This window comes from Aegilops tauschii, chromosome 6 (genome assembly GCF_002575655.3).
Source record: "Aegilops tauschii subsp. strangulata cultivar AL8/78 chromosome 6, Aet v6.0, whole genome shotgun sequence".
Lineage (NCBI taxonomy): Eukaryota > Viridiplantae > Streptophyta > Magnoliopsida > Poales > Poaceae > Aegilops > Aegilops tauschii.
In genome coordinates, this window is record NC_053040.3 from 302202294 (window position 1) to 302274382 (window position 72089).

At 45.1% G+C, this 72089-nt stretch overlaps 2 long non-coding RNA genes and 1 pseudogene across 2 annotated transcripts; 1 reads left to right on the forward strand and 2 right to left on the reverse strand.

Annotated features, from left to right (window-relative positions):
- Positions 1–41786: 41786 nt before the first annotated feature.
- LOC141025631 (uncharacterized) lies at positions 41787–43054 on the reverse strand (annotated as a pseudogene).
- A 2882-nt stretch (positions 43055–45936) lies between these two features.
- On the forward strand, positions 45937–48452 carry LOC141025632 (uncharacterized). The gene is made up of 2 exons (XR_012187808.1): positions 45937–47755; positions 48034–48452. It is a non-coding gene; the product is annotated as an uncharacterized lncRNA (long non-coding RNA).
- A 2555-nt stretch (positions 48453–51007) lies between these two features.
- LOC109751367 (uncharacterized) lies at positions 51008–56261 on the reverse strand. Its single transcript, XR_002230101.4, has 4 exons — positions 55604–56261; positions 55440–55520; positions 55253–55333; positions 51008–51192 (listed from the first exon to the last, which is right to left on the reverse strand). It is a non-coding gene; the product is annotated as an uncharacterized lncRNA (long non-coding RNA).
- Positions 56262–72089: the final 15828 nt, after the last annotated feature.

Below are 72089 nucleotides of genomic sequence, written 5' to 3' on the forward strand. Positions count from 1 at the left end.
CGGAGCGGGGACTCGTCAGAGCCGGCATTGTCCTCTGCCTCGTCCTCGGTCTCGCCAAACAGCGCCTTGCCCGCTTCATCGCCCTCTTTGCTAGCCTCTTTGTAGGCGGCCGCAGCCTCCGTCACCCGCATGCGGTACCGCCAGCGCTCGAGGCGGCCCTTGCGGGCGGAGCGGTATGAGTCGAGCAGCGCCTCCTGCTCCGCCTGCTCCTCGGTGATCTGCTCCTCCGCCTGCAGGTGCTCCTGGAGGAGATGGTGGTTGTAGGCGGCGTCGGCCTGCGCCTCCTGGAACTACTCCTCACGCATCTGCCTCACCCTGTCCATATATTGGGCACGGGCCTTGCCGATGGTCATGGTGCAATGCACCGGCGAGGATGGCGCGGAGGAGGGGGTTGGCGCCGGATCGTCGACTACCATGTTCTCCATTGGGACATCGTCGTCCTCCAGCTGCCTGCCGGCCAGCCGGTCGGCAGCAATGGCTGCCATCTCCTTGTGGTCCGTCGTCCACCCGTCCCGAAGAGCGCTGGAGCGTGAGGAAGCCATGGTGGGCAGTAGTGGTGTGGACAGGAGAAAGGGAACGGATGCGGATGACTGTGGCTATGGCCGGCGCAGCAGTTTATATAGCAATGGTGGGCGGGTGGAGGGACGGACGTGTGGCGCCGGAGTAGCTGCCTCGGCAACCGCGTATCATTAATGTGGGCGGTAGATGGACGGACGGACGGCACTTGTGTCGTTTGAAGGCGGAGCAATCGCCTGCACCGGGAAGCGGGGCGGGCGGCGCTGACTGTTTCGCGCGAAAAGCGCGCGCGGGCGAGGAGATGACTTTACTTGGAGAGGATGACAATGGGGACCCACCAGGTTCATAGCCTCACGTACACAAGTGCCTCCTTATTATATACATATATATATATATATAACTATAATTTATTTTGCTTCCTCCTGGTTTCCTGACATCACGGTCCCACACCATTGTCAACCTATGTAGTAGTCAATAAATGAGAGAATTGCACAAGAAGCGGCCGACAGCTGAGACCAAGCAGCTCGAGCAGTATTTGTGTTTTTGAGGTGTGAGCACTGCAGAGTTTTTTGATGTTTAGCCTAGATATTAATTTTTCTCCTCTGAACAACAACGAAAACATCGCTGCAGGTATTAACTGGGCGGGCTGTGGCCCGTCTAGCCCAGGCCAGATATCCAGCCCAGATATTAATTTTTTTCAAGCTGAAAATGGCTAGCCTAGCTATACTTTTTTTAGGAATACCCAGGCAAGGTCAAGTTCTTATTCTCCGCCCCGCTGGGCTGCAAATCTTTCCTAGGAGGGATGCATTAGGCTTAACAAGAAAATGGGCTTTAAGAAATAATAAATGGGATGGAATTATAAAAACTGGGCAGTAACTATAAAAAAATGCACCAAACACGTGATTACTTTATAACATATTATTTTTGGATATTGAAAATTTTAATTTCATTAATTGTTGCGAGCGCAATGTTTCGTTGGATTTTTACGTAATATAAATTTATATTGAAATTGTATTTAATCTGACTAGAAATTTCGGGATAAAAATATTTCGGATCCCATCAAAATGTGGGAAATTTTATTGAATTCTATTTTGAACGGTTGGTTGAAAGGGGTTGTACTTTTAACAAACTGTAAATGGGTTGTAGTAAATTCCATTAGAATTCAAAAATGGGCTACACATTCTTACAAATCTCAAATGGGCTATAAGTTCTCTGCCACACACTTCTGGCCTTACTAAGTTGACGCGTCCCCTAAAAAAACAAAGTTGACGCGTATGCAAGGCTTTGTCAACTTATAGTCAACACACGGTTCTAGCAGCAGTGGCCGTTGGATGTCCATCCAACGGATGCCGTGCTTCTTCTTCAATCTCGGATATTCTAGCTTCACCCGCCCAAAAAATGATTCCTCCCCCTGACATCTAGGGCGCACTGTTTCGGAAGCTGACCTGTGAGCCTACTAAGTTGACGTACCAAGGGCTTTGTCAACTTAGTCAATATAAACGATTCTAGCTGCAGTGACCGTACGATGTCCATCCAACGGCCGTCGTGCTTCTTCAACCTCTGGTCTTCTTGCTCCGGCCGCCCAAAGCAGTGCCGGTCGTGCCGCTTGCTCCTGCCTCCCGTGGCCGGTTGTGCTGCCGCGGAGGCCTCACCGCCCCCTACTACTCCCACCGCTGGCCAGGCCATCCCTCCACTCACCCACACCCCCTGTTATTCTGCGGCGACGGCAGCGCAGCCGAACCAGTGAACCCTCGTACTCCTCTCCGCGTGTGCATCCACTGCCGCGTCTTCCCCGGCTCCGCGTCGTCCCCTTCCTAGGCCTCGCCGTCGTCCACCGCCCTAGTGCTCTCAGCGTGGCGTGGTCAACGTGGTCAAGGAACGACTTCCATCGGACGTGGACTGTACATGGAGAGGCTGACAGCTAGGTCCACGGCAGCCGCAAGGAAGTGCCTCCTTATTACGCGGAAAATAATTATTCCTCCACCTGACAGCGAGGACCCACCGGACGGGCCACTAGTATTTTGCGAAAAATTTCGTTTCCCCCTGACTACTGGGACCCACCGGACGGGCCACCGTATTTCGTGAAAAAAATGTTCCCCCCGCTGTCAGCTCGGACCCACCGGAAGTGCCTCCTTATTACGCACAAAAAAATGAATACTCCCCCGGCTAGCTGGGACCCACCTTGGTGGGAGGCTGACTTGTGGGCCTACTAAGTTGACGGGGACGAAGGGCTTTGTCAACTTAGTCAATATGAACGATTCTAGCTCCAGTGACCGTACGATGTCCATCCAACGGTCGTAGTGCTTCTTCAACCTCTGGTCTTCTTGCTCCAGCCGCCCAAAGCAGCGTCGGTCGTGCCGCATGCTCCTGCCTCCCGTGGCCGGCTGTGCTGCCGCAGAGGCCTCACCGCCCCCTACTATTCCCACCGCTGGCCAGGCCCTGCGGCGACGGCAGCCTCACACCGCAGCCGAACCAGTGAACCCTCGTACTCCTCTCCGCGCGGGCTTCCACTGCCGCGTCTTCCCCGGCTCCGCGTCGTCCCCTTCCTAGGCCTCGCCGTCGTCCACCGCCGTGGTGCTCTCCGTGCGGCGTGGTCAACGTGGTCAAGGAACAACTTCCATCGGAAGAGTACTGTACGTGGAGAGGCTGACGGCTGGGTCCATGGCCACAGCCAGTTTTTTTGTGATTTGCCAAGTAAGTCGCTTTGTCAGGCCTGTTGGGCTGCAAATCTTTCAAGACGAGGAGAGCTTTCATTCGGCTGGCCGAGAAAATGGCCCATCAGTAATGAGAAATGGGTTGTACATTTTTAAAACACATCAAACCAGCAATTAGTTTCAAATATCTTTTTTTTATTTCAAGATTTTAAATTACATTAATTTTTATGCATGGAGAATTTGTTGGATTTTATATTGATATACATTTATTTTTAAAATCAGTTTGAATGTGAGTCAAAATTTCGGGATTAAAAACAGTTCGGACCGCACCGAAATATGCAAAATTTCGTATAATTTTTTAACCGTGGCCACAATATGGGCTGTAATGCTAACAAAAAGAATATGGGCTCCAAAAAAACCTTAAGAATTAGCAAATGGGCTGTAAATTATTAGAAATAATGGCAGATGGGATGTATGCTGTTTTCCACAGATTTGAGGCTTTCCTAAAAAAAGGTTGACGCACAAGCACTGACTGTTGGATGTCCATCCAACGGCCGTCGTGCTTCTTCAATCTCTGCTCTTCCTGCTCCAGCCGCTCAAACAAGCGCCGGCGGGACTGCCTGCTCCCTCCTCCCCGCGGCCGGCTGTGCTGCCGCGCAGGCCTCACCGCCCCACCGTACTCCCATCGCTGGCCTAGCCATCCCTCTACTCACCCACACCTGCTGTTATTCTCCGGCGATGGCAGACGAACCAGTAAACCCTCGTACAGTCGTACTCCCCTCCGCGTGGGAAACAACCGCCGAGTCTTCCCTGCCTCCGTGTCGTTCCCTTCCTAGGCCTCGCCATCGTCCACCGCCCTGGTGCTCTCGGCGCGGCCTGGTCAACGTGGTCAACGACCGACATGCATCTGAAGTGGACTGTACGTGGAGAGGCCGACAGCTGGGTCCACGGCCGCACGCAAGGAAATGCCTCCTTATTACGCGCAAAATAATGATTCCTCCACCTGACATCAGGGACCCACCGAAAGGGCCTCTGTATTTCGCGAAAAAAAACGTTACCGCTGCTGACAGCTCGGACCCACCAGCTATATCTTCGCACGCAAGGAAGTGCCTCCTTATTATGCACCAAAAATGAATACTCCCCCTGCTAGCTGGGACCCACCATGCTGGGAGGCTGACTTGTGGGCCTACTAAGTTGACTGGGACAGGGGCCTTTGTCAACTTTAGTCAATATGAACGATTCTAGCTCCAGTGACCGTACGATGTCCATCCATCGGCCGTAGTGCTTCTTCAACCTCTGGTCTTCTTGCTCCAGCCGCCCAAAGCAGCACCGGTCGTGCCGCATGCTCCTGCCTCCCGTGGCCGGCTGTGCTGCCGCGGAGGCCTCACCGCCCCCTACTATTCCGACCGCTGGCCAGGCCCTACAGCGACGGCAGCCTCACACCGCAGCCGAACCAGTGAACCCTCGTACTCCTCTCCACGCGGGCTTCCACTGCCGCGTCTTCCCCGGCTCCCCGTCGTCCATTTCCTAGGCCTCGCCGTCGTCCACCGCCCTGGTGCTCTCGGCGCGGCGTGGTCAACGTGGTCAAGGAATGACTTCCATCGGACGTGGACTGTACGTGGAGAGGCTGACAGCTGGGTCCACGGCCGCAGCAAGGAAGTACCTCCTTATTACGCGGAAAATAATGATTCCTCCACCTGACAGCTGGGACCCACCAGACGGGCCACTGTATTTCGCGAAAAAACGTTTCCCCCTGACTACTGGGACCCACCAGCTACATCTTCGCACGCAAGGAAGTGCGTCCGAGCAAAAAAAATGATTCGCCCCCTGACTGCTGGGACCCACCAGCTACATCTTCGCAGGCAAGGAAGTGCCTGACAGTCGGGACCCACCTGGTCGAAGCGTACGTAGCATTGTCATTCTGGTCGCGAACGTGTATGTACATACTGGTCGATGTAGAGGCGCGCACGTGTCGTAGTAGAGGCGCACACGTAGCATGTACACGTACGTACAGCGGCCAGTGTGCAAGAAAGAAAATACGGCCACGTACGTACATACGGGCAGGGTCTCGAACGCCTACTCGTGCATACATACGGCCAGGGCTCGTGTATATGGCTGGGTCGGAACGGAGAAACAGCGTCGTCATCATGTTCATGGGGAGCCAACCGGCTGGGTCGGAACGGAATGCGTCGTCGTGTTCATCGGGAGGGCTTGGACGGAACAGCCGATGGAAACGAGGCCTGGCGTACCGCAGAACGGAGGAAACGGCCTTGTGTTCGACCGGCCACGTTTGAAACGGGATCCTGTTCATCGGGAGGGGTCTGGCGTACCGCAAAACGGAGGAAACGGACCTCCTACAGTCGAAACGAGGGTCCTGTTGATCGGGAGGGGTGTGGCGTACCGCAAAACGGAGGAATCGGACTTGTGTTGGAGCGCTACGGTCGAAACGGGGGTCATGTTCATCGGGAGGGGTGTGTTGTACCGCAAAACGGGACTCCACGGGACACTGTTCATCTCCATCATCAACCCCCTCCCGCCTCCACGGGCTACTGTTCATCCACCGTCGACCTCCTCCAGCCTCCACCTGCGACTGTTCATCCACGGGCTCCTGTTCATCCAGCCTCCAGCACGCGCTACTCCACCGGCTACTGTTCAACCAGCCCTCTCCACGGGCTCCTGTTCAACCACCCCTCCACGGGCTACTGTTCATCCAGCCCTCCACGGGGTGGTCCTGTTCATCCTGCCCTCCACGGGGTGGTCCTGTTCATCCTGCCCTCCACGGGGTCCTGTTCATCCAGCCCCAACCGGCTCGATCGATCGGGGTCCTGTTCATCCAGAGGCAACACCACGGGGTCCTGTTCATCCACCCCCACCGGGAACTGTTCATCCAAACCCCCCCCCCCCAGCAACGCTCACTGTTCATCCAGAGGCAGCATCGATCGGCTTCAGTTAGCAGCAGTAGCGAAGAAATCGCTCGATCGGGTTCAGTTAACAGCCATCGATCGATCGCTCGGGTTCAGTAACGCGTAGCCTGCAGTGCAGTCGCTCGGGTTCAGTTAGAGCCCAACGCCTCGCTCGGGTTCAGTTAGAGCCAACGCCTCGCACACACGCGCGTACGTGTACGAGAGAAACGCACATCGCTCGGCCCCCGACCTCCCACCGTAACCGGGAACTCCCCAAAATTTTCCTCGCCCTCGCTTCTACCACGGTTTTTTCGGTCATGGACGGCCCAAAGAATGTCATGCAGCTGCGTCTCCGGCCCGCCCAGGACGAAAAGCCCATTTTCTGTCATGATTTTTTGTCATAGAAGTAGGAGCCCACCACATCTATGATGATACCGGGTTTTGTCACAATTATCGTCATAGAAGTGTCATATGTATGACAGAAAAAAAATTCGTTCGGCCCAAAATGTCACGGATGTGTCTTTTTTTGTAGTGTATAGAATTCCTCTTTGTGCTTCAATTAAATCTTTTGAGTATGATCTTATAGAATGCTTCGTGTGCTTCACTTATATATTTTGAGGTTGGATATTGGTTAGACTATATTAATTGTAGAATGCTCCATGAACTTCACTTATAACTTTTGGAGTATGAATAATACTATCATCTAAAGCGGGTTTGGAAGAGTGTCAACTTTAGGAATTAGTGATCCCGCTATTCCGAATGAGAAGAATTTTGCTTATGTGGAGAGTAGAAAAGTTTCTATGCTTGTAGATCATGAAAAGAATGCTTTATGTGATGGTTATATTGTTGAATTCATTCATGATGCTACTGAAAGTTATTATGACGGAGGAATATATGCTTGTAGGAGTTGCAATAATATCAAGTTTCCTCTCTATGTGCTTTTTGAAATTATACTTGTTTTGCCTTCCTATGCTAGTTGATTCTTGTTCCTATAAATTATGCGTTCACAAAATCCCTAGGCATAGGAAGTGGGCTAGATTCAAATGTGCTAGTCATATTCTTCATGATGCTCTCTTTATGTTTCAATTCTTTTCTTTTATGTGAGCATCATTGAAATCATCATGCCTAGCTAAAAGGCATTAAAGAAAAGCGCTTGTTGGGAGACAACCCAATATTTACCCTTAATGTTTTTGTGTGTTTACATGATTAAGCTACTGTATTAATCATTTTTATAGCTTTTTCTTTCAATAAAGTGCCAAGTAGGGCCTTTGGGAAGACTTGGGTGAGAGTTAATGTGATCTTGCTGTAAAAAACAGAAACTTTGCGCTCACGGGATTAGCTACAATTTTTTTACAGAAGAGTGCTTTTGAGTTGATTCTTTTTGAATAATATTAATAGACAAATTCCTCACGTCCACAAATTTATTTCATAATTTTTGGAGTAGCAGAAGCATGGTTTCTGTTCAGATCATTACAGACTGTTCTGTTTCTGACAGATTCTGTTTTCATTGCATAGTTTGCTTGTTTTCTAGTTTCTATGGCTTATATTTCTCAATATAAATTGTAGAAATGGTATGGTACAGTAGGCATTGTGTGAGAACAATTATGAACCTTGTCTTTGACAGTACCAAAGTGAATGGTTTACTCTTTATCATACTAACCTATCTCACGAAGTTCCGTTAAGTTTTGTGTGATTGAAGTTTTCAAGCTTTGAGTGAGATATCGATATGAGGAGAATAAGGAGTAGAAATACCCTAAGCTTGGGGAAGCCCAAGTCACCCCAAGGTAATATTCAAGGAAGACTCAAGCACCTAAGCTTGGGGATGCCCCGGAAGGCATCCCCTCTTTCGTCTTCAAAACTATCGGTATACCTTACTCGGAGCTATATTTTTATTCGTCACATGATATGTGTTTTTCTTGGAGCGTATTTTCAATTTTACTTGTTGTTTGGATAAAATCATTGGATCTGAAATCTTGAATCAAAAATAATCCTCCCATGGCTAGTTAATATTTTTACTACTCAGTGTTCTTCACTTATATCTTTTTGGAGTAGTTTGTCATGTACTCACGTGCTTCATGTATATCCTATGAGTAAATGGTTGAATGAATTGAATATCATAAATCTGAATTTATATATGTTTCATATGCTTATACCATGGGGATTAATTACTTCACACAAAATAAGTATAGGTAGTAAACTTATTGAAAGTTAGCAAACGCAGAATTGGTCACTTGAACAATTCATGAAAGAATATTGAAGGAAGAGAGATTTCACATATAAATATACTATCTTGGACATATTTTGTAATTGTGAGCACTCATTAAAATATGACATGCTAAAAGGTTGATGTTGGACAAGGAAGACAACGTAATGGGTTATGTTTTCTTATATCCGAAATAAAGTATATTGTCATGGATCATCCAACATGCTGAGTTTGCCTCCCCCCCCCCTCATGCTAGCCAAATTCTTTGCACCAAGTAGAGATACTACTTGTGCTTCCGAATATCCTTAAGCCCTGTTTTGCCATGAGAGTCCACCATATCTACCTATGGATTGAGTAAGATCCTTCAAGTAAGTTGTCATTGTTGCATGCAATAAAAAATTGCTCTCTAAATATGTATGATCTATTTGTGTGGAGAAAATAAGCTTTGTACGATCTTGTGATATGGAAGCAATAAAAGCAACGGACTGCATAATAAAGGTCCCTATCACAAGTGGCAATATAAAGTGACATTCTTTCTCATTAAGATTTTGTGCATCCAACTATAAAAGCACATGACAACCTCTGCTTCCCTCTGCGAAGGGCCTATCTTTTATTCTTGTCTTATACCGTATACAAGAGTCATGGTGATCTTCACCTTTCCTTTTTACATTTTATCCTTTGGCAAGCACATTGTGTTGGAAAGATCCTGATATATATATCGACTTGGATGTAGGTTTTCATAAATTATTATTTTTGACATTACCCTTGAGGTAAAAGGTTGGGAGGCAAAACTATAAGCCCCTATCTTTCTCTGTGTCCGATTAAAACTTTGAACCCATAAATATCACATGAATGTTAGCAATTGTGAAAGATTAAATGATAGTTGAGTATATGGAGTTTGTTGAATCAAAGCTCTTACATAGACCCTTCCCGAAAATAAGATGAATTGCAATTGTTTGATGACTAAGAGCACAGTTTGCTAGTTTTCAAGAAAGTTTATGATCTATACTTTAACATGTGAATAGCTTGTTACTTGATCATGAGAAGTTTTATGAGTTGAGCTACTGTTATGATATATAATGATGCTAGAAAAAGTGATTGGAACTATCATTGATCAAACTTATGCACTTGCTAGCATTCACACTTCATAAATTATTTCTTTTATCATTTACCTACTCGAGGACGAGCAGAAATTAAGCTTGTGGATGCTGATACGTCTCCAATGTATCTATAATTTATGAAGTATTCATGCTATTATATTATCCATCTTAGATGTTTTATATGCATTTATATGCTATTTCATATGATTTTCGGGACTAACCTATTAACCTAGAGCTCAGTGCCAGTTTCTGTTTTTCCTTGTTTTTTAGTTTTACAGAAAAGGAATACCAAACGGAGTCCAATTGACGTGCCAATTTTTGATGATTTTTATGGACCAAAAGAAGCCCCTGAAGTAAAAGAGTTGGGCCAGAAGAGTCCCAGGCTGTCCACGAGGGTGGGGGGCGCGCCCACCCCCTGGGCGTGGGCCCCTGCCTCGTGGACGACTCAGAGACCCCCATGACGGGAAACCAACGCCAAAAATTCCAATAAATAAAGAAACCCCCAGAAAATAACGTAGATCGGAAGTTCCGCCGCCGCAAGCCTCTGTAGCCACGAGAAATCAATCTAGGACCTCTCTGGCACCATGCCGGGGGGGCCATCATCACCGGAGGCCATGGAGGAGGATCCCGGAGGGGCCATCATCGCCATGAAGGCCAAGGACCAGAGGGAGAACCTCTCCCCATCTAGGGGGGAGGCCATAGAGGAGGAAGCAAAAAGGGGAGAACCTCTACTCCTCTCTCTCGGTGGCGCCGGAGTGCCATCGGGAGGGGAATCATCGCCGAGGTGATCGTCTTCATCAACATCACCATCATCATCACCATCCTCATCTCTTTTACACGGTCCACTCTCCCGCACCCCGCTGTAATCCCTACTTGAACATGGTGCTTTATGCCACATATTATGATCCAATGATGTGTTGCCATCCTATGATGTTTTGAGTAGATATCCTTTGTCTTTGGGTTGATTGATGATCTAGATTGGTGTGAGTTGTATGTTTTATTTTGGTGTTGTCCTATTATGCCCTCCGTATCGCGCAAGCGTAAGGGATTCCCGCTGTAGGGTGTTGCAATACGTTCATGATTCGCTTATAGTGGGTTGCTTGAGTGACAGAAGCATAAACCCGAGTAAGGGGGTTGTTGCGTATGGGATGAAGGGGACATGATGCTTTAATGCTATGGTTGGGTTTTACCTTAATGATCTTTAGTAGTTGCGGATGCTTGCTAGAGTTCCAATCATAAGTGCATATGATCCAAGAAGAGAAAGTATGTTAGCTTATGCCTCTCCCTCATATGAAATTGCAATAGTGATTACTGGTCTTGTTAACAATTGCCTAGGATAATTCCGCACACCGACCCATCATTATTCCACACTCGCTATTTATAATATTCAGTAATATATCCTAACTTTATGATAACAACACCTACTTTTATGTGTTAGCTCTCCGATATCATGCGAAGTTATCCTCTTCATACCCACAACGTAGTTTTATTTCTCGTTTCTAGTTGGAAGCAAACGTTCGGTGTACGTAGAGTCGTATCAGTGGCAGATAGGACTTGAGAGAATATTGATGTTACCTTTAGCTCCTGGTGGGGTTCGACACTCCATACTTATCACTTCCACCATTGGGAATTGCTACGATGATTCCCTGCACTTGGGGATTATCAACGTCCACTCCAAGTCCCCTGGATTGCGTTTGTTCCAAAAATGATCCTCGCGAAGGTTTCATTCCGTTTGGATTCCGTTTGATATTCCTTTTCTGCGAAACACTGAAATAGGCAAAAAACAGCAATTTGCACTGGGCCTTCGGTTAATAGGTTAGTCCCAAAAATAATATAAAAGTGCATAATAAAGCCCATTAAACATCCAAAATAGATAATATAATAGCATGGAACAATCAAAAATTATAGTTACGTTGGAGACGTATCAAGTCCCCCAGCGACTACCCTCTTTGGCAAAGGAGGTTCACCTTGCCTGCTTTCCTTGTCCTCCGTTCATCGATATCCTATACTGGAAACCTTTGCCTTTTCCGAGTGGAGGCAGTAGGCTATTCTCGTTCTTAGCTTTATATGCCGAAACATGCCATGTAGCTTCCCCCCCCCCCCCGGCCCTCGTCGAGTGGTGCTTGTTTGGGGGGTGTGCCACCAGAAAGTGGGCTTGAAGCTCTCGCCTTACCAATGAGCCCCCCAGGATTTAACAGGCAAGATCTGACCAGCTAAATCTTACCAATACCACTTGCAACGGCTATGATTTGTACGGTTGATGTATTAAGCATGTTCGTGCATTGTTTATTTCAGTACTGCACACTGTGTGATGTTCAAATATTACCATGTCCAACTCAATTCACCAATACCAGCAACAAACTTACAATACATGACTCAGGATATCACTAGAGATGCTGCCCATTTGCTATTTTTAGTGGATGCTAACCCTGTTGTACTTAACATGCATGTCCATGTACTTACGCAGGGTCATAACGACCGATGCTTTTGTTTGCCGTCGAGGTGAGCTGCATCCCATGTCTTACAGTATTTCACATAATTTGTGCAATTGCAGTTTAACTTCTACCATTTACTGGTTGCCTGTAGGTACACATGTTAGTGGCACTGATCCACGCTTCAACTCGGAGGAACAGCTCGTCTCCGCCGTCGCTGACTTTGGGCAAGCTCTGGCCAAGATGAAGTGCGCCAGCAACTACCTCTCAGGACTTACCAAGTATGTACTCACCAGTTCAATCTTACCAATAACAGTTGCAATTAATGGCTATGTTCTGTACGGTCGATCTATTAAGCATTTTCTAGTAAACATGCCTAACACGTTTTTGCTACTTTCCCTACCTTTTTATAGACATCTGGGCCATTCTCTTCTCTGGCAGCACCTGCCTTGTGATGTTTAACTATGCCAATTGCATTTTTATCAGTACCGGTTTCAATGACTATTATGCCTATTGCAATTAACACTTGAATCCATTTTTAAACAGTTCTATTTCAATGGCTACAAACTTACAAAACATGACTTAGGATGTTGTTAAGCCTGCTGTAATTAACAGTAGTATCCATTTTTTAATATGTCCATTTGCTACCATGCTACTCTCCGCAATGAAGATATACTAGAGATGCTGCCCCATTTGCTATTTTTGGTGGATGCTAACCCTGTTGTACTTAACATGCTTGTCCATGTACTTACGCGGGTCATAACGGCCGATGCTGTTGTTTGCCATCGAGGTGAGCTGCATCCCATGTCTTATAGTATTTCACATCATTTGTGCAATTGTAGTTTAACTTCTACCATTTATTGGTTGCCTGTAGGTACACATGTCAGTGGCACTGATCCATGCTTCGACTCGGAGGAACAGCTCGCCTCTGCCGCCGCTGACTTTGGGCGGGCTCTGGCCAAGATGAAGTGCCCGAGCAACTACCTCTCAGGACTTACCAAGTATGTACCCACCAGTTCAATCTTACCAATAACAGTTGCAATTAATGGCTATGTTTTGTATTGTCGATGTATTAAGCATGTTGTAGTAAACATGCCTAACATGTTTGAGCTATTTTCCCTACCTTTTATAGACAACTGGGCCATTATCTGCTCTGGCAGCACCTGCCCTGTGATGTTTAACTCTGCCAATTGCATTTTTATCAGTACCGGTTTCAATGGCCATTAAGCCTGTTGCAATTAACGTTGTATCCATTTTTAAAGATTTGTATTTCAATGGCTACAAACTTACAAAACATGAATTAGGATGTTGTTAAGCCTGTTCCAATTAACAGTTGTATCCATTTTTTAATCCGTCGCTTTGCTACCGTGCTACACTTTCGAAATGAAGATATCACTACAGATGCTGTCGTTTTATTACCATTTGCTATTTTTGGTGCATGTTAACCCTGTTGTAGTTAACATTGGCTTTCCATGTACTTACATAGCGCTACAATGGGCGATGCTGTTGTTTGCCGTCGAGCTTAGCTGCATCCCGTGTCTTATACACCATCTATTCCTAAATATAAGTATTTTTAGAGATTCCAATATAGACTACATAAGGAGCAAAATGAGTGAATCTAGATTCTAATCTAAACTATGTCTATAATTCTATATACATCCGTATGTAGTTCATATTGAAATCTCAAAAAAATACTTGTACTTAGGAACATAGGTAGTTGTATTTTACATCATTTATGCAATCTCAATTTAGCTTCTAACATTTACTGGTTGCTTGTAGGTACATATATGAGCGGTACTGATCCACGCTTCGATCCCTTTTGCATATGGGGCAATGAGATATTCATGAACAAGCGTCAAGTGAGGAAACTAAGAAAGATTGTTAGGCGAAAGAAACAGGTGATTGGAATTAAGCTCTTTATTTGCACTTTGTTGAAGACAACAGTGAACTTTAGGATGGTAAGTAATGTGTTGCCTTTTCCCCCTGCCCACAACAAGTTACTCTTTTAGACCTCAATATCTGATACTTTTCTCTTTTCAGTGGTTTCCGAAGCTATTTACTAATGATTACCTTGCAAACTACATGACCAGAGTGGAGGCAACTAAGGTTAAAGTATATAAGTCATGCTACCATGATAATGCTCTAGAAGTCTTCCTGAAGGCGGTGAAGGATGGGCGGGCGATCGTCACAAAGGGTTGGAAAAAAGTGGTCCGTGCCTATGGCATGCAGGAAGGCACATTATGGGCATTCCGCTTCTTCAACACCGTCGGCAGTCAAAATGATTTACACTTGTCTCTTCACCTTTACCGCCTTTAAATACTGTGGTTCATCATAGTTAATTGCTGCCTAATCCTGTAATTACTGAACATATTGTACTGGCAATTTTATTTATGGATTCGTTGTTGAACCATTGTGCTGAGAATTTGATTGCACGTTTCATATTTCAAAATTTCCAATTAGAATAATAAATTATAGGCAAAAATAAAAAGAGAATAGACGGTCATGGAACTTTGCAAACGGTTCTGGCAGTAAAAGCGCTTGTGATGGATAGCCCAATGCCACACAGTTTTCTACATCAAATCGTGTGTGATGTAGTTAATGAAAGCAAACAGTTAACCAAGGTAGAGCGTGTGTGATAGTTACACCTTTCACACACGAGCATATACATAAAACTGTGTGGGATGTACATCTGAACGGAAACGTTTTCCCTGGATTGACTGTGTGGGGTGTACATAAGAACGAAAATGTATTCCTTGGATTGACTGTGTGTGATATACATACGAACGGAAATGTTTTTCTGGGATTCACCGTGTGGGATGTACATACCTACGGAAATGATTTTCTCGGATTACCGTGTGGGATGTACATACCTACGGAAATGATTGGGTTTCGATGCCTCGCCTGATCGCACACGGCCCCAGCCTGGGTCACAGGAGGGCCTATCCCCGACGATTTCTGGGTCGTGTGGGAAGGACACCCTATCGCACACACTCACTTGGCGACGGTTCCAAATGCCTTCGCGGAAAGGGGTTAAAAACCGTTTGTTTAGGACCGACATGTACCAGTGAAGGATCTATGTCTCGTGGTGAGACGGCCATCTACTGTGATGGTGAGTCGTCAACCGTTGAGACCAATTCAATGTATCAACTGCAAGACGGCCGGCTTGGGGGCTATTCCGATGGTGACAGTATTTCGGACCCCTATGAGCCGCCGAACAGGGTTGCAATCTTCATGGTCAGTACACAACCAGTGATCGGTTCGACAATCGCCGCGGCCACGACCTCTAGCTCAACTGCAGCGACGGCTGGGGCTAGCGGCTATGCGTGTTGGAGAACGTAGTAATTTCAAAAAAAAATCCTACGCACACGCAAGATCATGGTGATGCATAGCAAAGAGAGGGGAGAGTGTCGTCCACGTACCCTCGTACACCGTAAGCGGAAGCGTTATGACAACGCAGTTGATGTAGTCGTACGTCTTCACGATCTGACCGATCCAAGTACCGAACACACGGCACCTCCGAGTTCAGCACACATTCAGCTCGGTGACGTCCCATGAACTCACGATCCAGCAGAGATTCGTGGGAGAGTTCCGTCAGCACGACGGCGTGATGACGGTGATGATGATGCTACCGACGCAGGGCTTCGCCTAAGCACCGCTACGATATGACCGAGGTGGATTATGGTGGAGGGGGGCACCGCACACGTCTAAAAGATCAACTGATCAACTTGTGTGTCTATGGGGTGCCCCCCTCCCCCGTATATAAAGGAGTGGAGAAGGAGGAGGGCCGGCCCTCCATAGGCGCGCCCCAAGGGAGTCCTACTCCCACCGGGAGTAGGACTCCAGCCCTTCCAAGAGTAGGAGTAGGAGAGAGGGAAGGAGGAGAGAGGGGGAAGGAAAGGGGGCGCCGCCCCCCCCCCCCCCCCGGTTCCTTGTCCAATTCGGACTAGAGAAGGAGGGGGCGCGCGGCCTGCCCTTGCCGCCCTCCTCTTCTCCACTAAGGCCCAATAGGCCCATTACACTCCCCGGGGGGTTCCGGTAACCCCCCGCTACTCCGGTATTTGTCCGAACTTGCTCGGAACCCTTCCGAAGTCCAAACATAGTCATCCAATATATCAATCATTATGTCTCGACCATTTTGAGACTCCTCGTCATGTCCGTGATCATATCCGGGACTCCGAATTACCTTCGGTACATCAAAACACATAAACTCATATTACCGATCGTCACCGAATGTTAAGCGTGCGGACACTATGGGTTCGAGAACTATGTAGACATGACCGAGACTCGTTTCCGGTCAATAACCAATAGCAGAACCTGGATGCTCATATTGGCTCCTACATATTCTACGAAGATCTTTATCGGTCAAACCGCATAACAACATACGTTGTTCCCTTTGTCATCAGTATGTTACTTGCCCAAGATTCGATCGTCGGTATCTCAATACCTAGTTCAATCTCATTATCGACAAGTCTCTTTACTCGTTCCATAATACATCATCTTGCAACTAACTCATTAGTTGCATTGCTTGCAAGGCTTATAGTGATGTGCACTACCGAGAGGGCCTAGAGATACCTCTCCGACAATCGGAGTGACAAATCCTAATCTTGATCTATGCCAACTGAACAAGTACCATCGGAGACACCTGTAGAGCACCTTTATAATCACCCAGTTATGTTGTGACGTTTGGTAGCACACAAAGTGTTCCTCCGGTATTCGGGAGTTGCATAATCTCATAGTCATAGGAACATGTATAAGTCATGAAGAAAGCAATAGCAATATACTAAACGATCGAATGCTAAGCTAACGGAATGGGTCAAGTCAATCACATCATTCTTTAATGATGTGATCCCGTTAATCAAATGACAACTCATGTCTATGGCTAGTAAACTTAACCATCTTTGATTCAACGAGCTAGTCAAGTAGAGGCATACTAGTGACACTCTGTTTGTCTATGTATTCACACATGTACTAAGTTTCTGGTTAATACAGTTCTAGCATGAATAATAAACATTTATCATGATATAAGGAAATATAAATAACAACTTTATTATTGCCTCTAGGGAATATTTCCTTTAGTCTCCCACTTGCACTAGAGTCAATAATCTAGTTCACATCGCCATGTGATTTAACACCACTAGTTCATATCATCATGTGATTAACATCCATAGTTCACATCGCCATGTGACCAACACTCAAAGGGTTTACTAGAGTCAGTAATCTTAGTTCACATCGCCATGTGATTAACACCCAAAGAGTACTAAGGTGTGATCATGTTTTGCTTGTGAGAGAAGTTTAGTCAACGGGTCTGCCATATTCAGATCCGTATGTATTTTGCAAATTTCTATGTCAACAATGCTCTGCACGGAGCTACTCTAGCTAATTGCTCCCACTTTCAATATGTATCTAGATCGAGACTTAGAGTCATCCAGATCGGTGTCAAAGCTTGCATCGACGTAACTCTTTACGACGAACCTTTTGTCACCTCCATAATCGAGAAACATATCCTTATTCCACTAAGGATAATTTTGACCGTTGTCCAGTGATCTACTCCTAGATCACTATTATACTCCCTTGCCAAACTCAGGGAAGGCTATACAATAGGTCTGGTACACAGCATGGCATACTTTATAGAACCTATGGCTGAGGCATAGGGAATGACTTTCATTCTCTCTCTATCTTCTGTTGTGGTCAGGCTTTGAGTCTTACTCAACTTCACACCTTGCAACACAGGCAAGAACTCCTTCTTTGACTGTTCCATTTTGAACTACTTCAAAAATTTGTCAAGGTATGTACTCATTGAAAAAACTTATCAAGCGTCTTGATCTATCTCTATAGATCTTGATGCTCAATATGTAAGCAGCTTCATCGAGGTCTTTCTTTGAAAAACTCCTTTCAAACACTCCTTTTATGCTTTCTAGAAAATTCTACATCATTTCCGATCAAAAATATGTCATTAACATATACTTATCAGAAAGGGTGTAGTGCTCCCACTCACTTTCTTGTAAATACAAGCTTCACAGCAAGTCTGTATAAAACTATATGCTTTGATCAACTCATCAAGCGTATATTCCAATTCCGAGATGCTTGCACCAGTCCATAGATGGATCGATGGAGCTTGCACATTTTGTTAGCACCTTTAGGATCGACAAAACCTTCAGGTTGTATCATATACAACTCTTCTTCCAGAAATCCATTCAGGAATGCAGTCTTTACATCCATTTACCAAATTTCATAATCATAAAATGTGGCAATTGCTAACATGATTCGGACGGACTTAAGCATCGCTACGGGTGAGAAGGTCTCATCGTAGTCAACTCCTTGAACTTTGTCAAAAACCTTTTTTGACAAGTCTAGCTTTGTAGATAGTAACACTACTATCAGTGTCCGTGTTCCTCTTGAAGATCCATTTATTTTCTATGGCTTGCCGATCATCGGGCAAGTCAACCAAAGTCCACACTTTGTTCTCATACATGGATCCCATCTCAGATTTCATGGCCTCAAGCCATTTAGCAGAATCTGGGCTCATCATCGCTTCCTCATAGTTCGTAGGTTCATCATGGTCAAGTAACATGACCTCGAGAACAGGATTACTGTACCACTCTGGTGCGGATCTCACTCTGGTTGACCTACGAGGTTCGGTAGTAACTTGATCTGAAGTTACATGATCATCATCATTAGCTTCCTCACTAATTGGTGTAGGAGTCACAGGAACAGATTTCTGTGATGAACTACTTTCCAATAAGGGAGTAGGTACAGTTACCTCATCAAGTTCAACTTTCCTCCCACTCACTTCTTTCGAGAGAAACTCCTTCTCTAGAAAGGGTCCATTCTTAGCAACGAATGTCTTGCCTTCGGATCTGTGATAGAAGGTGTACCCAACAGTCTCCTTTGGGTATCCTATGAAGACACATTTCTCCGATTTGGGTTCGAGCTTATCAGGTTGAAGCTTTTTCACATAAGCATCACAGCCCCAAACTTTAAGAAATGACAACTTTTGGTTTCTTGCCAAACCACAGTTCATATGGTGTCGTCTCAACGGATTTAGATGGTGCCCTATTTAACGTGAATGCAGCTGTCTCTAATGCATAACCCCAAAACAATAGTGGTAAATCGGTAAGAGACATCATAGATTGCACCATATCTAATAAAGTACGGTTACGATGTTCGGACACGCCATTACGCTGTGGTGTTCTAGGTGGCATGAGTTGCGAAACTATTCCGCATTGTTTCAAATGAAGACCAAACTCGTAACTCAAATATTCTCCTCCACAATCAGATCGTAGAAACTTTATTTTCTTGTTTCGATGATTTTCCACTTCACTCTGAAATTATTTGAACTTTTCAAATGTTTCAAATTTATGTTTCATCAAGTAGATATACCCATATCTGTTCAAATCATCTGTGAAGGTCAGAAAATAACGATACCTGCCGTGAGCCTCAACACTCATCAGACTGCATACATCAGTATGTATTATTTCCAACAAGTCTGTTGCTCGCTCCATTGTTCCGGAGAACGGAGTCTTAGTCATCTTGCCCATGAGGCATGGTTCGCAAGCATCAATTGATTCATAATCAAGTGATTCCAAAACCCCATCAGCAGGGATTTTCTTCATGCGCTTTACACCAATATGACCTAAACGGCAGTGCCACAAATAAGTTGCACTATCATTATTAACTTTGCATCTTTTGGCTTCAATATTATGAATATGTGTATCACTACGATCGAGATTCCATAAACCATTCACCTTGGGTGTAAGACCATTGAAGGTTTTATTCATGTAAACAGAACAACAATTATTCTCTGACTTTAAATGAATAGCCGTATTGCAATAACATAATCAAATCATATTCATGCTTAACGCAAACACCAAATAACATTTATTTAGGTTCAACACTAATCCCGAAAGTATAGGGAGTGTGCGATGATGATCATATCAATCTTGGAACCACTTCCAACACACATCGTCACTTCACCCTTAACTAGTCTCTGTTCATTCTGCAACTCCCATTTTGAGTTACTAATCTTAGCAACTGAACTAGTATCAAATACTGAGGGGTTGCTATAAACACTAGTAAAGTACATATCAATAACATGTATATCAAATATACCTTTGTTCACTTTGCCATCCTTCTTATCCGCCAAATAATTGGGGTAGTTCTGCTTCCAGTGACCAGTCCCTTTGCAGTAGAAGCACTTAGTCTCAGGCTTAGGTCCAGACTTGGGCTTCTTCACCTGAGCAGCAACTTGCTTGTCGTTCTTCTTGAAGTTCCCCTTCTTCCCTTTGCCCTTTTCTTGAAACTAGTGGTCTTGTCAACCATCAACACTTGATGCTTTTCTTGATTTCTTCATTCATCGATTTCAGCATCACGAAGAGCTTGGGAATCGTTTCCGTTATCCCTTGCATATTATAGTTCATCACGAAGTTCTAGTAACTTGGTGATAGTGACTAGAGAACTCTGTCAATCACTATCTTATCTGGAAGATTAACTCCCACTTGGTTCAAGTGATTGTAGTACTCGGACATTCTGAGCACATGCTCACTAGCTGAGCAATTCTCGTCCATCTTGTAGGAAAAGTACTTGTCAAAGGTCTCACACCTTTTGACATGGGCATGAGTCTGAAATACTAATTTCAACTCTTGGAACATCTCATATGCTCCATGGCGTTTCAAAAACGTCTTTGAAGCCCCAATTCTAAGCCGTCAAGCATGGTGCACTAAACTATCAAGTAGTCATCATATCGAGCTTGCCAAACGTTCATAACGTCTGCATTTGCTCCTGCAATCGGTCTGTCACCTAGCGGTGCATCAAGGACATAATTCTTCTGTGCAGCAATGAGGATAATCCTCAGATCACGCATCCAATCCGCATCATTGCTACTAACATCTTTCAACTTAGTTTTCTCTAGGAAGATATCAAAAATAAAACAGGGGAGCTAAACGCGAGCTATTGATCTACAACATAAATATGCTAATACTACCAGGACTAAGTTCATGATAAATTAAAGTTCAATTAATCATATTACTTAAGAACTCCCACTTAGATAGACATCCCTCTAATCATATAAGTGATCACGTGATCCATATCAACTAAACCATGTCCGATCATCACGTGAGATGGAGTAGTTTTCAATGGTGAACATCACTATGTTGATCATATCTTCTATATGATTCACGCTCGACCTTTCGGTCTCCAGTGTTCCGAGGTCATATCTGCATGTGCTAGGCTCGTCAAGTTTAACCCGAGTATTCTGCGTGTGCAAAACTGGCTTGCACCCGTTGTATGTGCACGTAGAGCTTATCACACTCGATCATCACGTGGTGTCTCGGCACGACGAACTTTCGCAACGGTGCATACTCAGGGAGAACACTTATACCTTGAAATTTAGTGAGAGATCATCTTATAATGCTACCGTCGATCTAAGCAAAATAAGATGCATAAAAGATAAACATCACATGCAATCAATATAAGTGATATGATATGGCCATCACCATCTTGTGACTTTGATCTCCATCTCCAAAGCACCGCCATGATCACCATCGTCACCGGCGCGACACCTTGATCTCCATCGTAGCATCGTTGTTGTCTCACCAACTATTGCTTCTACGACTATCGCTACCGCTTAGTGATAAAGTAAAGCAATTACATGGCGATTGCATTTCATACAATAAAGCGACAACCATATGGCTCCTGCCAGTTGCCGATAACTCGGTTACAAAACATGATCATCTCATACAATAAAATTTAGCATCATGTCTTGACCATATCACATCACAACATGCCCTGAAAAAATAAGTTAGACGTCCTCTACTTTGTTGTTGCAAGTTTTACGTGGCTGCAACGGGCTGAGCAAGAACCGTTCTTACCTATGCATCAAAACCACAACGATATTTCATCAAGTATGTGCTGTTTTAACCTTCACAAGGACCGGGCGTAGCCACACTCGATTCAACTAAAGTTGGAGAAACTAACACCCGCCAACCACCTGTGTGCTAAGAATGTTGGTAGAACCAGTCTAGCGTAAGCGTACGCGTAATGTCGGTCCGGGACGCTTCATCCAACAATACCGCCGAATCAAAGTATGACATGCTGGTAAGCAGTATGACTTGTATCGCCCACAACTCACTTGTGTTCTACTCGTGCATATAACATCTACGCATAAACCTGGCTCTGATGCCACTGTTGGAGAATGTAGTAATTTCAAAAAAAATCCTACGCACACGCAAGATCATGGTGATGCATAGCAACGAGAGGGGAGAGTGTCGTCCACGTACCCTCGTACACCGTAAGCAGAAGCGTTGTGACAACGCGGTTGATGTAGTCGTACGTCTTCACGATCCGACCGATCCAAGTACCGAACGCACGGCACCTCCGAGTTCAGCACACGTTCAGCTCGGTGACATCCCACAAACTCACGATCCATTAGAGCTTCGCGGGAGAGTTCCGTCAGCACGACGGCGTGATGATGGTGATGATGATGCTACCGACACAGGGCTTCGCCTAAGCACCGCTACGATATGACCAAGGTGGATTATGGTGGAGGGGGGCACCGCACACGGCTAAAAGATCAACTGATCAACTTGTGTGTCTATGGGGTGCCCCCCTCCCCCGTATATAAAGGAGTGGAGGAGGGGGAGGGGCCAGCCCTCCTAGGCGCGCCCCAAGGGGAGTCCTACTCCCACCGGGAGTTGGACTCCAACCCTTCCAAAAGTAGGAGTAGGAGAGAGGGAAGGAGGAGAGAGGGAAAGGAAAGGGGGGCGCCGCCCCCCTTCCTTGTCCAATTCGGACTAGAGGGGGAGGGGGCGCGCGGCCTGCCCTTGCCGCCCCTCCTCTTCTCCACTAAGGCCCAATAGGCCCATTACACTCCCCAGTACTCCGGTATTTGTCCAAACTTGCCCGGAACCCTTCCGAAGTCCAAGCATAGTCATCCAATATATTGATCTTTATGTCTCGACCATTTCGAGACTCCTCGTCATGTCCGTGATCATATCCGGGACTCCGAACTACCTTCGGTACATCAAAACACATAAACTCATATTACCGATCGTCACCGAACGTTAAGCGTGCGGACCCTATGGGTTCGAGAACTATGTAGACATGACCGAGACTCGTTTCCGGTCAATAACCAATAGCGGAACCTGGATGCTCATATTGGCTCCTACATATTCTACGAAGATCTTTATCGGTCAAACCGCATAATAACATATGTTGTTCCCTTTGTCATCAGTATGTTACTTGCCCGAGGTTCGATCGTTGGTATCTCAATACCTAGTTCAATCTCGTTATTGGCAAGTCTCTTTACTCGTTCCGTAATACATCATCCCGCAAGTAACTCATTAGTTGCATTACTTGCAAGGCTTATAGTGATGTGCATTACCGAGAGGGCCCAGAGATACCTCTCCGACAATCGAAGTGACAAATCCTAATCTTGATCTATGCCAAATCAACGAGTACCGTCGGAGACACCTGTAGAGCACCTTTATAATCACCCAGTTACGTTGTGACGTTTGGTAGCACACAAAGTGTTCCTCCGGTATTCGGGAGTTGCATAATCTCATAGTCATAGGAACATGTATAAGTCATGAAGAAAGCAATAGCAATATACTAAACGATCGAATGCTAAGCTAACGGAATGGGTCAAGTCAATCACATCATTCTCTAATGATGTGATCCCATTAATCAAATGACAACTCATGTCTATGGCTAGGAAACTTAACCATCTTTGATTCAACGAGCTAGTCAAGTAGAGGCATACTAGTGACACTCTGTTTGTCTATGTATTCACACATGTACTAAGTTTCTGGTTAATACAATTCTAGCATGAATAATAAAGATTTCTCATGATATAAGGAAATATAAATAACAACTTTATTATTGCCTCTAGGGCATATTTCCTTCACTGCGCGCCCGTCGGCTCAGGTTCTGACCGAACTGCTGGATGCTTTGGCGACTTTGATGGGGCGGAGGTGACCTCGGACACTCAAGAACAGCATAAGGTGGATGTTGCGAAGCTACGAGATGAGATAGCTCAAGCCAAGGAAGAGCTGGCAGTTGAGAACGCTAAGATGGCCATGGAGCGAGCTGCTTTGGACGCTCAGGCGCAACGGATTCATGCAGAATCTTTCCACCTTACCTTGGATCAAAACGCTTTAAATGCCATCATGAGAAGGAGCCACCAGAGTCGCTTACCTCCGGATTACGATGCGAGAAACCGCTTCAACACACCTGGGGCAGGGACTAGTGACCCGCTTGTGATGAACCGGGCTGGTGAAACACCAGTGATAGGAGCGCCGGTTCAGCCACGAGCTACTGACCCGCCCCGCTTGACTCCACCTCAACATGCTCCGACACCGCCGGGTCATTATTCCAATCCTCTGGATAACATGATCACTGCAGCGACACGATTGGTGGCTCTCCCAATGGAAGGCGAGTCTCCAGCCGCGGTAGAGATGCGGAGGGCCAGAGAACTTCTTCAGACAGCAGTGGCTCAACAGGCGGCTTACTCGTACAGTCATGAACGATTCATTCAACTCCACGTCCGAGCCCGAGCCCGAGTTATAGCCGGCATATTGACTCGCCAGCGATATCGAGCAGTGAGTGACACCACAACCAGCTTCGTAGGCCTGACCCGCTGCGCACTGGTAATGATGTTCAGGCTTTGGTGGACCAAGGCAGGGCGCGGCGCGAGGCTGAGCTAGCGGCTCAGCTGGCGGCTCAACAGCAATCTCCGGTTTATCCGGCAACGTCTGTGGGGGCAGGAGTGACCTCTAGAACCTTGGGTGTGCCATGTTTGGTGCCGGCTCTACGGAATGAGCGCTTTCCTAAGGATTTCAAAGGCCCCCGTAAGGTGCCTAACTATACAGCGTATCAACCCCCAGAAGCTTGGATTGAGAGTTATGAGATGGCTATGGAGATGTTGGATGTTAGTGATGTTGCGTGTGCTAAGTATTTCACCATTATGTTGGATGGGCTGGCTCGTAACTGGTTGAAAGGATTGCCCTCTAACTCCATTGGTTCATGGGCTGAATTGAAGTCCCGTTTCATTCAGAATTTCAAGGATACGTGCAAGCAACCCATGTCGATTCTTGACTTAGACACTTGTGTCCAGGGAGAGGGCGAGTCAACGACCCATTGGGTGCACCGGATCTCGGCCATTATTCATTCCTCGGCCATTATTAACGCTGGCTCGGCTGTCCTCATGTTGGAAAAGAATTGCCATTTTCTTCCCCTCAAAAAGAAGCTCGGGCAGCTTAAGTGCCACTGTAATGATATGGGGGAGCTCATGGCAGCTCTTGTTAAATACGCCGACTCGGATAGCACCAAAGATCCAGAGTCTGATGAGGAGAAGACTGGGAAGGGGGGAAGAATAGCAATGGAAAGGGGTAGCAGAACCATACGGCGGGTCAGGGTAATATGGCAAGCGCAGGGCTGACGGCAGTTAAGACTTTGTGGCTAATACCAATGCTCAGAACAATAATTAGCGTCGTAAGGGGAAGAAGTTTGCACCCCAGCTTGGCGGGCCAAAGTGTGATATTGAGGCGGTGATGAATCAGCCTTGCCCGAAGCATAGCACCCCGGATAAGCCTGCTACCCATATGTGGTAAGATTGCTTCATCATGAAGGAGTACCAGAATTCTAGTTTTTATCAGGACCGTCATGGCCCGCATGGCGGGTCAGGATCCGGCTCACAAGGGCACGGCTTTGGCGGCGGTGGATCAAACTCCGGTTTTCAGGGCCAAGGTAACCAAGGCGGTTTCAGTCAGCAACCTAGTCAAGGGAATCAGCAGCAGCAGTCTGGTTATCAGAGTAATCCGAAGTAGTTGAATAGTGGTCAGTATCATGTGTTCACCACGAGTTTATGCAAACAAGACCAGAAGATTCATAAAAGGGCAGTGAACGCAATTGAGCTGGCGATCCCTCGTTACTTGCGATGGTCTGAACATCCTATTCTTTAGAGCCGTGAGGATCACCCGCCCCGGGTTGACAATCTGGATCAGTTGGCTTTGGTGGTTGCACCTCAGGTTGGGGGTACAAGTTTACTAAGGAGCTCATGGATGGAGGCAGCAGCATCAATATCCTTTACTATGACACATTCCGTCATATGAATTTAACTGATAAAGATCTTAAGCCATCTAATATTGTTTTCCATGGTGTGGTGCCTGGTAAGTCGGCGTATCTGCTGGGTAAGATAGCTTTGGAAGTGGCTTTTGGTGATGATCGTGATTACAAAGCTGAGACATTGACTTTCGAGGTGGTTAAGATCAAGACCCTTATCACACTTTGTTTGGGCGGCCGGCTTATGCTAAGTTTATGGCAAGACCTTGTTATGTTTATCTATAGCTTAAGATGTCGGGCTATAAGGGTACCATCATAGTGCATGGGAACAGGAGATAGCCTTGGAATGTGAAGAAGGCGATGCTGCTTATGTTGAGTCTGTTTGTGCAACAGAGGTGAAAGTACATGTAGTCCCCATGTGTTGTTTTGGTAATTAATTAATGACAATCCTTATGGACTAATGTTTGCATTGAGATATACAAAATGGAGTTCGTTGGAGTATCTTAAGGGTTGCCATGCTTAGAGCTATGGTTTGAGCCATAATGGATCAAGATCTTAAAAGGATGATTTGAATGATGAATTCTAGGAGTGGCTCAAAGATATTATCATAATGGACTCATGTGTTGAGTCATGATTGAGCAAGCTATTCAAGTGAAGAATTCAATATACCCTTCATGACGTCAAGATTAAACATGGAGTAGAGATATCGGTTGACCAAGTTGAAGCTCGGAGATTGAACTCTAAATGGTCAACACACGAGCGCAAATGATGCACCACATAAGATCTTGTGGTATGATAAGAAATTATCAATTGCACTCTGTGTACTAACCCATACTATGTGTTGTCTATGTTTTTGAGGGTTAGGTGATTCTAATGGGCTCGCATCGAGAGAGAGATTTCAAGTGTCTATGAGAGGATGACATCAAGTGTTGGTGATCATGGTTGATAAGGGCAAGTTCAAGATAACCATCCCGAGGGATTACATGCTTGAAGCTTGTGGATGATCACATAATGGACAATTGAAGATGAATACAAAGCAAAGCCTCCCATATTGTGTATGGGGGAGCTACTTGAAGACTTCACCAATGTCTTGCCTTCAACTTGAGCCAAGAAGAAACATCAACATCAAGATCAAGTGAAAGGCTTGAGTCAAAGGTATTAGTTCCTTTGGCGTTAGTGTTGTGGAGAGATGACCACCGAAGAAAAATATACACTCAAGAATGGATTCTCGATAGCTATGTAGTATAGCTCTTTTATGTTTCTTGAGTTATAGGGGTCCCGCACTATTAAGAGGGGATCAAAGGGGTTAGTGATAGATTTTCTCAAGTCAACATCTTCTATTTTCTACTTCCTCGCATCATATTCAAACATAGGCATATTTCACTCCTATCCAATACAAATACAATATGCCTATACATCTACCAAAGTAAATACATAGCCAAATAGGTTCCCCAAAGTATATGATCTTACCTTTACATACTTTGCACCCTACATTTTGGTTTATCTTGGGTGGTTCTCTATGTGAGGACCTGGAGCTTTTCCATAGCTCCAAAACGAGCCCAAGATCATCAAAATCGGAGTCCGGATGTGAAAGTTATGCATGTTTTACTTTTGGGGCGGCTGCAGTTTTTGTGTTGGCCGGATGTCCGGGCTTTTCCCCGGATGTCCGACCACTGCTATCCAGAGGGCGTCTGATTTGTGCGAAATCGCCGGATGTCCGGCCCCTGGCCCGGATGTCCGGCCGTAGATGTCCAGAAACCTTACCGAAATGCTGTTTGCTCCCATGCCGGATGTCCGGGCTGCATCCCGGATGTCCGGGTCTCCCAGCCACGCCGGATGTCCAGTGTTTCCCCCGGATGTCCGGCTCTTTGTCATCCCGACTCCAGTAGGTTTGCACGTTGTTGCCAGATGTCCGGGCTGCACCCCGGATGTCCGGGTCTCCCAGCCACGCCGGATGTCCGGTGTTTTCCCCGGATGTCCGGCTCCCTGTCATCCCGACTCCAGTAGGTTTGCACGTTGCTGCCGGATGTCCAGGCCTCCCCGTGTCACCAGATGTCCGGGCCCTGTAATCTGTTTTCCACATACGTGTGTGTGATTCTTAGCCGCCGGATGTCCGGCCATTGCCCGGATGTCCGGCCCGGCGCTGCCACTTACACTAAAACGGCTAGTTTTCTTGGCACACTATATATACCCCTCTACCCATCCGGTAGAGGACTGGCCACTTCATCTCAAATCGCCCCAAGAACACAAGTGGCTCCCTCTCACTTCTCCTACACCAAATCTTAGACCCCGGAGAGATTCGTGAGAGTTCTTGAGAGTTTTTCCAATCAAGTGATAGATCCACTCCCTCTCCCTCTCTTGACCAAAGGAATTCGTGATTTGAGCATGTCTTGAGCATTTCCCCTTTGTTCTTGTTACTCTTGGAGGTTGGAGACTCCTAGGCGGTAGGAGTGCTCCGGTGAGGAATCAACTTGTGATTTGTCCCCCGGAAAGTTTGTGATGGTTTGGAGGCCGCCTCAAGGTCTACCACTATTGGTTGAGAATCGCCTTCGTGGTGATATCTCAAGGAGAATAGGGTGAGCCTTCGTGGCATTGGTGTGCCTTCGTGGTAACATCCACCTCTCTAACGGTGACTAGCTTCCCTCCAAGGAAGTGAACATCGGGATACATCCTCGTCTTCGTGACTTTGGTTATCCCTAACCCTAACTCCTTACTTGTGGTTTACTTTGGTCACTTGACCGTGCATTCACTATATCTTGTTGTCCTCATTATATTGTGTTGGCCATTACCTTGAAGAGATTATTTAGGCCTACACTTTATATTCGCAATTCATACTTTCTACTATTGTTCTATCTTATGCTTAGTGTGAATTGCTAGCTTGTAACATTCATTTCCATATCTTGTGACATAACTTGTGTAAGCTTGTAGTGCTTACTTGAGTTTGCTTGTATCATTCAATTCCATATATTGTGATACAATTTGTGTAAGCTTGTATTACTTACTTGTGGTTGTGTGTATTATTCATTTCCATATCTCGTGATATACATTGAGTAAGTTTATGTGACTTACTTGTGCTTACTCATATCCTCGTTGTTCTCATCTTGTCTATCCTAAGTTGTTGGTGCACTTAGTGAGCCTAGTATATTTAGGATTTGTGCTTGAAAAGTATCCGCTTAGTTTATTTCCGCATTAGGATATAGCCAAATCCGCAAAAGATTTTAAAACGCCTATTCACCCCCCCCCCACTAGGCGACATCGTGGTCCTTTCAATTGGTATCAGAGCAAGGTCTCTCCTTATTAGGCTTCACCGCCTGGAGAGTATCAATGTTGACTAGTGATTTAGTGCACAACAACACTTTTTATTTGGATGGCACAAATTATCACCTATGGAGAATTCGCATGCTTTGTCACTTTCGGGCCATGGGTCCAAATGCTTTGCGAATTGTTCTTATAGGAATTTCTATTGCTAAGGATGGACATTCTCCATCTATTGAGGATATGTATCTTGATTGTGATACTTCTCTTGTCATTCATCAAGCTTTAACCTTTGAAGTGTTTAAGGCAGTCACGACTTGCAAGTCGGCTCATGAGACTTGGACCAAACTTGAAGATATATATGGTGGGTCCAATCTTGATGAAGATAATATTCTGTTTGGGGAGTTGATGGAGGAGTTCTCCACATTTTTAAATCATGAAGAGCTCACTATTACTTCCACCTCCGATTACTTGCACACTTCAATATCTTCCACTTCACCAACATGTGGCGTGCCACAAGGTAATGACATGGTGAGTGAAGAAATGTCTTGTGATGATGGTGTTAATCTCATTTGTGATGATATGCTTGATCTCCCATGTTGCCATGATAGAAATGCCTTGGTTTCCTCTAGTTGTTCTATGACTAAGCATGTAGAGGAAATCAAGAAAGATGAGGCATGCTTGATTGATGAAGAACCCTCTTCTCCAAAAGAATCATCATCAACCCCCTTTGTTCACATGTGCCTCATGGCAAGAGGTAATGATGAGGTATCATCTTCTCTTAGTGATAATGATGATAGTTGTAATAAGGATGAGGATGATGACTTGACTCAAAATCTCTATGAGATTGGGAAAACTCTTCATAGAGCTAAAAATAACACTTATAAAAGGTTCCAAGATGTTCTTGCTTGCTTTGAAAAACGTAATGACTTATTTCTTAACGAGCAAGCGAAAAGTGAACAACTTGAACATGAACTTGCTAAGGCTCGTCAATGTATTAGTGATTTGAGGTCTTTAAAAGAAGAGATTGAAATTACTCATGGTAAACTTAAAGAGGATTTTGAGCTCCTTCTCCTTGAATGCAATAATGTCAAGGGAGAGCTCATCAAACTCTCTAAGTCTCATGAGGAGCTTCGATCAACTCATGAGAAGCCTCTAGTTGCTACTTGCTCCTATGATATTGACAATGATGCTTGTGCTACTAACTCGATTTCATGTGAAGCATCAATTTTGAAGGAGAATGTTGAGCTGAGGACTCGACTTGATTTGCTCACTAAGAATTATGGGAAATTGGAAGAAAGTCATGAAAAGCTCTCGGGCACTTATGAGGATCTTCTAATCTCCCATGATGGGCTAAAGTTAGCTCATGAGGCTATGGTCACCAAGGTAAAATCGTGTGAGTTTCATGTGGATATTAGCACATCTTCTACTTGAAATGCCTTATTGCCATGTGCTAGTCCTTGCAATTCCTCTCTACATGATATTGATACACCTCATGATGAATTTCTCACCTTGTCTTGTTGCTCTAACCATGAAGTTTCTACTTGCACTAGTCCTCTTGTTTATAGTCTTGAAACTAACCATGTAGAGGAAATTAATGAGCTCAAGGCCCAAGTCACTAGTTTGAAGAAAGACTTGGAAAAGTGCGATGATGGACATAGTTTTCACTCCAACAAGAAGAAATCCATGAAAAATAAAAGGGGGCAAGACCAAGCCAAGAACGAGTCCACCATTTCTTGCTTTAAGTGCAAAAAGGTTGGACATCACGTGAGATCTTGTCCAATGAAGAAAAGGGCTTATAAAGGGAAGCTACATGGAAAGCGGCCTCAAGCTCAATCTCAAGTTCAACCTCAAGTTGAAGAACGGCCACTATCCATGATGAACCATGTCATTACTTCCCAAGTTGAGAAAGTAAAGAAGAAGAGAAGGGGGGGTACATGTCGCTATATTTGCCGTAAGAAGGGACACATAGCTTCATCATGTCCCAATGGTAACATCTCTAAGCCTCCAATTATCTATGATCATTATTCACTTAGGAAGGATATTGATGGTAATATGTTTGCCAAGTATGTTGGTGCCCAAAGTGGTTTGAAAGTGGATAAGACCATTTGGGTTGCCAAGCCTATTGTTACTAACCTCTTAGGACCCAACGTGGTTGGGGACCATCGAGCTCAAACTTGATCAATAGGTGTGTGGAGGGCATTGGAGACTTGGCTAGTGCATGAAGAAAAATGATTCACACCATTCATTATGGTTCAAACCAAGTCATGTGAATTATCATCATATTTGTCATTCCAATGCTCCTCATGGCGGTAACTTGTATTTATATTGTCTACATTGAAAGTTACTAGCCCCATGCATGTTTAGGTTTTGTACCTAGCATGTGTTTGTATATGTTGCGTCTCCTAATATGCTTGATTCGTGTTATCTAGCATGCGTAAGTTACTATGCACATCATATAGTTGTGTGTGTGGTTTCGAGCCTTTATTGCTTCATTAGTTGAATCTTCATTGGCGCTTTTGAGATATTAATGGATCATCACATTATGGGGGAGTGCTTTGTTTTACGCATATCACAAACCTTAAATGTGTATATATGTAGGATACCACCTAGTATTGTTAGTGCAATATTATCTAGTTACTATGTGGTATGTAAAGTTCATTTGAAACTCAAATCCTCATCCATTAATTATCTTAGTTGGGTTTCATTTGCCTCTTATGGATAATACATGGATTATCACATTATGGGGGAGTGATATACTTTGTGCATATCACTTCTCGTGTGAACATTAACAATAGAGGTTTGCCAGTTTGCCACTTAGAATTTATATTTGAGATTATCTTATATCTCTGTGGCATGCAATGCTTTGTTTGAGTACGGTATTCTTGTGCGGTTTTGCCCATGGTTATCTTAAACATCGTATTTGGGAAACATTTGAATAAATGCATTCCAATTGTTGCTTTGCATGAATGATCTATCTAATTGGAATGTTAATAATATGCTATCCAAGCATTGTGTTTATTTCAAACTCTCATGTTATGCTTGTGTTAGTATAGATGATCATGTACTTATATTGGTTTCTACACCGAATGTCAACTTGAAACACCATTTTGTTCGAGTTCATCTTATAGTTTGTATGGAGTTATGGTAGTTTGTTATCTCATTGTTTATAGTGTCCTATATCTACTTGAGTGAGATATTCCCATGAGTATGTGTGTGATGCATATCTTATATGCTCATTGGTTTTCCTTGGTTCATATGTTGGACTTTGTGTGCTATCATATGTTGAACTTTGTCACTTTGAGTCATTTTGGACAACATGAATGACTAGTGATGTTATTGGAAGTATTAACGGTTATGTGTTCATTTGTCCAATTTGTATCTCCCTGGATTTTGGGAGGCTTGTGCATGCGTATTTACTATGTGTAAATTCGCCTGCCTTGTTTGCTTTATTTGATCCAATATATATAGGGTAAATCCATCAAATTCTTAATAGCTAAGATGTGCATGATATTCAAATTCATATCGATATGCACATATTTAAGTGATTTTACCCTATGTTTTGTAGTTATGCTAACTACTTTGGACCCAATAAGTTTGGGGACCATATTGTACTTAAATTGTTTTAGGTACATTTGAGAAGCATTGGGTGCTTGGCTTATTCATGAAGGTGGTGGCACTATGAGGAAATTAGAGCCAAGCATGAACCATTTGAAGGAAATATGCCCTAGAGGCAATAATAAAGTATTATATATTTCCTTATATCATGATAAATGTTTATTATTCATGCTAGAATTGTATTAACCGGAAACATAATACATGTGTGAATACATAGACAAACAGAGTGTCACTAGTATGCCTCTACTTGACTAGCTTGTTAATCAAAGATGGTTATGTTTCCTAGCCATAGACATGAGTTGTCATTTGATTAACGGGATCACCTCATTGGGAGAATGACGTGATTGACTTGACCCATTCCGTTAGCTTAGCACCCGATCGTTTAGTATGTTGCTATTGCTTTCTTCATGACTTATACATGTTCCTATGACTATGAGATTATGCAACTCCCGTTTACCGGAGGAACACTTTGTGTGCTACCAAACGTCACAACGTAAATGGGTGATTATAAAGGTGCTCTACAGGTGTCTCCAAAGGTACTTGTTGGGTTGGCGTATTTCGAGATTAGGATTTGTCACTCCGATTGTCGGAGAGGTATCTCTGGGCCCACTCGGTAATGCACATCACTATAAGCCTTGCAAGCATTGTGACTAATGAGTTAGTTGCGGGATGATGTATTACGGAACGAGTAAAGAGACTTGCCGGTAACGAGATTGAACTAGGTATCGAGATACCGACGATCGAATCTCGGGCAAGTAACATACCGATGACAAAGGGAACAACGTATGTTGTTATGCGGTCTGACCGATAAAGATCTTCGTAGAATATGTGGGAGCCAATATGGGCATCCAGGTCCCGCTATTGGTTATTGACCGGAGAGGTGTCTCGGTCATGTCTACATAGTTCTCGAACCCGTAGGGTCCGCACGCTTAACGTTACGATGACAGTTTTATTGAGTTTTGATGTACCGAAGGAGTTCGGAGTCCCGGATGAGATCGGGGATATGACGAGGAGTCTCGAAATGGTCGAGACGTAAAGATCGATATATTGGACGACTATATTCGGACTTCGGAAAGGTTCCGAGTGATTCGGGTATTTTTCGGAGTACCGGAGAGTTACGGGAATTCGTATTGGGCCTTAATGGGCCATACGGGAAAGGAGAAAAAGGCCACAAAGGGTGGCCGCACCCCTCCCCATGGGCTAGTCCGAATTGGACTAGGGAGGGGGCGTCCCCTTCCTTCTTTCTCCTTCCCCCTTCCCTTCTCCTACTCCCACAAGGAAAGGAGGAGTCCTACTCCCGGTGGGAGTAGGACTCCCCCCTTTGGCGCGCCTCTCCCCTTGGCCGGCTGCCTCCCCCTTGCTCCTTTATATACGGGGGCAGGGGGCACCCCACACACACGACACTTGATATACGATATTTTAGCCGTGTGCGGTGCCCCCTCCACCATATTACACCTCGATAATACCGTTGCGGAGCTTAGGCGAAGCCCTGCGTCGGTGGAACATCAACATCGTCACCACGCCGTCGTGCTGACGAAACTCTCCCTCAACACTTGGCTGGATCGGAGTTCGAGGGACGTCATCGAGTTGAACGTGTGCAGAACTCGGAGGTGCCGTGCGTTCGGTACTTGATCGGTCGGATCGTGAAGACGTACGACTACATCAACCGCGTTGTGTTAAACGCTTCCGCTGTCGGTCTACGAGGGTACGTGGACAACACTCTCCCCTCTCGTTGCTATGCATCACCATGATCTTGCGTGTGCGTAGGATTTTTTTTGAAATTACTACGTTCCCCAACACAATTACCTACTACATCATTCCAATGCTATCTCGGTAACAAGTATCTACTTCATGCATACATTTCTTGCATTCAACCTTGTGTAGGTTGCATCATGGCATGAATTTCTTGACTCGTTCTTGTCATACTTGTTTCCTTTCTCAAAGCATCGCAACAATGATCTCTTGTTGCTAGTTGTGATGTCTTTGATGGTTGTGTGTTTGGAGTTCATTAATATACGATAAGATTACATTAAGCCATGTGCTATACTTTCAAGAAAAGATCTCATTTGTATATTTTATGTCTCCCGTTTGGATATCTTATTCTTTCCTTTTGTAACTATTTCATGTGTACATCCTTCTTTGTGGATATATATCATCATGATTGTCATCTACCTAGAATCTTATACACGTGAGACAAGTTACATCTCTAGTTGATATCCCTATTCTTTCATGTCCACCGTTTCATTCTCTTTTTATATATTTGGTGGCTCCATGGAAGCATTTGTTGTATGAGTGCGTGTCTTACCTCTTTGCATCTTAGTGCACTCATGTTTGGTGAAGATTGTTGTCCTCGTGATTGTCTTGACAAGCCTATTATTTCCTATCTTTATCATGGGTTGTCACAAGCTTTGATTTTGAAATTTGCTATTAGTGAGTTTGTGAACCCATTTGCTTGATGTGTGTGTGACCTTCTTAACTTCGTGTGTGTGGGAAGGACATGTCTTGCACCTTGTATCTCATTTACTCAAGACTATGTTGATGCTTAATTATCATCCTTATACTAGTCTTCTCAAGTGCTTTCACGTGACTCACACACGTCATTTTGGTTGTGCCTATTCTTAGGTTGCCTCATTTATATGTTGCTCAACCATATGTTTGTTGCAAATGCTAGGCTTCTTTTCTTATCTATGCTTGCTTGCAATTGTTTTATGTTCCTATTGATTTTGGGGGAGTGATGATCCTATTTTGTGGACTTGTATCCAAATACAAAAATTCTAAATAGTGCACAAATCATGGGGAGCTTCTCTATTTTCCTTAGAACACTCCTTTACCCAAATCGTAATATTCTTTTATCCTTTTGGCTTGTCGGATCTTTTGATTGCTTGCTTCACTTTGTGTTACGCAAATGAGATAAATTTGTGCCATGTGCCTTGCTATTATGACTAGGCTCAAGTTGTATAATAGTGGATTCACTTGTGGGTATCATGTTCTTATCAATTGCAACCTTTCTTTTTGTGTATACGAGTTTCTTTGTGGATACATATCATGATTATTATTGGCCACTCAGAAATTTTTATACATGAAAAAGTTCATATCTTCGTATCTGATTGCATTCTATAGATTTCGAGCTCCTTTAATTGTTCATCATTGAATATGTGCATTTGTTTTCACTCACATTTTGTGATATGCACACATCAAGGAGTAACTCATACTATATTGGTCTGCTAAATGTTTTGTCTTCCATTTTGGCATTTGGTGCCAATGGGGGAGAAGTTTAGAGGGTTTAAGATAAATATCTTTTGTAGTTCTTGTTGTCACTCATGCATATCTACCCTTGTTATATATTCTTATTGCATGAATGAGTATTGTATATAGACAAATCTCCTCCTAGTTTATGTCAACCAATATATGCAATGACATTCAAAGTTCATTCACACATGCATATATTGTGGGGGAGTTTGCTCAATATATTATGGGTGTACTATCATCAAATGCTTCTGTAGTGTCTTGATGATAAATTGCATGCTTGTTTAAAAATTCATTATATAAACCCTCTTGTTGAGATTGTCATCAATTACCAAAATGGGGGAGATTGAAAGTACATGTAGTCCCCATGTGTTGTTTTGGTAATTAATTAATGACAATCCTTATGGACTAATGTTTGCATTGAGATATACAAAATGGCGTTCATTGGAGTATCTTAAGGGTTGCCATGCTTAGAGCTATGGTTTGAGCCATAATGGATCAAGATCTTAAAAGGATGATTTGAATGATGAATTCTAGGAGTGGCTCAAAGATATGATCATAATGGACTCATGTGTTGAGTCATGATTGAGCAAGCTATTCAAGTGAAGAATTCAATATACCCTTCATGACGTCAAGATTAAACATGGAGTAGAGATATCGGTTGACCAAGTTGAAGCTCGGAGATTGAACTCTAAATGATCAACACACGAGCGCAAATGATGCACCACATAAGATCTTGTGGTATGATAAGAAATTATCAATTGCACTCTGTGTACTAACCCATACTATGTGTTGTCTATGTTTTTGAGGGTTAGGTGATTCTCATGGGCTCGCATCGAGAGAGAGATTTCAAGTGTCTATGAGAGGATGACATCAAGTGTTGGTGATCATGGTTGATAAGGGCAAATTCAAGATAACCATCCCGAGGGATTACATGCTTGAAGCTTGTGGATGATCACATGATGGACAAGTGAAGATGAATACAAAGCAAAGCCTCCCATATTGTGTATGGGGGAGCTACTTGAAGACTTCACCAATGTCTTGCCTTCAACTTGAGCCAAGAAGAAACATCAACATCAAGATCAAGTGAAAGGCTTGAGTCAAAGGTATTAGTTCCTTTGGCGTTAGTGTTGTGGAGAGATGACCACCGAAGAAAAATATACACTCAAGAATGGATTCTCGATAGCTATGTAGTATAGCTCTTTTATGTGTCTTGAGTTATAGGGGTCCCGCACTATTAAGAGGGGATCAAAGGGTTTAGTGATAGATTTGCTCAAGTCAACATCTTCTATTTTCTACTTCCTCACATCATATTCAAACATAGGCATATTTCACTCCTATCCAATACAAATACAATATGCCTATACATCTACCAAAGTAAATCCATAGCCAAATAGGTTCCCCAAAGTATATGATCTTACCTTTCCATACTTTGCACCCTACATTTTGGTTTATCTTGGGTGGTTCTCTATGTGAGGACCTGGAGCTTTTCCATAGCTTCAAAACGAGCCCAAGATCATCAAAATCGAAGTCCGGATGTGAAAATTATGCATGTTTTACTTTTGGGGCGGTTGCAGTTTTTGTGTTGGCTGGATGTCCGGGCTTTTCCCCGGATGTCCGGCCACTGCTATCCAGAGGGCGTCTGATTTGTGTGAAATCGCCGGATGTCCAGCCCCTGGCCCGGATGTCCGGCCGTAGATGTCCAGAAACCTTACCGAAATGCTATTTGCTCCCATGCCGGATGTCCGGGCTGCACCCCGGATGTTCGGGTCTCCCAGCCACGCCGGATGTCCAGTGTTTTCCCCGGATGTCCGGCTCTCTGTCATCCCGACTCCAGTAGGTTTGCACGTTGTTGCCGGATGTCCGGGCTGCACCCCGGATGTCCGGGTCTCCCAGCCACGCCGGATGTCCGGTGTTTTCCCCGGACGTCCGGCTCCCTGTCATCCCGACTCCAGTAGGTTTGCACGTTGCTGCCGGATGTCCGGGCTTCGCCCGGATGTCCGGGCCTCCCCGTGTCACCAGATGTTCGGGCCCTGTAATCTGTTTTCCACATACGTGTGTGTGATTCTCAGCCGCCGGATGTCCGGCCTGGCGCTGCCACTTACACTAAAACGGCTAGTTTTCTTGGCACACTATATATACCCCTCTACCCATCCGGTAGAGGACTGACCACTTCATCTCAAATCGCCCCAAGAACACAAGTGGCTCCCTCTCACTTCTCCTACACCAAATCTTAGATCCCGGAGAGATTCGTGAGAGTTCTTGAGAGTTTTTCCAATCAAGTGATAGATCCACTCCCTCTCCCTCTCTTGACCAAAGGAATTCGTGATTTGAGCAAGTCTTGAGCATTTCCCCTTTGTTCTTGTTACTCTTGGAGGTTGGAGACTCCTAGGCGGTAGGAGTGCTCCGGTGAGGAATCAACTTGTGATTTGTCCCCCGGAAAGTTTGTGAAGGTTTGGAGGCCGCCTCAAGGTCTACCACTAGTGGTTGAGAATCGCCTTCGTGGTGATATCTCAAGGAGAATAGGGTGAGCCTTCGTGGCGTTGGTGTGCCTTCGTGGTAACATCCACCTCTCTAACGGTGACTAGCTTCCCTCCAAGGAAGTGAACATCGGGATACATCCTCGTCTTCGTGACTTTGGTTATCCCTAACCCTAACTCCTTACTTGTGGTTTACTTTGGTCACTTGACCGTGCATTCACTATATCTTGTTGTCCTCATTATATTGTGTTGGCCATTACCTTGAAGAGATTATTTAGGCCTACACTTTATATTCGCAATTCATACTTTCTACTATTGTTCTATCTTATGCTTAGTGTGAATTGCTAGCTTGTAACATTCATTTCCATATCTTGTGACATAACTTGTGTAAGCTTGTAGTGCTTACTTGAGTTTGCTTGTATCATTCAATTCCATATATTGTGATACAATTTGTGTAAGCTTGTATTACTTACTTGTGGTTGTGTGTATTATTCATTTCCATATCTCGTGATATACATTGAGTAAGTTTATGTGACTTACTTGTGCTTACTCATATCCTCGTTGTTCTCATCTTGTCTATCCTAAGTTGTTGGTGCACTTAGTGAGCCTAGTATATTTAGGATTTGTGCTTGAAAAGTATCCGCTTAGTTTATTTCCGCATTAGGATATAGCCAAATCCGCAAAAGATTTTAAAACGCCTATTCACCCCCCCCCCCACTAGGCGACATCGTGGTCCTTTCAATTGGTATCAGAGCAAGGTCTCTCCTTATTAGGCTTCACCGCCTGGAGAGTATCAATGTTGACTAGTGATTTAGTGCACAACAACACTTTTTATTTGGATGGCACAAATTATCACCTATGGAGAATTCGCATGCATTGTCACTTTCGGGCCATGGGTCCAAATGCTTTGCGAATTGTTCTTATAGGAATTTCTATTGCTAGGGATGGACATTCTCCATCTATTGAGGATATGTATCTTGATTGTGATACTTCTCTTGTCATTCATCAAGCTTTAACCTTTGAAGTGTTTAAGGCAGTCACGACTTGCAAGTCGGCTCATGAGACTTGGACCAAACTTGAAGATATATATGGTGGGTCCAATCTTGATGAAGATAATATTCTGTTTGGGGAGTTGATGGAGGAGTTCTCCACATTTTTAAATCATGAAGAGCTCACTATTACTTCCACCTCCGATTACTTGCACACTTCAATATCTTCCACTTCACCAACATGTGGCGTGCCACAAGGTAATGACATGGTGAGTGAAGAAATGTCTTGTGATGATGGTGTTAATCTCATTTGTGATGATATGCTTGATCTCCCATGTTTCCATGATAGAAATGCCTTGGTATCAAGCCTATTCAAGCCCGTGTTTAAAAAAAAGCCTATTCAAGCCCATCGGTTTGCATGCAGGCCCCAACAATAGGAGATATTACCACTCCCAGTCAGTTTTCCTCCATTGCCTAAAAATAGTCATTTTTTCTCCAAGTAAAACAGCCAGTACAGTTCATCTACATAGAACTCCCCTCTCATGTCCTGCAATCCCCACCAGGCTTCTCATCGACATGCGTCATTTCTTCCGATTCGATGCCGGTGAAGGAAGATGTCACTTCTGGGCATCAGGAAACTAATCCCCAGTCTATGCCGGCTCTACATGGCCCTTCTTGGCACATGTGGCTGGGTGTGGGCGTGGATCTCGGCGACCTCGTAGATGGCGAGGGAGAATGCAGGAGCGCTGCTCAAACCTCTCATGTCCGGAGGCTAGGAGCGGTGGCGGAGGTTCTGGATCTTGGTGTCGTGGAGGAGGTAGTGAGGGAGCTCACGGATGAGAGAATATCATCAAGATGTGAGCAACATTTGTGGGCGGCTGCTTAGTTGCTGCCCTCATTGCTGGTGATGTTGGACTCCTACCAAATGTAAGTGTTTTCTGCAATCATATATGTTTTGGTGAAGGGGAATGATTTAGATCTCAGAAAAAGTTTCATCATTTCACTGGAGTAAACAATACTCATATCACAACTTTTTTGTGTGGAAAGGGCACCTATATGTCTGAATTCTGCAGTAGAATAGAGTAAAGGAAATATATGGATTTCTCTAATTTAAGTTTTTTAGGGGGAAAACATATATATCATCAATCGGGATACATTCAGTAGCTATTGTGGACATGATTTACTTGTACAGGCGCCCTCCTATCAGGAGCACATAGCCAAGGGATCTAGAATAATTTGCCATCTCATAGGTGGCAACGTTGCATTTCCTTCCTATCTTAAGTAATTCATCAGACCTCAAACTTGATCATCAGGTTAGACGCCTGCTCATAAAGATCCTACCATCTCGATCTATTAACAACAGTAGCATTCAGCGCTTGCAAAACAGCTGCACAGTCAGACTCAATTATTACCAGGCCATCATAAAACTTAATCAAGTGCTCCAAACACATCCGAATCGCATGAATTTATGATTCCTCCACATCCAAGCAGTTAGGCAGCAAGCGACCTGCAGAGAACACAATTGATTCCTGACTATCTCGGGCCACTGCCCCTGAGCTCGCCACCCAGTTCAACCTTCAGGATGAACAACAGCCTGACGGTAAGAAGTCGGCTCAAGAATAACAGCGGACGGCTGAAGGTTGATGAGATAGGCAGAAGTGGAGATAGCCTCGGCCCAAAAATGAGGCGGAAGAGAGGCGGCGATCATCATCGCACGAGCCGTCTCAAGAAGGTGACGATGCTTGCGCTCAGACACGCCATTCTGAGCATGAGCACCAGGACAAGAGAACTGGGCAAGAGTACCCTGCTCAGCAAGGACACCACGCAACATCTTAGAGATATACTCGCCAGCGGAGTCAGCACGAAAAACACTAATGGGTGAAGAGAACTGAGTATGAACCATGGCAGCAAAACGCTTATAAATAGACAACACCTCACTACGAGAAGTCATGAAATAAAGCCATGTGTAACGAGAAAAATCATCGATGAAAATAATATAGTATTTATGACCACCTTTCGAAGCGAAAGGAGCCGGACCCCATACATCAGAATGGACTAAATCAAAAGGACGCTTAGACACTGACTCACTATGTGAATATGGTAACTGAATCTGCTTGCCAAGACGACAACCCTGACACTCTAAAGAGACATCTCCTGAGACAGACCCCAGAAGACCTCGACGAACTAAAGACGATAACCGAGAACCACACAGATGACCAAGTCGATGATGCCACTGCTTGAAGGAACCAGTAACAGAGGCGACAGCAGCGGAGGGACTGGCGATGGTGGTGGCAGCGGAAGGAACATGAAGCCAGTCCAACTCCCAAAGACCCTGAGAATCACGGCGGCGAAGGCCAGCCCCAACCAGAGTGTGCGTGCGACGATCCTGGACAGAACAAGAGTCAACATCAAGGATGACACGACAACCAGAATCAGTAAGTTGACCGGCAGAAAACAGATTCATGGTAAGTCGAGGAACATGAGCAACATCAGGAACAGAATAAGGAGGAGTGGAAAGATTGCCTCTACTAGCAACAGAAAGTGGAGTACCATCAGCAGTGAAGACATGAACAGGAGAATCTAGCGATCGAAGAGAGGACAAAGTGGAAGAATGAGAAGACATATGAAAAGAAGCTCCAGAGTCCAGAACCCATGGGGATGTACCTGACTGTGTAGAGGGCAGTTGCTCAGTGCGGGAAGTATCAGTCACAGAACCAGCAGTACCCGTCGAGGAAGAACCTGAAGCCGCGAGCAGATGCTTAAGTCTCAGAATATCCTGCTCAGTCAAAGCAACGGCTGAAGCTGTCGAGGGAGATGACGAAGTCCCTGAGGATGATGATCGCGCCTTGCGCAGGTGTTTCCGCTTTGTGTAGCACTGGGACTCAATATGACCATCATTGTTGCAGTAGTCACAATGTGGACGGGGGCGACCTGATCCTCCAGAAGGAGTGGGCAAGAGCGGTGGAGCACTCGAGCGAGAAGGGGTCGGTGCAGCAGGTGGAGTGGAAGAAGTCCGAGTAGCGAGCACAGAGGGAACCTCCAGCAAACCAGCACCACGTAAGCGAGTCTCCTCAGCACGAATCTCTGAAAGCGCCTCCATGAGAGAAATACGGCCACGAGCAAACAACTGAGCACGCCGGGGCTCAAACTCCTTACGGAGCCGAGACAGGAACTCGTAGACGCGATGAAACTCCAAATTGGCCTGGACAGCCTGGCAACAGGGGCAAGTACGACAACCAGCACTGCGGAGAGAATCAAGATGGCGCCAGATAGCAGAACTCTGTGCATAGAAGTCATCAACAGTAGAGTCACCCTGCTGAAGAGCATGCTCCTGACGAACCACAGAAAGGTATAAGGCATCACCAGAGGGCTCATAGCGCTGACGAAGACAGGTCCACATCTGAAAGACAGTAGGAAGACCCAGAAACTCAGAAGCAAACTGAGGCAGAACACTAGCAGTGAGAACAGCTGCAGCACGAGCATCATCATCAAGCCACTGGGTGTAAACAGACAAAGCACCATGATACGTCTGAAGAGCCTCCTCATAAGCCAAAACCCTCTCATCATAAGCATGATCAGCAGTCTCATCAGCAAGCTTAGCCGCATCCTTGGCGGCCTGAGTAGCGTCCGTAGGAAGAACCAGTGGAGTCGGCAGAGTAGGGGCCACCGGAGGGACCGGACGTGGCGGACAGCAGACCTCGTCAGAAAGAACACCCCAGAGACGAATGCCACGCATGTGAATGCGCATGAAGCCAGCGAACTCGGTGTAGTTGGTACCATCGAAGATCACCGGACAGCGAGGGACAGCAACATAGCCCGATGCAGCAGACATTTTTTTAGCAAAGATCTGAAATCAACAGAAGCCGGACGAGGACGGCGGCTGGGAGCGGGATCCGGCACGGGAAACCGGCGAGACCCAGCGAGAAGGGCAGCTGGGGGCGGGATCTGGTGCGGCAACCTCAGACGGCAGCAGCCTGGTCACGATCGGGAGGAGGCGGACAGCAGCCCAGCTTGGCGATCCACTCGGCGGCCGATCGGGAGGAGAGGCAACGGCCCAGTCGATCGGGAGGAGAGGCGGACAGCAGCCCAGCCCGGCGATCCACACGGCAGCCTAGCGGGAGGAGAGGCAGCAGCCCAGTCGATCGGGAGGAGAGGCAGCGGCGACGGGGACACAGAGCGGCGGCCACAGAGGACAATGGCGTCGCGGGGCAGATCAATCAGCACGAGTTGCAGCGTGCAAAAAAATTGACCTAGCTCTAATACCATGTTAGGAAAATATGCAACTTGTATTCCCATGAGGCCATAGGCCGATATATATACATGTACAGGTATGGAACATATGCAGGAAACCCCTTATACAACGGGATAAATACAAAGGGGTACATGACTTATATTATAACTCTAACAGAATGAATGTATGTGGCCTAAGGTACACAATGATGGGCATTCATATACTAACATAGACAAAGGTCGATGAATGAGACCCGCTGTACAAAATCATAGACATTTTGAATGCCTTATGTTTCCTCTTTTACGATAATATCTATCAAAATTTAAATTTTAATGTTGGTGGACTGTACTTAAACTTGGTGACCAGTTTTTTTTATCTAGTGTCTTTTGGAGTTGGGATATTAAGAGAACTATAGTTGTAAATGCACTTAACATACAAATCTAATTACTACTTTGTTTAAAAATAATTTGAAAGTTCATCTGCTAGCGTGGATTTCTAAGATAGAGTGTACTCTTCATGCACCAAATACAAGTCCTACTTTCTTTGAATTTGTACAAACAATCTCATTTGTCTACGCACTGTAATATGGACTCGCACCACAATGGACGATGGAGACTTTTTTTTTGTGTCATCCGATGCACTACTGTAAATTTTTGGTCCAAAGATATATGACAACACACACTTATGATTTTTTTTCTACAAATAGGATTTTTGGAGGATTTGAATGGTAAGAACTTTTTTTTTCTACGAAGGCCTATAGATCCTAGGATTTGGCTTACTGAATTCATATGGATTCTATTCCTTGGCCATATAATCCATAAGAATCTCAACATGAACCAAAATGTCACTTCTTTCCTTAGATGTGAAATACACTTACACACCGGCCCTCCAAACTTCATGTGTTTATTTCATATGCAATGTCCAAAGGAATCCCTTACAGAACTTATGCATTACAAAATCATATTTGATTTCATGATACGTGGCATCAATTTTGTACATTACATATTGCTAAATTTCCTAACTCTTCGTATTCATATAGGCCACATTTCTCTTGCGGGAACATCCTGTTTTTATATGATATTGCATTCCAATTGTAAGGCAAATATGATTGTATGTTTCTAGGAAATAGAAACCTATATTCATCTATGCAGAGCATATACTTTTGTATGTTTGTTTTGATTTTTTTACTTTTTGAAATAATGTTAAAATGCGTACGTGCCTTTTTTTTCCTTACAACGCATACACATTTTGTATGTTTGCACCTACGTGTATAACCTTTAAAGGCAGAGTCCACAATCAGTCTGGGTGCATCTCCTTAATAGATGTCTAGAACTACTGCCACACAATACAGGATTAACAGGAAATTTAGGAGCATAAGAGAACTGCATGTGTTATAGGTTTTTGAAATATCAGCATCAACACCTGCATGCGTATCTCTATACTGTGTTTGTCAACAATAAAATCATTCGCTCTTCAAAACAAAAAGAAAAGCATGCTAACAAAAAGGGGAAGCATGCTACCTAATACTCTCTCCATCCCAAAATAAGTGTCGTGGACTTGGTACAACTTTGGATGTACTAAGTCTGCCACACTGTGTGTGATGGAGGGAGTATAAGATTAGCACATAGTGTAACAGTCTACGGTTTCTGTTTCTCTGGCAGGACCACCAGACCATGCTGTGAGGGCGCATTACACCTGGAATTGATGATAGAAAGCAGCCCTTATTTAGCATGATCGTCAACACCTAAAGAGCATAATATGCAGTGGGACTTGTTTACCGTGGACAGGAATGGACGGGGCTTGCCTGCTCACGTCCCGTGCTCCCGAAACGTTAAACTCGCATCGAACGGCTGGGCCAATTTCCCTTCCCCACTTTTCTGGCGAAAAAAACAAGGAAACGACCACGTATTCCGTATTTTACTCTCCCGCAGGTAATACTCGCGATTGATTCTGTATGGAAAAGGCCCGCACAAAAATTTAGAGGGAAAATGACCGCCAATCTCACTTCTGCGCACCAAAAAGCAGGGACGCCCATCCCATAAAACAGAGGTATCTTAAATCACAGGAAGAAGTAAAATTGCAATCGCAGTTGATTGCCATGAATTAATTTCCGGGAGAACATCAACTGTGCAAACATCAAGCGGACTGGGGCTCTATTGTCCCCTATGGCTTCTTCTTCAAGCACGGACTATGGGAACCATCAACAAAACAATGAATCTGAAGGACGAAAAGTAAGAAATCTGACTCGTGTTAGACTTATAATATAAGTCATGTACCCCTTTGTATTTATTCCGTTGTATAAGGGGTTTCCTGCATATGTTCCATACCTGTACATGTATATATATCGGCCTATGGCCTCATGGGAATACAAGTTGCTTTCCTAACCTGGTATTAGAGTCTAGGTTTTTTTTTCTCGCACGCCGCAACTCGTGCTCGTATCGATCGGTTCCGTATCGATCTCGTATTTTTCTCGATCCTATCTCCTCGCCGACTCCTTCTGGTCGCCCCGATCTGCTGTCCTCCAGCCGGATCCTGCCGCCGGTCGCCGTCTGTCGTAATCTCCAGTCGGATTCCGCCGCCGGCCGTCGTTGTTCCGCCGCTAGCAGATCGCGGTGCCTCATCTTCTACAGGATTAGGCAGCGGACGAGGATCTCCCATTGGTTGACTGCCTCTATTGACTTTGTTGGGTGGCTAGTACGGGTGCTACGAGCCACGTTCACGTGAGGGCCCTGATCTCGTGTGCGTGTTCGTCTCTTGCGCCTGCAGCTAGCTTTCCTACTGCTGCTGTTAGGTTGCTCCTACAAACCACGTGAGGGTCTGTTCTGCTTGTTCGTCTGTGTATTCCGCCGCCGGCCGCGGTGTTGCTTCCATCTGAGGCTGGTTTGCTTTGAGTAAAAAAAAAGGTACGATGTCTGCATCGGGCTATGTTGCTGTCCCTCGCTGTCCGGTGATCTTTGATGGTACTAATTACACCGAGTTCACTGGCTTTATGCGCATTCACATGCGTGGTATTCGTCTCTGGGGTGTTCTTTCTGGCGAGGTCTGCTGTCCGTCACGTTCGGTTCCTCCGGTTGCCCCTACTCCGCCGACTCCACTGGTTCTTCCTACGGATGCTAATCAGGCCGCCAAGGATGCGGCTAAGCTTGCTGATGAGGTTGCTGATCGTGCTTATGATGAGAGGGTTTTGGCTTATGAGGATGCTCTTCAGACGTATCATGATGCTCTGTCTGTTTACACCCAGTGGCTTGATGATGATGCTCGTGCTGCAGCTGTTCTCACTGCTAGTGTTCTGCCTCAGTTTGCTTCTGAGTTTCTGGGTCTTCCTATTGTCTTTCAGATGTGGACCTGTCTTCGTCAGCGCTATGAGCCCTCTGGTGATGCCTTATACCTTTCTGTGGTTCGTCTGGAGCATGCTCTTCCGTAGGGTGACTCTACTGTTGATGACTTCTATGCACAGAGTTCTGCTATCTGGCGCCATCTTGATTCTCTCCGCAGTGCTGGTTGTCGTACTTGCCCCTGTTGCCAGGCTGTCCAGGCCAATTTGGAGTTTCATCGCGTCTACGAGTTCCTGTCTCGGCTCCGTAACGAGTTTGAGCCCCGGCGTGCTCAGTTGTTTGCTCGTGGCCGTATTTTTCTCATGGAGGCGCTTTCAGAGATTCGTGCTGAGGAGACTCGCTTACGTGGTGCTGGTTTGCTGGAGGTTCCCTCTGTGCTCGCTACTCGGACTTCTTCCACTCCACCTGCTGCACCGACCCCTTCTCGCTCGAGTGCTCCACCGCTCTTGCCCACTCCTTCTGGAGGATCAGGTCGCCCCCGTCCACATTGTGACTACTGCAACAATGATGGTCATATTGAGTCCCAGTGCTACACAAAGCGGAAACACCTGCGCAAGGCGCGATCATCATCCTCAGGGACTTCGTCATCTCCCTCGACAGCTTCAGCCGTTGCTTTGACTGAGCAGGATATTCTGAGACTTAAGCATCTGCTCGCGGCTTCAGGTTCTTCCTCGACGGGTACTGCTGGTTCTGTGACTGATACTTCCCGCACTGAGCAACTGCCCTCTACACAGTCAGGTACATCCCCATGGGTTCTGGACTCTGGAGCTTCTTTTCATATGTCTTCTCATTCTTCCACTTTGTCCTCTCTTCGATCGCTAGATTCTCCTGTTCATGTCTTCACTGCTGATGGTACTCCACTTTCTGTTGCTAGTAGAGGCAATCTTTTCACTCCTCCTTATTCTGTTCCTGATGTTGCTCATGTTCCTCAACTTACCATGAATCTGTTTTCTGCTGGTCAACTTACTGATTCTGGTTGTCGTGTCATCCTTGACGTTGACTCTTGTTCTGTCCAGGACCGTCGCACGCACACTCTGGTTGGGGCTGGCCCTCGCCGCCGTGATTCTCAGGGTCTTTGGGAGTTGGACTGGCTTAATATTCCTTCCGCTGCCACCACCATCGCCAGTTCCTCCGCTTCTGCCGCCTCCGTTACTGGTTCCTTCAAGCAATGGCATCATCGACTTGGTCATCTGTGTGGTTCTCGGTTGTCGTCTTTAGTTCGTCGAGGTCTTCTGGGGTCTGTCTCAGGAGATGTCTCTTTAGAGTGTCAGGGTTGTCGTCTTGGCAAGCAGATTCAGTTACCATATTCACATAATGAGTCAGTGTCTAAGCGTCCTTTCGAGTTAGTCCATTCTGATGTATGGGGTCCGGCTCCTTTCGCTTCGAAAGGTGGTCATAAATACTATATTATTTTCATAGATGATTTCTCTCGTTACACATGGCTTTATTTCATGACTTCTCGTAGTGAGGTGTTGTCTATTTATAAGCGTTTTGCTGCCATGGTTCATACTCAGTTCTCTTCATCCATTCGTGTTTTTCGTGCTGACTCCGCTGGCGAGTACATCTCTAAGATGTTGCGTGGTGTTCTTGCTGAGCAAGGAACTCTCTCTCAATTCTCTTGTCCTGGTGCTCATGCTCAGAATGGTGTGGCTGAGCGAAAGCATCGACATCTTCTTGAGACGGCTCGTGCATTGATGATTGCTGCCTCTCTCCCGCCTCATTTTTGGGCTGAGGCCGTCTCCACCTCCACCTATCTTATCAATATACAGCCTTCCGCTGCTCTACAGGGTGGCGTTCCTTTCGAGCGTCTTTTTGATCGTTCTCCCGATTGTTCGATGCTTCGCTTGTTTGGTTGTGTTTGCTATGTTCTTCTTGCCCCTCGCGAACGTACCAAACTGACCGCTCAGTCTGTTGAGTGTCTTCTTAGGCTACAGTGATGAGCATAAGGGCTATCGTTGTTGGGATCCTATCGGTCGTCGGATGCGTATCTCTCGAGACGTGACTTTTGATGAGTCTCGTCCCTTCTACCCACGCCCATCTTCCTTGATTTTTTCAGTGGAGGATATCTCTTTCCTCACTTTTCCTGACTCACCTATCACCCCCGTCGCGCCTGTGCCTATTCGTTCCACTCCCTCTGCTTCTCCACCTCTAGTCGATTTGCAGCCACCATCTTCTCTGGTCTCCTCGCCTAGCATGTCACCGGATTCTACACCTTCATCTCCGGTGACTTCTTCGTCGCCACCCCCCGATTCTACCTTGGCGATTCCTCCTTCCATTGTTCCATCTTTTCCTCAGCATTACACTCGTCGTTCACGACCTGTGGATGCCTCATTGGATGAGTCGTCCTCTTCCTCTCAGCCTACTTATGGCTTGCGTTCTCGTCCTCGTCCGCCTGTTGATCGCTTTGGATTTCCCACCGTTGGTGCTGCTGTTCTTGAGCTGACTTCTTATCGTCAGGCTGTTGTTCATCCTGAATGGCAGTTTGCGATGGCCAAGGAGATTGCTGCTCTTGAACGCACTGGTACCTGGGATCTTGTTTCTCTTCCTCCCGGAGTCCGTCCCATCACTTGTAAGTGGGTCTACAAGGTTAAGACTCGCTCCGATGGTTCTCTTGAGCGTCACAAAACTCGTCTTGTGGCTCGTGGTTTTCAGCAGGAGCATGGTCGTGATTATGACGAGACTTTTGCTCCTATAGCCCATATGACCACTGTTCGTACACTTCTTGCCGTTGCCTCTGCACGCCACTGGTCTATATCTCAGCTTGATGTTAAGAATGCCTTTCTTAATGGTGAGCTGCGTGAGGAGGTGTACATGCAGCCACCACCTGGGTATTCTGTTCCTGATGGCATGGTATGTCGTCTTCGTCGCTCTCTCTATGGCCTTAAGCAAGCCCCTCGTGCCTGGTTTGAGCGTTTTGCCTCTGTGGTCACTACTGCTGGTTTTTCAGCAAGTGCTCATGATCCAGCATTGTTTATTCACCTTTCTCCTCGTGGTCGGACTCTTCTTCTTCTCTATGTTGATGACATGATCATCACTGGGGATGACCCCGAGTATATTGCCTTTGTAAAGGCCTGTCTTAGTGAGCAGTTTCTTATGTCTGATCTTGGACCTCTTCGCTACTTTCTTGGGATTGAAGTCTCTTCTACCTCTGATGCCTTTTTTATATCCCAGGAAAAGTATATCCAGGATCTTCTTGCTCGTGCTGCTCTTACTGACGAGTGCATTGTTGAGACTCCTATGGAGCTCAATGTTCACCTCCGTGCTACTGATGGTGATCCTCTCCCTGACCCGACGCGTTATCGTCATCTCGTTGGCAGTCTTGTCTATCTAGCCGTCACTCGTCCGGACATCTCTTATCCGGTTTATATTCTGAGTCAGTTTGTCTCTGCTCCCACATCGGTTCACTATAGTCATCTTCTTCGTGTTCTCCGATATCTTCGGGGCACGATCTCTCACCGTCTATTCTTTCCTAGCTCCAGTTCTTTACAGCTTCAGGCCTATTCGGATGCTACGTGGGCTAGTGATCCTTCTGATCGCCGTTCACTTTCTGCTTACTGTGTTTTTCTTGATGGTTCTCTCATTGCCTGGAAGAAAAAGAAACAGATTGCAGTTTCCCGTTCTAGTGCTGAGGCTGAGTTGCGAGCCATGGCTCTTTTGACGGCAGAGGTGACTTGGTTACGGTGGTTACTTCAGGATTTTGGTGTTTCTGTCACTACACCGACTCTGCTCTTATCTGACAGTACAGGTGCTATTAGCATTGCACGCGATCCTGTGAAGCATGAGCTCACCAAGCATATTGGTGTTGATGCTTTCTATGTGCGCGCTGGTGTGCAGGATCAGGTTATTGCTTTTCAGTATGTGCCTTCCGAGTTATAGTTGGCGGATTTCCTGACGAAGGCCCAGACTAGAGCACAACATGGCTTTTACCTCTCCAAACTCAGTGTTGTTCATCCACCATGAGTTTGAGGAGGGGGTGTTAGAGTTATAATATAAGTCATGTACCCCTTTGTATTTATCCCGTTGTATAAGGGGTTTCCTGCATATGTTCCACACCTGTATATGTATATATATCGGCCTATGGCCTCATGGGAATACAAGTTGCTTTCCTAACAACTCGTATTCTTCTTGACTCTTTTCGTTGTTCCTGCCCTTCTTGTTGAACCGGTTGCTTTTCCCTGTTAACAAACAAATCAACCAATCATGATTGTATAAGATCTATTCAAATCCGATTAAAACTACTGTACAGCCATGTAGACACACTGGGCATAGCAGTTTTGCACAACTTAGTTTGTTAGGTGATTCATGTAATTTCGACTGTACATATGCAAGAATCTGGTATTTATTCATAGCGTACTACATGTAATAAAATAAGATGTCTAATTGTTCTTATCATTAATCTATATTAGTCTCAAAAAATTAACATTATGTCCATTTCCAATTGATTTAGATTCCGACTGTTGTAGAATAGTTTAGTTTCCATTTAGTATTCCAGTAGTGCGGCCTTCTAGACAAGACATGTAGTATGACCATGAGGATTAAAGAGTCACACTACAATTTGGGAACATCATTTGATTACTTGTGGCAAGGGCAACTAAAAGGTAATCTGGTTGTGAACCTTATTTCATATATCTAACTTTCAAGCATATGCATATGAACTAATGTGAATAGTGATTCATATAGGATGTGCATGAAACTGCTCCTAGCAATGCAACAGATTACAGTAATGAAAGGGTACCAAAGCTTGGCATGCAATTTTTATCTGAAGAGGAAGCTTGCTCCTTTTATAACAAGTATGCAAAAGCCATTGGTTTTAGCATCCGAAGAGGGAGTCAACATAAAGTAAAGAATTCTGCTGTCATACAACAACGAACATTTACATGCTCCCGTGAAGGTATGGCCTGCTTGTATTTTGTTTTGGTTATATTATTACTTTTGGATCACTAAGATACTTATTTTAATTGACAGGATTCCGCGCAGAAGATAAGAGAGAGGATTCTTTCAGTTACAGTAGGCTTGAAACACGATGTGGATGTAAAGCCCATATGAAGATAAGTCTTAAAACGGATTATATTATGTGTACGAATTTGAGACTGCACATAATCATAATCTTGCTACTGGAGACATGGCCTTATACTTAAGATCCCAAAGGAAAGTGACGGAAGCACAAATAGCAAACGCTGAGGTCGCAAATTCTGTAGGCATTTCAAATAAAGCAACTATTGATCTTATGGCCAAAGAAGCATGTGGACTTCCAAATCTTGGGTTTGCACCCGAAGATATGAAAAATCGTTTGTACTCTAAGAGAACACAGCAAGCAAAAAAGGGTGACACATGGGGAGTGTTGGAATACATGGAGAAGAAGGTAAAAGAAGATGCCAATTTTTTCTATTCAATTCAAATTGATGAGGATGATCTGATAACCAATATTTTTTGGGCTGACTCTAAAATGATCTCAGACTATGCATTATTTGGTGATGTTATATGCTTTGACACCACATATAGGAAACTAGATGATGGACGTCCCTTTGGTTTGATTGTTGGGGTTAATAATCACAAGAAAACTGTTGTCTTTGGTGCCACACTTCTCTATGATGAAACTGCTGAAAGTTTTGGTTGGCTTTTTACAACATTTCTAACTGCTATGTCTGGGAAATATCCAAGGACAATTATGACCAATGAAGATGCAGCAATGGCCAAGGCAATCAGTATAGTACTACCTCAGTCTCATCATAGACTTTGTGTGTGGCATATGAATCAAAATGCTTGCAAGCACCTAACAGGAGTTGTTGAAGAATACAAGAAGTTCAATGCTGATTTTCAGCATTGTATATATGATATTGAGGAAGAAGACGATTTTATAGATGAGTGGAATAGAATGATAGACAAGTATGGATTACGTGACAATACATGGCTGCAAAGGTTGTTTGAGAAAAGGGAGCAGTGGGCTCACGGCCCACATGAGCACTACCCAAAGAAGTGAAAGCATGAATAACGAACTAAAGCGGTACATCAGTATTAAATATGACATGCTTACTTTTTTGAGCATTTTGAGCGGCTAGTTGCGGATAAAAGATTTGTAGAGGTGAAATGTGACTTCAAGGCGTCACAAACTACTCCCAAGCTGATGGCAGAAGGTAGCTATGTTTTAAGGCAAGGCGCAACTACGTATACTCCAGCAATATTCAAGATGTTTCAGGAGCAAGTGCTTCGGACCCTGAACTATGACACATTTCTTTGTGATGGTACTGACAAAGAGCAGAGGGTTTATATAGTAAAATTCCATGGCACACAGCGTGAGCATGTCGTCAGATTTGATCCAAGCGAAGAAAAAGTCAATTGCAGTTGCAAGAAGTTTGAATTTGCTGGAATCCTCTGCTCCCATTGCTTAAAGATACTTGATATTAATAATATCAAGCATATCCCTGAACAATATATATTGAGAAGATGGACAATTGATGCCAAAGTGCTCGAGATAACAAGCGATCGCAATCTGCATGATGATCTAAAAGCAAGAATGTCTAGCTTCTACAAGGACTTATGTAGAATGTTTATCCACGTAGCTGCTCGCGCCGCAGAGTCAGATGAAACTTATGATATGGCTGCTAAATGCGCAGAGCAGCTAGCACGAGATGTGGAAAAACAGTTGAAAATTAGAACTGATCCAGATCCAAGTCCTAATTTGGGTAACTCCTCAGTTTCACAAGGTATATGCATACAAGTTATATACTATGCTACTAGTTGCATACAACATTTTCAAACTAAGACTTACATTTAACTTTATGGTTGCAGGTACGAACATTGACTCTACTAGAGTTTCAAAACATAACGAGGGGCTTGAAAGGCCAAAAGGTATGAAGGTCAAGGAGAAGACTGCACGAGGATCAGCAAGGCCCATTGGTGGCTTGGAGAAAGCAAAAACAAAGAAGAAAAAGAAGATAGATGATTCTTTCCAACTACAACCTGAAATGCCTTTCACAAATCAAATGTTTGTGTATAACCCAATGTTAATGGTATAAGAAGTCTACCCATTTAACTTTCTCTCATTTTCAAAATTCAATGACACTAAGCTTTGCTATTAATCTTCTTAGGGTCATTTGGGAGAAAATATTGAAATGCCTGTCACAAATCAGATGTCTACACACAACCCAATGTTAATGGTATAAAAAGTCTACCCATATAACTTTCTCTCATTTTCAAACTACAATGACGCCAAGCCTTGCTATTAATCTTCTTAGGGTCATTTGGGAGAAAGTATTATACCAGGATCAGCAAGGTCCGTTGGTGGCTCGAAGAAAGCAAAAACGAAGAAGAAAAAGAAGACAGCCAATTCTTTACAACTACGTCCTGAAACGCCTTCCGCAAACCAAATGCCTGGGTATCTACCACAGTACAACCCAACCCAAATGGTAAAAGAAGTCTTCTTTTTAACTTTTTTTCATTTTCAATCTCTGCGACCTAAGCTTTGCAATTTACTTGCGTATGGTCATATTGGAGCTCCGGCCAATCTTGTACACCCATATTTAGCACATTACAACTCAAGTCTGCGACAATCCATTGGTACCTCTACCCCTACGATGATGTCAGGGCAAAATCTATCATTCTCCCAACAACAGACCCCTACAAGTGGTACCTCTACCCCTATGATGATGCCAGGACAGAATACATCATTCTTGCAACAATGGACTCCTACGAGTGGTACCTCTACCCCTGTGATGATGCCAGGACAAAACCTATCATTCCTCCAACAACAGACTCCTACGGGTGGTACTTCTACCCCTGTGATGATGCCAGGACAGAACCTATCATTCCTCCATCAACAGACTCCTACGAGTGGCACTTCTACCCCTGTGATGATGCCAGGACAGAATCTACTATTCTTCCATCAACAGAAGCCGGCTTAATCGATGTTATAGATTTTTATCTCATGTATTTGCTTGCAATTCTATTAGAACCTATGAGTATACAACCATGCTTGCAATTCTTACTTGTTCATGTGACTGTCGATGGAATGCAACATTTTTTTTCTACCTTTCATGCACTGTAAATATTGTCAACTCATTCACCGGTGTACTCCATCTAAAGACATGTCGCAAAACAATGATAACACCCAAGTTCTGTAGTACGACCAACATCCAACAGCATAGATTTCATGAACTATGTTGTTGTAAGAATACTTTGCATCAGGTACAAACTGTAGTACAACCAACATCCAACAACATAGATTTTATATCTAACCTCACAAGCAGAACTGTAGTTGATCACTGTGACAACACCGGCGTTGACATTGCTGACCCACGTCTTCTGGCGTCATGCTATCTGTAAATATCACCAGCATCAGCTAATTAAAATTCAGTTCATTCAACCAGTAGAGAACATGATCAACATTTTGTGCTAGACAATCCCATCAGAGAGGGTCACTCACCGAGCATGGCGACCTCGGCGGGCTTGAGCAGAGTTCTCACCAATACTTAATGAAAGAGAGGCTTATGGTAGTAGCATACGCCTGCTCAAATAGTATCATACAAATGAATGAGTTGCAGTTGATACACATCCAGACTCAAACGTGAGGCTAGCATTAGTACAGACCAAACAGTTCCATTAGTACGTCTCAAAAAACTGCGGTCAGCTCAAGGCCTGTGAGATCTGCCGTCTTTTCAGCTGTAGAATAGTTGACCGCCTCAATTTTGTGATCAGCAGCAAGGCATCCGCCTCTGCTGCTGCTTAGCTTCTACTGCTGCTATACTAGCAGGGAACACGCGCGAAGGCGTTGCCAGGAAGCCAAGTCGCCGCCGGCGACAGCCGCCACGGTGGCCACAGTCTAGGCGTCGGCGGCCGCCGCGACCGTTGCCTCGTCGGTGATGGACAGGCGGCGCCGCCTCAATTTGGTCTGAGAACAAATCCAATCAGCAGACAACAAATTAGAAGAAGTAAGAAACAAACTGGATTGAACAGGGAGGGGTCAAGGTCAGCAAGCAGGAGGAGCAAAACCAGGAGGCGGAGGTGGTCTTGAGATTGGAGAGGGCCGACATCTGCGACGGGGGTGGCGCCACACCTGCTCGAGGCCATGGCCTAGGTCCGATCTGATTCAATCTTGAGCTTGTGCAATAGCTGCCTGCTTGGTTGCAGCGGAAAAGTGAGCGGCGGGGAGGGACGGGGAAGTGCGGCGACGGGAGCATGCCTTCGCTCCCCGCGGACCACGGTCGGCTGTCGGTGTGACATAAAAATAGACGACAGGGAAGGAAAAAGAGCTCCGCCGTTCGATGCGAGTTTAACGTTTCGGGAGCATGGATGGGAGCACTGCAGATTTGCTGGCATTGGCCTTCTTTTGATCCACAAATGCCGGTGGGGTGGTTCGCTATAATAGTAGAGGTGGAGAAAAGCACAATTCTTGGTTGCAGAAGATGAATCTGAAGGTACACATGTTGACACACGAACACATCACGTGTACCCTCGACGCCGGGGGTGATGCACCGCAGCTCACGTCGAAGGAGACCCGACCGACAGCGCGATACGCAAGACAGTCGACGGGCGCTTTTGCAGACCCGAAACCCCGCACACCCGGGAGGGACCCCGTCAGGGAGTGCGGCGGCTATGGGCTGCCCTAGGTCGATTCGCTCGCCTCTAGAGCCTCGGGATTCGCAGCTCTCAAACACGAAGAACAGCGAAGAACGAGAGAAAAAACGGTGGGGAGATAAAACGTAGACTAAAAAAGTAGTATATTGATTTGTTCGATTGTGTGTTGTTCAATCGGCCGTCACCCCCAACATATATAAGAGGTGGCTGGACTTCCCGTACAAGTAAAGGATTCATCTAGGCTTTTCTTACAAGAAAAATTACATCAATTCACGTCCTAAAGTCCTAGTTCTATTCCAACTCGGATTCAGTCTGAATCTGGCCCAAACTCTGTCTTTCTTCTTGTGCGGGCCTCTGAGCTTGCATATGATCTCCGATTAAGACGGCCCAAATATCAAACTTGCGCGCCTCGACGATACGAACAACTCTCATGTTGATCACTTTTTCAAATAAGGCCATCTTGAATGCTTTTCGAGGTCATCTTTACCTTCCAGTCGGACTCGGCCTTGTAGTAGACTGGATTATCCGAGTCTCGTAGTGAATTTGCAGGCCATATACTATCTCTGATGATGATGACTCCAAAACCAAAGTTTACCGTCTTGATGATACGCACAACTTCTGTATTGAACACTTCTTCATCCGATGTCATCTTGATAAACTTTCGGGCACATGTTCAGTTTCACTTGGATTCGAGCTCATTCACTCGGATATTAGAGACTTTCACTTGGATCGTCCGATTGGACTTTTTCACTCGGAAGACAATCTTTCACTCGAATGACTATATTTCCACTCGGATGACTATATTTCCACTCGGAAGGCAATATCTTACTCGATCGGCAAGTTTTCGTTCCGATGGTAATCTTTTCACTTGAAATATTTTCACCTGGAGGACAATTTCACTCGGATGACCATATTTCCACTCGGATGACTATATTTCCACTTGGATAATAATAAGTTCATCCGGTCAGCAAACTTTTACTCGACCGATAAGTTTTCACTCGGATGGCAAACTTTTTCACTCGGATTTCCGACTGAAAACATAGCCTGATCTTGTCTTGCCTTCCCAGGTCGCATACTAACTCGGATCGAGACAATTTATATATGAAAATCGATCGGCTTGATGAGACGAAAAACTTTCATGTTGAATACCTTTAGATATGAGGTCAGCTTCAACAGCTAATTGCTCACGCATTGTACCAGACACCCATCAACATGTGTCTGATGTCCAGCGTAATATTTTGATTCCTAGCTGGTCCGCACCATATTGACTGTAACTTTTGCATAAGGACTCGGATTGAGATGATTTATATATGAAAATCGATCGTCTCGACGATACAAAGACAATTCCTTTATAGTACTCCTTCATCTGAGGTCATATTGAGGGTGTAATCGGCTGAAAAGCACTCAGAACATTAAATTTTGTCACTCGGAGTACAACTTCGGCCACTGAGATGAGGTCGAATGGTGATAGCCTAAACATTAAAGTTGTTCCACCCGACGAAGTGAAACCTTCTCATGCTGAAAACCCTTTCACTCCGTATCTTGCCAAAATCAGGTGTCAACACATGCCCCCCTGTTTTTCGGCAAAGCTTGCACGCCGAAAAATATGCATGGTGTTCGTTCTAAGGACGATGTCAACACTCCATCGGCCATTTATTTTTCTCAGGGCGATAATTATGTATCAGCCATGTTTGTGCTAAGGGCGATAATCGTATATCGGCCATTGCCTACTTAGGCTTCCTGCCACACACTCGGGTGGTACTTCTTCAAATATTTACCATTGAGAGCTCGAGGTAACAATGCCCCTTGTATTGATTCCACCAAATATGAGTTTCCGGTAACAACTCTTGTAATCCTAAAAGGACCTTCCCAACTTGGAGACCACTTCCCGAATTTTCTATCTCTTGAACCAATCGGCAGAATCACTTTCCAGACGAGATCACCAACTTGAAAATTCTTCAACTTAACTTTCTTATTGTAAGCTCTTGCAACCCTCAACTTGTCTCTCTCTATGGACTTCAAAGCAACCAAACGTTTATCGGCAACCTCATCAATATTGTCCATCATCAAGTTATAAAAGTCTACTGCCGATAAATCATTTTGTTTGGCTATTCTCAAAGCATTCAAATTTACTTCCACTGGTAAAACGGCCTCTTGACCATATACTAGCTCATATGGATTCACCTTCGTAGCACCATGCCTTGAAATTCTATGTGCCCACAAAGCTTCAGACAACAACTCATGCCATCTCCTTGGATTATCTTCAATCTTCTTCTTGATGAGTTTGATTAACATTTTATTGCTAGACTCAGCTTGTCCATTAGCTTGGGCATAATATGGAGAGGAATTGAGCAACTTTATGTTATAAGATTCGGCAAACTCTCAGACTTGGTGTGACATGAAGGATGAACCTTGATCTGTAGTTAACGTTTGAGGAATACCGAATCTATGAATAATGTGCTCGGTTATGAATTGAATTACCTCCGTATGTGTCATGTTCTTGAGAGGTACTGCTTCAGACCATTTAGTGAAATAATCAGTTGCCACCAATACGAACCGATGCCCTTTTGAGGAAGACGGGTGAATTTCTCCAATGAAGTCTAAACCGCAACCTCTGAAAGGCCACGGTTTGATAATAGGATGTACATAGCAGCAGGAGCCAATTGAATATCACCAAACTTTTGACAAGCTTCACACCCTTTATAATATTTGAAGCAATCATTAATCATAGTCGGCCAATAAAACCCAGCACGTCGTAATAACCATTTCATCTTGGGAGCCGACTGGTGAGTGCCACAAATACCTTCATGTACTTCTCCCATAGCAACTCTTGCATGATCCTCGTCCAAACACTTTAGAAGAACATCATCGACTGTTCGGCGATAAAGGCCATCATCTCTCATTGTATACTTGAAAGCCATATGCCGAACAGCCCTGTCCACCCTTTCACTGGGATTGCGCAAGTAAGCAACAATGGGCTTCCTCCAGTCGGAATTGTCATCTGCACTAGATTTTTTGTTAATGACCGAATCAGTGGGTTCTGGTTCGGCCTCTTCAATACTGGTAAGACAAGACATCGGACTTTGAGAAATATGAAACATGCCATGATCAACATGATATCCAAATGCTTGCTGTGCCAACTCATTTGCTTTCCAATTGTCATGTCTAGATATATGTGCAATGCTAAAACAATCCAAAGTAGAAATTATATCTAGACATTTATCAAGATAAACATTAAGTGATTCATCCAAACACTGAAAGACTTTGGATATTTGCTGCACCACTAGTAACGAATCACCGTAAGCCTCAATATGTGTAACACCTATAGCAAGTAACATCTCTAGGCCGAATAACAATGCTTCATATTCGGCTTGATTGTTTGTGCAAAAATATTCTAAGCGGCATGAGGCTTCAAAAACAGCATGATGAGGAGATATATAAACAATACCAACACCTTGGCCATTGCTACAAACTGAACCATCAAAGTATAATCTCCATGGTACTAATGAAACAAGGTTCATATCAACATCATGCTTGTCATTAATCCGATGTTCAACAATGAAATTAGCAACAATTTGGCCTTTCATGGATTTTAGAGATTCATAAGCCAAATCATATTCAATCAAAGCATAAGCCCACTTGCCAATTGTACCACTAAGAATTGGCCTATGCAACATGTATTTAATGACATCGGTTTGACAAGCTACTATACAAGCACTCGACACTAAATAATGTCTCAATTTTGTGCAAGCATAATATAAGCATAGACATAGTTTCTCAATAAATGTAGACCTTGTCTCGGCGTCCAATAAGCGTCTGCTCAAATATGTAATAGCATGCTCTTTTCCCTTGGTTTCTTGAGTCAAAACAATACCAATAACTCCTTCCTCTGCTGCAATGTAAAGCCTGAAGGGTTCCCTATGCTTGGGTGCTTTCATCACCGGATGAGTGCACAAATAATTCTTGATCATATCAAATGCTTCTTGCTGTTTTGCCCCCCAAGTGAAATCAACATCATTCTTCAACCGAAGGATAGGAGTAAATGTAACAACTTTCCCTGACAGATTAGCTATGAACCTTCTCAAATAATTGACCTTTCCAAGGAACTTTTGCATATCCCTCTTGCATGTTGGAGCCTCCACTTTCTGTATGGCCTCTATTTTTTTGGGATCAATCTCTATGCCATCTTCATGAATAATGAAACTCAAAAACTTGCCAGCTGATACGCCGAATGACACTTTAAAGGATTTATCTTCAGTCCATACTTTTTCATTCTTTCAAAAGCTAAACGCAAATCGGCCAAGTGAGACTCAAAAGCATCCGATTTGACAACAATATCATCAATATAAACTTCAAGTATGACACGAGTAAATCATGAAAAATTAAATTCATAGCCCTTTGATACGTGGCTCCAGCATTTTTAATCCGAATGTCATCACTGTCCACTCGAATAAACCAAGGAAACCAGGACATCGGAAAGCCGTTTTGTACATGTCCTCTTCGGCCATAAAAATTTGATTGTATCCGACATTACCATCTAGAAAGCTAATAACCTTATGTCCAGAAGCATCATTAATAAGCATATCGGCTATTGGCATGGGATACTCATCTTTGGGTGTAGCCCTATTCAAATCTCTGAAGTCAATGCACACCCTCAACTTGCCAGATCCTTTCTTCTCCACTGGGACAATGTTAGAAATCCACTCGGCATATCTGCAAGGTCGGATGAAATTAGCTTCAAGCAGTCGACCAATCTCTTCCTTGATCCGGTCATATGTTTTCGGATTAAACTTTCTGGCAGACTGTTTATAAGGTCTAAAACCGGCCTTTATAGGTAACCGATGCTCCACTAGCTCTCGGCTTAAACCTGGCATCTCATGATATTCCCACGCAAAGCAACAAACATATTCTTCAATAGCTCGATTAACTTAGCTTTACAATCAGCTTTCAAATTTTTGTTTACAAACGTCGGTCGAGTGACTGAACCATCTCCAATATCTACCTCCTCTAATGGATCGGCCGATGTAAAACCTTGTCCAAGTTTATCCATGTCATCCAACTCCTCTATAGACTCATACATATCGTTCTCGCTGGACCGATATTTTACAAGACGTTTTTGTAACCACTCGGAGCTAGAATCCATTTAAACATATCATACCTTGGAGCCGATTGCATTCAGTCGGCTTTAAAGAGACGGGCACAAAACCATTCTTGGTCGCGCTGAGAAAATCAAACTTTGATAAGTCACGTCCCGTCAAGCAAGTAGCATTGGGATGTTGCCAATCCACCGATGCATCGGCCAAAGCAACACAGGCCGAGTTATCTGCATGAATGACTTCCACTTCATCATCAACCCACTGAATCAAAAACTGGTGCATAGTGGATGGTACGCACTGGTTTGCATGAACCCAATCACGGCCTAGTATGACGTTGTAGTTACCTTGCACCTTAGCGACAAAGAATGCAGTAGCCAAAGTTTTGCTTCCGACTGTAAGCTCCACATACATTACACCTTTGGCTTCAGTTTTCTCTTTGCCTTCAAATCCATTGAGCACATATTGGTCTTGATCAATTCTTCATCAGGCAAACCCAATTTCTTGAAGACCGAATAGGGCATAAGATTTACCACATCACCACCATCAACAAGCATCCGAGTGAGCGGCGACCCATTGATATGACCTCTGAGATATAATGGTTTCAGATGCGTTACTGGTTCTTTTGGCTTCTCGAATATTGCGTTTTTAGGGCCAAAATCCAGCTGAGCCACCTCCCCTTCCTCATCTACAGCACGAAACTCAGCAGGTAAGTAATACACCATATTGATATCCATACCTTCATGAACCGGCGTAGACTCATAGTCCAACATATCAGCCTCTTCCTCGAGTGCATCCACCGGTTCTTAAATTTGTCCGAGTGAAGAGGAAGCAATAGGTAACATAGACGATGCAATGATTGCGTCGTCCTCTTTTGGTAGTGTAGGTGCTGCTGTGATAGGTGTAGAAGCCACTGCATCTTGTATTTGTTTGGGCCTCCACACTTGTTTTGTAGGTACCATAGGCCAAGTGTCATTGAACAACTTATCCCTTTGCTTCTCGGCCTCTTGTTCTGCCATCTCTTGACTCCTTAACCTCTGTAGTTTCCTTTTTTGTGTCTTTGTTAGCCCTGGAGGACACCACTTTGGCTGAGTGTATTTAGGATCTCTCGTTTTTACTTGGCTGGTGCTTGCTTCATGGTCATTAGCCGAGTGCTTTGGCGCGATAGCAAGTATCGGCTCAGTCGGATTACTGTGCACAATCAGCTGCTGTATGGCGAATGTTTCAGTGCCCAAGATAAGTGAGTCGGCATCCATTTTCTCCTTGCCTTTTCCCGACTCAACTGCTACAACACTTGGTGATTTAACACGCCATTCTTTTCGACTTTCCAGATGCATGAATTTCCACTCGGGCGCACCTTTTTACTCTGATGGAATCCACTCGGATGGATGTCACTCGGATGGAATTCACTCGGATGGAATCCACTCGGATGGAATTCAGTCGGATGGAATCTACTTGGCCACATTTTTTTCACTCGGATAGCTTCCACCTGGGTGCATTCTTACACTCGGATAATTTCCATCCGGTCGCATGTTTTGACCAGCCGACCGATAGTTACCGATGTTCAGTCGACCATTATATGAGTATTCAAGTCGGTCCCAAACAGTTTGCCTCTACTCTTCTGGAAATAGCGCCTTTGGTCCACTCGGTTTCATATACTGACTGAACATATCATCTGATGGTGACCTTGGTCGCTTCAAGTATGATGGCTGGTTAGAGCTGGAACCAGCCGACTGATTGGCATATTTGGACAACAACATATCAAAAGTTGGTTTGATCCGCTTGCACTGTACTTTAACTTCATTCCTTTTCCACTTGCCAACTTCTGGACTCTTGGGCTTGACAAATCTCACACGAGCATTTTCTTGCACTTGTAGTTGCCCCCCGAGTGTAGGATTCTTGATGGTGATTTTGATCACTTCCTTGCCATCGGGTTGCTTACCAAGCACAACCTGTCTCCCCAAGACCTTGTTGTCCTCCTTGTCTTTCCTGGGCTCACCAACAATGACATTAGCTTTATTAGCAGATTCGGCTACCTCCGGCCGAATGAGTAGCTTCTTCCCCTCCAAATCCATGGTATTCATTGGAAAAGGCTGTTTATCAACTTGCATCTCAGAAAAGTTCAATCGTCCTTCATTAATGGCCGATTGTATCTGTCGTCGAAAAACATTGCAATCGTTAGTAGCATGAGAAAAAGAATTATGATACTTGCAATAAGCACGCCGTTTTAGCTCTTCAAACGGTGGTAAAGTATGAGATATTCTAATAATCTTAGCCTGCAGCAAAGCATAAAATATTCTATCACACTTAGCAATAAAGTAAACTTCATCTCTTCATCACGATTCTTATGAATCGGTTTCAGATCATTGCAAGTAAATGGTTTGGCCTTAGATGGCCAAACAAATTCAGTAGAAAAAACATCACCCTCATCGCCCGAGTGATCACTATCATATTCCACCATATTCATCTTTGGACGATCGGCTTTGTATCTATGCACTTCTTTGAGATCTTTGCTTCGGCTTTCCTGAGCCAAAGCCCTTTGTAAGACTTGGTTGATATTGAAGAACTCATAACCTTCTAGCTTTTCTTTAATGGGAGTTCTCAAACCACTCAACACTAGGTCTGCCAAGTCTCTCTCGGTTATCACCAAACTAAAACACCGGTTTTTTGTTTCTCTGAATCTCTTGACGTAATCGGAGACCGATTCATCATGCTTCTGTTTAACCGATGTTAGATGTGACAACTTGAGTTCATTGTCGCCGCTATAAAAGTGATCATGAAATTTCTGCTCTAGCTGCGACCAAACTCGAATGGAACCATGTGGTAAAGAAGAAAACCATGAAAATGCAGTACCAGTTAATGATAAAGGAAATAAACGCACTTTCAACTCATTTAGTGAGCCTGCTTCACCTAGTTGTGCTAAGTATTGACTAACATGCTCCCATGTGATTTTTGTGCCCTCTCCATTGAACTTAACAAAATCTGGAATCTTATATCCCGGAGGGCACTGGATGGCATCAAGGTACTCGGGGCACGGCTTTTGGTAAATCCGATTCCGAGGTAACTCAACTCCAAAATTCTCTCGAAGCATCTTAGCCATCTCCTCCCTAAGATTAGCTAGACCATCATCTGTAGTGGATGATGAAGCTTGTGGCAGTGACATAGGAAGAGTATGGTTACTAGCTGTAGGTAGGAATTATGGCATGTATGTCGACCCATAATTTGGTAGTGGTCGAGTGGTTGTAGCTGTAGGTAGAGTTTGGTTCGGCGTTGCCACCGAACCTGGCATCCTCATAATAGGATTAATGGGTGCAGCCATAATCTGATTTGTTTGGGTAGGATAATAAGCCATCGGCACGGGAGGCGCCGATGCAATAGGTAAAGCCAGATTAGGGTTTTGCACACTAGCAGCTACACCATCATTACCACTAGACGATTGAGATATATTTTTCTGAGCATTAGTATTTTCTATGAAAGTTTGATAGACTAGATTGTTACCATCGGCAATACGACTTTCAATCTCAGCCCACTGCTCAGGAGAAAAGGCAGTACTTACAGAGGGTTTAACCTGTTCAGTTTGAAGAAGAGGGAACTTGATTTCTTCAATCGGAGTGATGTTGCCTTGGCGATCGTTCTTGAATTTTGCAAGGAACTCCTGCGGGTCCTTCTCCTCGCGCACCTTCTTGTACTCCTCATAGACTTGGTGATGATCGGCCGATATCTCATCAAGACTGGGCTTAATGATGTTATCGGCGTCTACGTCAGATGGCTTGGGAAGATCGGACATGGTGGATGATGATGATTGATCTTCGGTCCCCAGCGGAGTCGCCAAAAAGTGTGTTGACACACGAATACGTCACGTGTACCCTCGATGCCGGGGGTGATGCACCGCAGCTCACGTCGAAGGAGACCCGACCGACAGCACGATACGCAAGACAGTCGATGAGCGCTTTTGCAGACCCGAAACCCCGCACACCCGGGAGGGACCCTGTCAGGGAGTGCGGCGGCTATGGGCTGCCCTAGGTCGATTCGCTCGCCCGTAGAGCCTCGGGATTCGCAGCTCTCAAACACAAAGAACAGTGAAGAACGAGAGAGAAAACGGTGGGGAGATAAAACGTAGACTAGAAAAGTAGTATATTGATTTGTTCGATTGTGTGTTGTTCAATCGGCCGTCACCCCCAACATATATAAGAGGCGGCTGGACTTCCCGTACAAGTAAAGGATTCATCTAGGCTTTCCTTACAAGAAAAATTACATCAATTCACGTCCTAGAGTCCTAGTTCTATTCCAACTCGGATTCAGTCTGAATCTGGCCCAAACTCTGTCTTCCTTCTTGTGCGGGCCACTGAGCTTGCATATGATTTCCGATCAAGACAGCCCAAAATTAAACTTCTGCGCCTCGACGATACGAACAACTCTCATGTTGATCACTTTTTCAAATAAGGCCATCTTGAATACTTTTTGAGGTCATCTTTACCTTCCAGTCGGACTCGGTCTTGTAGTAGACTGGATTATCCGAGTCTCGTAGTGAATTTGCAGGCCATATACTATCTCTGATGATGATGACTCCAAAATCAAAGTTTACCGTCTTGATGATACGCACAACTTCTATATTGAACACTTCTTCATCCGAGGTCATCTTGATAAACTTTCGGGCACATGTTTAGTTTCACTCGGATTCGAGCTCATCCACTCGGATATTAGAGACTTTCACTCGGATTGTCCGACTAGACTTTTTCACTCGGAAGACAATCTTTCACTCAGATGACTATATTTCCACTCGGATGACTATATTTCTACTCGGAAGGCAATATCTTACTCGATCGGCAAGTTTTCGTTCCGATGGTAATCTTTTCACTCGGAATATTTTCACCTGGAGGACAATTTCACTCGGATGACCATATTTCCACTCGGATGACTATATTTCCACTTGGATAATAATAAGTTTATCCGGTCAGCAAACTTTCACTCGACCGATAAGTTTTCACTCGGATGGCAAACTTTTTCACTCGGATTTCCGACTGAAAACATAGCCTGATCTTGTCTTGCCTCCCCAGGTCGCATACTAACTCGGATCGAGACAATTTATATATGAAAATCGATCGGCTTGACGAGGCGAAAAACTTTCATGCTGAATACCTTTAGATCTGAGGTCAGCTTCAACAGCTAATTGCTCACGCATTGTACCAGACACCCATCAACATGTGTCTGATGTCCAGCGTAATATTTTGATTCCTAGCTGGTCCACACCATATTGACTGTAACTTTTGCATAAGGACTCGGATTGAGATGATTTATATATGAAAATCGATCGTCTCGACGAGACGAAGACAATTCCTTTAGAGTACTCCTTCATCTGAGGTCATATTGTGGGCGTAATCGGCCGAAAAGCACTCAGAATACTAAATTTTGTCACTCGGAGTACAGTTTCGGCCACTGAGATGAGGTCGAATGGCGATAGCCTAAACATCAAAGTTGTTCCACCCGATGACGTGAAACCTTCTCATGCTGAAAACCCTTTCACTCTGTATCTTGCCAAAATCAGGTGTCAACAACACATCATCAATAGGTTGGTCAAACTGCATAATGTCAAAATCAATAGCGTATCGTTATTTCAATCCGTCCGCAATATAATGAGGAAGATAAGATAAGACGTGAGTATCGTTCAGAATATATCCAACACATTAAAAGTATCAAGAAAATGTACAGTATTAAACCTGTAAAATTACCGAGTGCCCAAATATACAAATGACAGAAGAAAATACAGAAAGGATAGAAACATGTATAATATTATACTTTATTTCTCTATGGCACTGATGCACATTAGACTACATCAAACTTCAAAAGTATGGCACCAACTCCAAACGTGTCATTATCTGAAATATTTTTGAAATATTTTTTCATGTGCAAGATCCTTTCAACCCTATTCTTATCTATAGAAAAGTTATTTTGCCCAGGTATAAGGCCCTATTCTTATCTATAGAAATGTGGGCCATGACATTCGTGAGCGTAAGAAAGCCCTCCTCAAGGCCATCCAGGGCCTTGATATGCAGGCTGACTCCGCAAGTCTCACTGCTGAGGAGTGGATGCTTAGGTACGACTTAGAAGACCAGCTCACGGTCATCTACACGGATGAGGAGGCCTACTGGCGCTTGCGAGGCACGCAGAATTGGGTCCTCAAGGGGGATGCCAATACCGCTTACTTCCAAGCCATTGCCAACGGTCGTCGTTGCCGTAATTCCATCCCGCTTCTCTGTGATGGCAAGACCCTCCTGCAAAGGTCGGAGGACATCCGGGCCCATGTAGACGGCTTTTACAGAGACCTATTCTTTGTCACCCCGCGGGGAGGTCTTGCCCTGGCGCAAGACATTTGGCCGGCCCACTGTTGTGTCTCCCTTGCGGGCAACGCGGCCCTTACGGCCCCGTTCTCTGAGGCGGAAGTGTGGGCGGCAATTAAGGGTATGGACCCTTCCTCGACCCCCGGTCCGGATGGCCTCCCAGTAAAGTTCTTCCAGACTTTCTGGGAGGTGATCAAACCAGAGGTGATGGCCCTGTTTGAAGAGTTCTTTGTAGGATCCATTGACCTCACCAGGCTGAACTTTGGGATCATTACCCTCATCCCCAAAGTAACCAGGGCCTCGGATATTCGCCAGTTCCGGCCGATTACGGTGATTAACATCATCTTCCGCATCCTTGCGAAGGGGTACTCCATTAGGGTGGCCCCCATTGCCGACAGGATCACTCACCTCGATTAGTCGGCATTTATTCAGGGCCGATACATCCTTGACGGAGTTCTGGTTTTCCACGAAGCTCTCCACGAGGTTCACTCCAAACACCTTAAGGCAGTCTTCCTGAAACTGGATTTCCACAAGTCGTATGACACGGTCAGTTGGCCCTTCCTTCGGGAATGCTTGCTAAGGAAGGGCTTCGACGACAGGTGGGTCTTGATGAAGCTATGTACCTAGGGTAGGGTCATAGGCCTGACCTAGACACCCTCCTCTAGGACATTACCCTAAAGTCAGAAGCATTCAAGGGATACCATCATCCACTCGACTAGAAGCATTCCACTCGGAAGATTCAAGTTCACTCGACCGTAACAGGAATCACTCGACGGACAGAAGACCTAAAGTCACTTTGTGTGACAACGGTCGGACACTTACTCCGTAGACTTAATGGACATTTATGTCGCTTTATTATAGGCGTTACCAGAAACGCCCCATCTTTATGTACCTTAAACCCTGTGTAACTGAGGGCAGGAGGGGCCTGGCGAACTCTAGAAGCTACCCCCCTCCTTAGGCACAAGGGTTCGCACCCCTGTAACTCCACACGCATATAATCCAGTCGACCGCCTCCGGGCACCGAGACGTAGGGCTTTTACTTCCACCGTGAAGGGCCTGAACTCGTAAATCCTGCGTGTACAACTTTGCCATAGCTGGGATCTTGCCTCCTCATACCTACCCTCCCATTCTACTGTCAGTCTTAGAACCACGACAGTTGGCACCCACCGTGGGGCAGGTGTCTTAGCAACTTTATGGTGAAGTTGCGATTTTTTCGATTCCTATCATTATGGTTTCCGGCGGAGGATTGGTTGAGGGCCGCGAGATCCGTCTCGGTGCACTCCTCTTCGTTGCCGACGACTCCGCCTGGCTTCAGGAAGCTCCTCTCGACGTCGAGACGCTCCCCGTCCGCGGGGCGACGCACTTTCGCGCGTGCGTTTGCGGCATCCTTCTCCGGCAGCCGTTGACCCAGTATCGGTCGGCTTCCGTTGTGTCCTCGCTCCCCGCTGTTCGCCGACACAAGCGATCCGGTCGGTCGCGGCTTCAGCGGTGGGTGAAACACGCGGTGGCTCGTTAGTCTGCCACCTCACAAGTTGCGGCAATCGAGCCCGACGAAAATCTCTACGGCCTGTTCGACTGGCTCCATCGAGACCGCATCCGAGTGCGATAGCAGTGATCCAGCGGCTGAAGTCTTGATGGTCGACGGACCGCGTAGTCTGCCTGGCTTCTGTCGCGACGACGGCGGTGATGGTGGCGGTGATCCGTCACGCTTTCACGAAGAATACCGCCCCGAGCCCCTTTCTTCGCAGCAGAGGGAAGAGCTTCGCCACCACAACATGGATGCACTCCACACGCTCATTGTTGGGGAAACCCCCAAAGCTCGGGCCTTGGAGGAGGCGCGCCTGGCCAACTTGGCTGAGCGCGCTCGACTAGAGAACCTTTAGCATGCACTCGACGAGCGTGCTCGGCAGCGGATTCCTGAGTCCAGTCGACGACAGCTTTTTCCGCCTCAACCTCAGGTATACCGCACCCCGATTCAGAATCTCACTGCTGCAGCCCGTATAGCAGAGTCAATTCAGCCCTCCCAGTCGGAGGCTGGCAGAGGTTTGATGCAGATCCGGGCCTTACTCCGGGCAGCAGGAGAGCAGAACACAGCAGTGTCTCAGTCGTGGAATAGGATTCATAGCAGATCTGTGATAGCAGATACAGTTTAGTCGGCCCATAGCCCAAGATCGCCCTCGCGGTGTGAGGGACGTGGGCACCGGCAGGATTAGTAAGGAAACCATGAGCAGTATGATCACCGACTCGGCCGCGATGACCGTCGTCGAGTACCCACACCTCCTCCGAGGAGTGGATCATATGTGCCTCGGCAGTATGATGACAGACGCCCTCACAGTGGCGAGCGAAGAATACCAGTTGACCCAAGGGAGCCAGGCTTTGATGCGAGATCTATTCTCGTTCAAGGTTTGGTTGACAGGAACAGAGCACACAGGGAGGGCCATGACAGAGAGCACCCGACTGGCAGCAGAATTCATGTTTTGGGTCCAGAGTGTTTCAGCAAAGCCATCAGAGCCACGGTGATTCCTCCCAACTTCAGGTTGGCGACTGGAGCCAGCAAGCTCACTAGTGAGTCCAAGCCTGACACTTGGCTTGAAGATCACCGAGTGGCTGTGCAGATTGGTGGCCACAATGATGAAGTGGCCATGAAGCATCTTCCTCTGATGTTGGAAGGTTCGGCCAGAGCATGGTTGACTCAGTTAGCTCCTGGCAGTATATTCAGTTGGGAGGAACTTGCCCGAGTGTTTGTTAGAACTTTTGAGGGTACTTGCAAGCGGCCAACAGGATTGACAGAATTGCAGCATTGTGTGCAAAAACCGAATGAGACTCTGAGGGATTATATCCAAAGGTGGACCACTTTGCATCACACAGTGGAAAACGTGTCCCAGCATCAAGCAGTTTGTGCCTTCAAGGAAGGCGTTAAGTATCGAGAGCTGGTTCTGAAGTTCGGTCGGACGGGAGATATGTCTCTGACTCGGATGATGGAAATAGCCACTCGGTACGCCAACGGAGAAGAAGAGGATCGACTCCACAGCGGAAAGGGCAAGCCAGTCGCCCAAGACACCGAAGGGGGTCGGAAACAGAAGCGCAAAGTCGAGCCAGCAGCTCCTGGTGAAGCCTTAGTTGTGGCTCAAGGAAAGTTCAAGGGGAAGCCCAAAGGGCCCTGGATCCCCAAGAAAGTAAAAGATCAAGCAGGAAATGATGTGTTGGATTTGCCGTGTCACATTCACACCAAGAAGGATGAAGAGGGTAATCTAATTTATCCTAAACACACCACTCGACAGTGTCGACTCCTGATCCAGCAATTCCGAGAGAAACAACCCAATGAAAAGGAAAAGGAGTCAGACAAGGATGAGGACAAGGAAGAAGACGATGATGGTTTTCCCAACGTCAATTCCACTCTGGTGATTTTTGCTGATGTTGAGAGCAAAAGTCGACTGAAAGTTATCAACAGAGAAGTGAACATGGTTGCTCCGACAACACCCAGTTATTTGAGTGGTCTCAGACTGCCATCACGTTCGACCAGTCTGATCACCCAGCGCGTGTAGCCACCCCCGGGAGGCAAGCATTGGTGGTCGACCCAGTTGTTGGAGGCACTCGACTGACCAAAGTGCTCATGGATGGTTGTAGCGGCCTCAATATCCTTTATGCTGAAACCTTGAAGGGGATGGGCATTCCGATGTCCAAGCTTAGCAAAAGCAACATGAGTTTCCATGGCGTTATCCCTGGAAAGAAAGCCGAATCACTTGGCCAGATCGCCCTTGACGTGGTTTTCGGTGATTCCAAGAATTATCGTAAGGAAAAGTTGACATTTGAAGTAGTGGATTTCTAGAGTGCTTATCATGCTATTTTGGGTGGGCCTGCCTATGCGCGGTTTATGGCTCAACCATGTTATGTGTACCTCAAATTGAAGATGCCTGGTCCCAAAGGAGTGATCACAATCACTGGTAATCGGCAGAAGGCAGAAGAGTGCCTCCAGAAGGGCTCAAAAATCGCCGATGCACAAATGGCAGCAGTCGAAATGCAAGAATACCAGAAAAATGCAGATCCAAGTGATTTGTTGCAAGCCAA